Source organism: Raphanus sativus, chromosome 2 (genome assembly GCF_000801105.2).
Source record: "Raphanus sativus cultivar WK10039 chromosome 2, ASM80110v3, whole genome shotgun sequence".
Lineage (NCBI taxonomy): Eukaryota > Viridiplantae > Streptophyta > Magnoliopsida > Brassicales > Brassicaceae > Raphanus > Raphanus sativus.
In genome coordinates, this window is record NC_079512.1 from 15,384,175 (window position 1) to 15,456,263 (window position 72,089).

Consider the following 72,089-nt stretch of genomic DNA (forward strand, 5'->3'; position numbering starts at 1 on the left):
CTTCTCCCAATGCACCTGCAGCTTGTCCCAAACGATTTTGTTAATAAATTTTGGTTTATTGCCCCTAAGCCATAGCTGCTTCCACTCATAGATCTACTTCATATAAGAATCCATCGCCTTTGTGTGGAATGCCTAACGGACAGTTTCGGTGAGTCTAGACTCCCAGTTGAATTCTTGCTAAAAAAACATAACTAGTAGATATATATAACAGAGAATTAAAACCAAAAAAGTTTTTTAAAAAATAATTTTTGGGAGGATTACCGCAAACTGAGGAAACCACAAATCTCGCTCCTCGCTAAGGATGACACTATACGTCGGATGTTTGTTGTGGAGCATGGAATACATCATATTATTGATGCTGCCGCTGATGCCATTGCCTAACTTGTTTAACCTTAAAAAGAAAACAAATTAAGTTTATAAGTTGAATGAAAAAAATATTTTATAAATAAAACAAAAAAACTAATCACGTAGTGTGTCTCTATGGGTAGGGATGGAGGATCCGGAGATGGTCTCGACTGTGAGGGACTAAACTCACCTTCTGATTTTTAGGTCAGGTTAAGATTAAAAGGAAGATAACGTGGGCTGAATCCCGTAAGAACTTATAAGATGAATGATGATTTTATTGATGATTTTGGTAAAGAATGATTACAAAGGATGATCTTTTATGATTACAAGGATAATAAGAAAGTAATATAAATGAGAAGGTTTTGGGAGTGTCGAACAGAATATGGGTCGAATGATCCCCTCTTTCTTCACTTGCTTTCACCTTAAATAGCCTTAGGCTCCGCTTGAACGTCATCAACTACTTTCCGAGATCTTCTCCGCTTATTGAGGAATCCGCAACAGACTCCCTTTGACCGGGTCCTGCGCTCCTTTTGTTACGACGTGAGCTTCCTCTTCACCGTGACCTCTTTGGTAAAAGTTCTTAGCTTTCAGCCTCCGGCTTCAGCTTAGCTCCTTTTAGATATCGAGCTCGTGATGGGCCTGTCGCGGCCTGTTATCATCTTTTATTATTCAGTAGTCAGCTACCGGGCCATATTCGGGCCCAACAGTTGCCCCCAGCTCTCGAGATTAGGTTTCGTTATTCTCAGGAGCTAGACCTAGCCGCCCAAGCTAGATTCTCTTGTTGAGATCATGATTACTAGCTATCTCAACCATATTTATTTTTATCTGATCGAATGGCTGTAAATTCCCTTCGATTAAATCGATGGTTTGGATTAATAGGAGTTTGAAATGTAGTTTCCGATTTTCGAGACATTATGGGATATAAAGCTGCGAGTATTAACTACATGTCTCTCCACTTCCTCCACGCCTCCGACGGTTTCCAAGGTAACTTCTTCCTCTTCCTTTATTTTACGGCACGTTTTTTTTTTATATCTCTGTTTCGAATTCGATTTTCATCCCTAAGTTCTTTAGAAAGTTCATTCTTGCTCATCTCAACCCGATCCTTCCTTTTTCGCCTCTCTTTTTTTTTCCTTTTACTTACAATGAGTAAGAAAGAAAGCTCCGGCGCAATTCAAATCTCCACTTCCGGTGCTCGTCTTATGAAGGTCAAACAAGAAACCGGAGAGAAGATGAAGGACACCGGGAAGAAGAAAGTTAAAGACTCGATCGGGGCAAGAGTCAAAAGGATGAAGAAGAAAGGTGGCAAGAGCGCCTCCTCTGGACCTCACTTTCCGTCGCTCTTAAGGAGCCAAGACGTTGCCAACCTTATCGTTCAAGCCCATGGCAAGAGTGACCTAGCTAGGGCTTGTAATGAAGACGAAACCCCCGAAACCGTTCCGGAGGGTTGGTTCTGCGTTCATGAGAAGTACATTGCTAAGTGTCATCTTAGGTTCCCTCTCCCCACCCTCTTGCTAGACCTCCTAGATCACTATCAACTGGCTCTTCCCCAACTTTGTCCCTCGGTTATCCGAGTGATAAACGGATTCATCACTAGGGCCAAGGAGGAAGGAGTTTTTGTGGGTTTGACCGAGTTGATGAGTCTCTTTTTGATAAAGGAGAGTACTTCCAAGGATGGTGGAAGTGGTACCTACTACCTCCCCGGTCGCCCAGGACTAGGCGTCTTCAAGTTCACGGGCAGTGATGATGATTGGCGGAAGAAATATTTTTATGTCAAGATTGACCCTTTGACGGTTCCTGTAGGCCGAGACCTCAGGACCTCTTGGTCTGACATTTCTGGTTAGGATTTTAGGGACATTTGCGTATTTATTTTGCTTATTGTGATGTTCTAACTGCTTTTGATTCTTTTGCAGAGATTGAGGATCCTGTCAAGTTGTCCGGTAAACTTACCAGAGCTCTCCATAGAAAGCTGCAGCACAGTCCCAATAACTGGGCAGCTTACACTACCACAAGACTCGGATCGGCCAGGTTCCCTGATCGATACAACTCATCTTTTCCCGATTCAGTAACGGTTGCTGGTTTAGAAGGTAACCTTCTACTCTTGATTCATGGTTTTTACTGTTCAAATCTTTCTTATGTGATTAATGAATCCTTTTCATGATTTTAGTCTCTGAAGGTGATTCAGTTTTCGAAGTTTCGTCTGGAGCAAGTACTTCCGAGAAGACCCAGTCCCAGAAGATGCCTATTCAGCCCTCCTTTCGTTCCAGGGGTAGGTCGACCAAGGCTGCCAGCTCCTCTAGAGGAAGCGACAAGAACCAAGGAGGATCCTTCCTTGACTCTGTGAAGGAAGCTCTCGACGAGGGAGGCTTTGCTCCTGCTAAAGACGTTGGTCCTTTGGAGACCAGAGCTCAGGAAGTTGGTCTCCCCTCCGAAGTTCCGCTGACGGGAGCTAATCCTAAAATGGCGAGGGATCCTCCAGACTTTGAGCCTCCGAGGAGCAAGAGGTCCCGAACTGATCAGGTTGACAGACCTTTGAGGTCTTCCTTCTCCTCTTCTAGAGGGGGAACCGTTGGCTGGAACTTTGCTCATTCGAAGCCTGGATCGGTTTTGGACGATTCGTGGGGTTTGGCTACTCTGATGAGGCATATGAAGAGTACTGGATGTTCCCTCCCCTCTATCTCCAATCTCACGAACAAGGATGGGTACGTTGATATTGCCCATCACATGGGTCAGGTATGAAGTCTATTTCAACTTTTTAGCTTAATTTCTTTTTTGGAAGATATTCACTAAGTCGTTGTTTTTTTTTTGTAGCTGGCTGGCGCTATTAACAGGGCTCAGTTCAAGTTTGAGGACGCTGTACACAATGCCCCCAGTGCCGAGGAATTAGCTCAGGTCACTGATCTGGTCAAGGCCACCAAGACTGAGCTCAATCAGACTCGGGCTCTGATCTCGGATCTCCAAGCTGAGGTAAAGAGACTTGGCTCCAAATGTGATGCTCAGCAAGGGACAATCGAGAGCCAGTTGATTGACCTCCAGGTGAAGAATAAGAAGATTGGGGATTTGGATGCTGCTCGGAAGATAGCCGAGTATCAAGTCAAGGAGCTGATTGCTTCATCCCAGAGCAGCCAGAAGAACAAGGAAGCTGAGGTCAGGCTAGCTGTTCGGAGAGGAAAGAAGGAGGTAGCTGATGCCTACAACAAAGTTCTGGTTGTTGTCAAGGAGAAGTTCTCCAAGAAGAAGGATGAAGTCGATCTCCTGGTTCATGCTCAAGAGATTCAAGCCAACACCGAGCTCCTGAAAGACATGCTGGATGACGAGATTAAGAGTACTCAAGACGAGTATGATCGCTTGGTGGCAATGATGCCAGAGGCTGTTGCGGCGTACGGGAAGGCTCAGGTCTCAGATTTCTCGATCGGCAAGCTCCCTCTTCCCCAACTCTCTGAGAGCTCAGGTACTTTTGAGGTTAATATGTTTAATCTCTCCTTTTCTGGAGAGTTCGGTTCTAATTTGGGATTGGTGGGTTCTTACTCAGCCCCAGTCGAAGCCGCCCCTGGAGATGGCGACAAGGAGATGGAGGAAGAGGTTCCTGAGGAGGATGATCCGGTTGGCAAGGGAGCTGAGAAGAGCTCGGATGACAAGGAAGTTAAAGAGCTGAGGCTCTTTCATGTGTTTCTAGGATTTCCGCCCAATGGGCTTTGGTTTCTTTTATTTCTAAGACTTATAGCCTGAGGAGGCTTTTAAACCTTTGTTTCTGTTAAGGTCTTTTGAACCTTCGTCGGCCTGAGGAGGCCTTTAAACCTTTTATCTATCAAGACTTGGTTTTCAGTTTCATTTTAAATTTTTCGATTTGACTTAATCATTTTCTTGGATGAACTCGAACTTGGTTAAGAGTTTCGATAGAAAATGTGCTTTGGTTACTAATTAAGAGGTTTAGTGGATCCTCCGAATTAGATCCCTGATTTCGTGATAAGTCTTGGAGACTTGGATCGTACTTAGCCCCTTAAGAGGGGTTCCTGAAGTATCGAGATCAGCTTAGGGTTTTTAGGAGCCTGAGCTTAACTCGGGTACTTTAGGTAAGGGTTATTGGGAACCTGAATTCGTTTGTGGGATTTTAAGACCTTTGTATTTAAGGAGTTCAAGACCTTCGAGACTTGATAAGGATTTTAAGACCTTTGAGATTTGATAAGGATTTCAAGACCTTTGAGATTTGATAAGGATTTCGAGACCTTTGAGATTTGATAAGGATTTCAAGACCTTTAGTGGTTTCTAAGGATTTTTAAGACCTTAGGTTAGTTTATCAAATTTGATTTCGTTTGAAGGATTTCAAGACCTTCAAAGTTATCAAGGGTTTTAAGACCTTAGGTTCAGGTTCATGGAGACCTGAGCTGATCCTGAGGGTTTTTTAGGACCCTAGGTCCGTGTTTATAGGGACCTATGTTGTTAAAGAATTGAGGCATCGAGAATAATTGCTTTATTGATAATTGGATACATGGTATCATAGTAATCATACAATTGCTATATTATAATGATTATACACTTGCTGTTTGGGCTGTGTGATTTTAATTAGACATATGCCCCCTTTGGTTGTGGTGAACAAAGTGTTGAAATGAGGTTGGGGATGCACTCATGACGGAGTTGCCTACGTACCCAGTCAAGGGATCAAGCCTAATGTAGTTCAGGGATTTTTAGGTACCTAATGATAGTATCTCTTAAGATTCGTGGAGTTCCACGATCTGATTTCAGGTACCCCGGTTCGCCCCTTTCGGAGCTTGTAAACGCCAGGTCGTACCATGTTGATGATCTGATAGGGACCTTCCCAGTTGGTTCCTAACTTTCCAGCATCTGGTTCTTTGGTTCCTTCGAAAACTTTCCTAAGTACTAGGTCACCTACAGCGAACTGTCGGAGTCTGACTTTGGAGTTGTACTGTCGTTCCATTGCTTGCTGATAGTTTTGAATGCGAATCAGGGCTCGGTCCCGTCTTTCCTCGATTAGGTCGAGGCTGTCCGTTAGGAGCTGATTGTTAGCTGCGGGGTCGGATGTACAGAGCTCCCGGTGGAGGCTACCAGCAATGGTTTTGGCTTGGACGACAGCTTCCATCCCGTAGGCTAAGGAGAAAGGGGTTTCTTCTGTAGCCTTTCGTGGGGTGGTTCGACACGCCCAAAGTACTTCAGGTAACTTTTCTGACCAGAGTTCTTTCTGGGTTCCAAGGCGTTTCTTGAGGTTTGTTAATACTGATTTATTAGCAGCCTCCGCCTGGCCGTTTCCTTGAGGTCGTCGAGGTGTTGAGAAGGTCAAGCGAATATCCCATTTGTCACAAAATATTTTGAAGTCATGGGATATGAACTGTCCTCCATTGTCGGTTACGATTTCATATGGAACGCCGTGTCTACACACGATTTCTTTCCACACGAATCGTTCGACCTCGACTCTGGTTACCTGTTGGAAAGCTTCGGCCTCTATCCATTTCGTGAAGTAGTCTGTTAGGACTAAGAGGAAGCGTAACTTCTTCTTTCCACTTCCTGACGCTACTAGTGGTCCTACGATGTCCATGGACCATCTCATAAATGGGTAAGGGGCGGATATGTTGGACAGCTTTTCCGCAGGTTGGTGTATAATTGGTGCATGCCTCTGGCACTTGTCGCATGAAGAGGAGTAGGCCTCATAGTCTGCAATAATGGTAGGCCAGAAATAGCCCTGTCTTTTGATTCTGATGGCTAGAGCTCTTCCTCCAGAGTGGTTCCCGCAGGAGCCGTCGTGCATTTTCTTCATGAGTCTCATAGCAACGAGGCCATGGACGCATTTTAGGTAAGGTCCGGAAACGCTTCGTTTGTGGAGGACAGACTCGATTATGCAGTATCTCGCGCTTAATGCTTTGAGCTTCCGAGCCTCCCATTTATTGGGTGGAGTCTTTCCTTCCAGGATGTATTGCGTGATTGGAATTCTCCAATCCTCTCTCCCTACAACTTTGTGATGAAGAGACGAGGGAGGTTCCTGTTCGGGACCTGGTGTCGTGGTGCCCCCGGAGGTATTCGTAGGATTAGGCTCCAGGGAGTCTAAATTCCGAGGAGTACCTCCAATTTCTTCATTATTTTCCGGGGTCTGGATGGTGCCCCCAGATGAATTTTTGAGGGCTGAACGGCTTCTGGTTTTAACTCTGCAGACGAGTGGGTCTGAGTTGGTGCCCCCGGAGGTATTCGTGAGATTAGGCTCCAAGGAGTCTGAATTTCGAGGAATACCTTCCGTGTTTTGGATTGTGTTCCCGGAGGTATGCTTTTTAGAGTTACGTACTCTGGCTTTTGGGAACCAGAATGTTGTGATAACTTGGGTAGCTACCGTTTCAAGGCAGGTACCTTTGGGTTGCTCTTTTAGCTTGCTGTCTATCTCAGCTTTAGTAGCTATGTCGATGCTTGGTTTTTCGATTTCTTCTACGGGTATGATCCGTTTTACGAGGAGGTCTGATGTGGAGGCTAAAGCAGCCAACGCATCTGCTGAGGAGTTCTCTCCTCGTGGGATCCTTGTTAGCTCGAATTTGTCGAACTGCCTAGTGAGGTTCTGTACGACTTCGAGATATGCCCCCATTCTTTCGTCCCTCGTTTCGTATTCTCCGTGAAACTGGCTAGCTACTAGCTGTGAATCACTATAAGCGTTTAGCTCCCGAATTCCGAGGCTTAGGGCGAGTTTCAAACCTGCGATTAGTGCTTCATATTCAGCTTCGTTGTTTGAGGCACTGAATCCGAGCCTATATGACTGCTCGATGGTTTCTCCTGCTGAAGAAGTTAGCCTTAGACCGACACCAGAGCCCTGTTTTGATGAGGCTCCGTCGACATACAGGTTCCACTTCGGAGATTCCATTTCGGAGTATAATTGCTCGGATGCTAGCTCAATGATAAAGTCGGCAAGGACCTGAGCTTTCGCTGCTGCTCGAGGTCTATACTCAATATCATATTCGCTGAGCTCTATGGCCCATTTGGCCAATCGCCCTGACTGGCTAGGGCTGTGCAATATCATTCGTAATGGTTGTGAGGTCATTACAACGATCGAGTGCGATTGGAAGTAAGGTCGCAATTTTCTGGCAGCTGTTACGACTGCTAGAGCTTACTTTTCCATTGCAGGGTATCTTGTTTCGGCGTCTATTAAGCTCTTGCTGGTGTAATAGACAGGTCTTTGTTCGTTTTGTTCCTCCCGTACCAGCACGCCGCTAACTGCAGCAGTCGATACAGCGAGGTACAGGTACAGTGGCTCTCCTACTACAGGTTTGGATAGGATTGGAGGTTCGGAGAGGTAAGCTTTCAATTGTTTGAAGGCTTCCTCACATTTCTCGTCCCATAAGAACTTCTTATTATTTCTCAGAAGCTTGTAGAATGGGAGACACTTATCGGTGGACTTGGATATGAATCGATTTAATGCTGCGATTCGTCCAGTCAATCTCTGTACCTCTCTTGTTGTCTTAGGCGACGGCATTTCTAGGAAGGTTGCTATCTGCTGCGGGTTGGCTTCAATGCCTCTTTCGGTTACGAGGTAGCCTAGGAACTCGCCTGAGGGTACCCCGAAGGTATATTTAGTGGGATTGAGCTTCATATCATACTTATTCAGGATATCGAAGCATTCCCTTAAGTGGGAGATATGGTCTTCTCCAGCTGAGGATTTGACTAGCATGTCGTCAATATAAACCTCCATGGTTTTTCCAAGTTGCCGAGCAAACATCTTATTTACTAGCCTCTGATAGGTAGCTCCTGCGTTCTTTAATCCGAATGGCATAGCCTTGTAACAATAGGTTCCTCGTTCGGTTATGAATGCAGTTTTCTCCTGGTCCTCAGGATCCATCATGATTTGATTGTATCCTGAGAAGGCATCCATGAAGGATAGGAGTCGATGGCCAGCTGTTGCTTCAACCAGGCGGTCGATGTGAGGTAACGGGAAGCTGTCTTTAGGGCAGGCTTTGTTTAGGTCTGTGAAGTCTACACAGATTCTCCATTTCCTGTTTTTCTTCTTTACGACTACCGGGTTAGCTAACCAGTCAGGGTAGTGTACCTCTCGAATGGACCCAGCTTTCGTAAGTCGGTCAACTTCGTCGTTAACAGCTTGAGCCTTTTCGAGGCCCAGCTTGCGACGCTTTTGTTTGATCGGTTTGAAAGTGGGGTCTACTTTTAGTTTATGGTTGGTGACATTCGGATATATGCCTTTCATGTCATTGGTGGACCATGCAAAGGTTTTGACATTGCTTTTCAGGAAGTCAATGAGCTCTTTTTTTGTCTCAGGAGGTAGCTCGGATCCGATGCTCACCTGTCTTTCAGGATTTGAGTCATCAATGCAAACTTTCTCGGTGAGGTTCTTGGGGGGACCTCGAATATTTTGTTGCATTTCGCGACCCTCCTAGATCTATAATTGCTATTGGGGGACTTTTTGAGGATTTCGAATCCTCCCAAATAGCAGATCCTGGATATCTTCTGGCTACCGTGTACAGTAGCTATCCCTTCAGGTGTTGGGAATTTTACACACTGATGATACGTCGAGGCTACTGCCTTCATTTTGTGAATCCAAGGTCTTCCCAAGATCGCATGGAACGGGGAAGGTCTGTCGATGACTACTAAGTTGGTCATTTTCTTTATTCTGCCAGCTATGACTGGGAGCTTGATAGTCCCCAATGAGGTAGCTGTTTCTCCGGAGAAGCCTACGAGATTAGCTTTCTGGCCAATAATTTCGTAATCGTCTATTTCCATCCCTTTTAGGGTGTTGTAGAAAATAAGGTCGACAGAGCTTCCTGTGTCTATCATGAGTTTAGGGACCTCGTATCCTGCGATGTTCAGGGTGACAATCAACGCATCATCGTGAGGTCTGTCAAGGTTTGAGGTCTCGCTTTCCCAGAAAGAAATCTTAGTATTGGACTCGGGGTTGGGAGGCTTAGGTCCAGTGTTAGACACAGCCTTCCGTACGTGATTCTTAATGGAGTTGACGGAGTCTTGACATATATCTGATCCTCCAAGGATACAGTCCACCCTCGAGTCGGGGCTCGATTGAGGGGACGGTTTGCTCAAGAGAGCTTCGTCTTGTAAACTTTTTCCTTGGGGGAATTTTCCAAGAATCAACTCGACTCTTTTCTTGGGAGCTGGAGGTGGCGAATCGGTCTCCTTCTCAGGTGACCTCTCGCGCTTTGGAGAGGTGTCTCTGGGACCTCTTTTATGATAAGGTGGTGGCTTTTTAAGGTCCACTCCCTTTATTTCTCCGGCTGCGAATTTAGCTGCCAGTTGTCGTTGGAGGTCCCAACATTCCTCAGTTGAGTGCCCTTCTCGATCATGATAAGAGCAATGTTTGTTTTTATCAAAGCCTTTTGACCAGGGAGTTTTGTTCGCTGCGGCGACAGGGTTCTCTTCCTTGTCTTCCTCGATTGCGTAGGAATGTTCTCCCTGAGTTTGGTTGTTTCTGGGGTTCCCCCTTTTGTGAGGTCCCTTTGCCTTAGAGGATTCACCTTTCGAGTGATTCTGAGGCTTCTTGTGGAGTTTATCCAATGCAGCTGTCTCTTCCTCCAAAGTAATGTATTTGGTGGCTTTATGAAGAGCATCATCGATAGTTGGAGGAGTATTGAGTGTTAGTTCTGACCAGAACTTCGATTTATAGAGCAGACCTCTCCTAAGAGCCTCGATGGCGACTAGGTCGTTCGGATTCGAGAGCTTAGTTCTTATTGCCCTGAATTTCTCGATGTAGACTCGTAGTGAGTCCCCCATTCCTTGTCTGACCTTCCAAAGGTCGGCCTCAGAGGCTTGCTTCAGGATATGGGTCGAGTATTGCTTCATGAAGGCATTAGTTAACTGATCGAAACTATCTATCGAGGCTGGTTCGAGACCAGAGAACCACTCAAGGGCTGTTCAGACCAAGTTTTCGGCGAATGTCCTGCAGTAACCTGCTTCACATTCTTCCTGTGTAAAATGGGCTTTAACGATTGCCAATCGGAAAGCTCTCAAATAGGCCTTTGGGTCAGAGGTCCCATCATACTCGGGAATTCTGATTTTTTGGGTATCTCTTATGTAGGAGCTGGCAATTCTGTCAGTGAATGGAGTTCCACGGGTTTCTTCGATCAAGCTATCGATTTCGGGAGCTGAGCTCGTAGCTTTATGGACTTGAGCTCCCAATTTTTGGAGAGCTGCGTGAGTTCATTCCATATATCTACGGATAGCTTCAGGTCCTTCCATGGGAAGGACATTTGGGTCATTATTAGGTACCCGACGGTCAGGTTCCTGACGGAATCGTGTGGGCTCATCCTCCCATGCAGTTGGTGGGCTAAATCGCTCACCAGCTCTTGGGTTATCGGAATCTATCCGTTGATACCCGTCCCCATTCGGGGTTGAGCCTCCGGTTTGATAAACCGGAGCTGTTGTTCTGCCTCCAGATGGGAAGGATACTCCTGCCCCGGACCTAAAATCAGGCGGCGGAGGAGGTAGGCGAGTGCTCCGATCAGCGACCTGACTGGGTGTGGAACTGGTTGTTGCCACGTTGCTTCCCATAGCACTGGTGATAGGCGGGTTAAACACGGGAGCTGTCCCAGTATGAGGTGTCTGGAAAGCAGATCCCCGTCCTTCGGGAGCAGTGCTATCAGGAGAAAAGTCTAAACGTCCCCGGGGGAATGAGGGATCGGTCAATCGATCTCGGAAGGTGACCCCCGGAGCTTGACGTCGCGGTGGTTGGGTTGTTGTGTCTAGAGATCTTGTTAACTCTTCGAATCGTTGCTGTCGAATAGCTAGCTGATGCATCGTACGCTCATTTTCCTGAGCTTTGTCTACTAGTTGCATCATCATCTAACGAATCTCAGAAAGCTGAGCCTCCGTTTGATTCGGAACGGCTTGCTGCTGAGGATTCTTGGTGATTGGAAGCCCGGGGGCGGTTCCACTTGACGATCTCGGGTTAGTAGTTCCGGTTGTAGTCTGGCTTGTTTGAGCACTAATCGGAAGCTTCTGTCCGGATCGGTGGTCGCCACGTCGAGGCTCCGAGGTTACAAGGGTAGAGCCTCCGTCGTTCGGTGAGCCATCGCTCTGAATCGGGGGGTTAAGGTCAGACGGATTTGTTGTCTGATCGGTAGGATTTATCCTCAAGTTAGAGTAAGGGATTCGATTGTTTCTTCCCCACATACGGCGCCAATTGTGAGGGACTAAACTCACCTTCTGATTTTTAGGTCAGGTTAAGATTAAAAGGAAGATAACGTGGGCTGAATCCCGTAAGAACTTATAAGATGAATGAAGATTTTATTGATGATTTTGGTAAAGAATGATTACAAAGGATGATCTTTTATGATTACAAGGATAATAAGAAAGTAATATAAATGAGAAGGTTTTGAGAGTGTCGAATGATCCCCTCTTTCTTCACTTGCTTTCTCCTTAAATAGCTTTAGGCTCCGCTTGAACGTCATCAACTACTTTCCGAGATCTTCTCCGCTTATTGAGGAATCCGCAACAGACTCCCTTTGACCGGGTACTGCGCTCCTTTTGTTACGACGTGAGCTTCCTCTTCACCGTGACCTCTTTGGAAAAAGTCCTTAGCTTTCAGCCTCCGGCTTCAGCTTAGCTCCTTTTAGATATCGAGCTCGTGATGGGCCTGTCGCGGCCTGTTATCATTTTTTATTATTCAGTAGTCAGCTACCGGGCCATATTCGGGCCCAACATTGACTGGGTTGTTGAACCAATAGTTCAACCGGCATGACACCCGGGTCAGGTTGAGCAGCTGGAGATGGAGCCGTAGCTGGAACTCGAGAAGGACCACCGGAAATGAATTTTGCTCATGGGATGATCCCGATGAGCGGGAAGTAGGCCCACCGGAAACAGCGTAGAAGCCTAGGTGAATCCTTAAACCTACAAACGAAAATTGCAATTGTTAAAACTAGATTGACAAATTTATGTGTATAAATAATATAAAAAAAATAATTAGAAATTAACAAATTGTTTTATATATATTTTAAAATACAGAAAATGTTTTAAATTTTTAATTAACACTTTAAAAATACAGAAAAATCCTTTTCAAATGTATTTCAGTTTTTAAATAGTTAAAAAAAAATTAAAAACGTTTTTCAGTATCTAAAAATTCCAAAACAAAATTATATAGTTAATAAATATTTAAAAACGTTTTTCAGTATCTAAAAATTCCAAAAATATTTATATAGTTAATAAATATTTAAAAACGCTTTTCAGTATCTAAAAATTCCAAAAAAACATTTATATAGTTAATAAATATGGAAAAACGTTTTCAGTATCTAAAAATTCAAAAAGAAACATTTATATAGTTTATTACAAATTTTTAAAACGTTTTCTGTATAAAAATATTTGTTAAACGTTTTTATGTATAAAAAAATTATAAAGTTCTACAAACACCAAAAAAACCGTTTTTAAAATTTATAAACTTCTTAAAATTAACCATATAATCTATATACATAATCTAACAACCTAAAAACCTACCGATCCACTAATCTAACAACCTAAACCTAACAAATCCACTAATCTAACAACCTAAACCAAACAAATCCACAAATCCAACAACCAAAACCTAAAAATCTATAATTCAACCATTGAAACCCATAGAGAATAAAAATATAAAGAGGGATTTGAAGATTTACATGATAGGAATTGAATAGAGAGAGAGGAGGCCGGATAAAGGTGTGAGATCGGAGAGGAAGATGGCAAAATCGCCGGAGAAAGGTGAGAAATCGAGAGAGAGACGCGGAAATGGAGAAGAAAGAAAGGGTGATATTTTATATAAAAACAGACCGACGGAACTAAAGTCGTCGGAATGTCGTCGGTTTAAAATTAGAGTCGTCGGAATTTCCTCGGTCTAAAATTAAGCGGTTCCCGTAATAAATTTGGCGGTTCTGTTTCACGATAAACCAAAAAATACCGACGAAATACCGAAGAAATTATGCATTCCGTTGGTATCTCGTCAGTATTTATGGGAAATGTAGATCGATATTTACGAAGTGTAGAATATTCGATATTCGTCGGAATGTCCTCGGAATGTTGTCTATCGGTATTCCGTCGGAAATTCCGACGATATTTTGATGGATTAAGGTTTAGGGTTTCGAAATACTTATCTTATGATCAAATTCAACATTTTGATACTATTTTGACAATCTATAAGATGTAAACAATAAAATAGTTCATATAAATCGATATTAAACAAAATTAATTTTATGATATTAGATTCCCATAATTTGTTTGTTTAAATATATAAGTGTTATCGTGATATGTTAGTCATATGTTGATATATATACGTAAATATTTATTTTTAGACGAAACTACTATTAATGTGAACTAATTTCAATATCTAATATGTATTATTTGGAAATTTTTAGTACTAATTTTGACATTTATATTGATTATTCCAATTTTAAAAACAATTATACATCAGAATGTCGTCGGTATTGTCCGACGGAATTCCGAACACTGCTTAAGCCGGATTCTAAACTTTTTCTCGTCGGAATGTCGCCGGTATTTTCCGATGGAAATTCCGACGAGTCTAAAAGATCTTTATCTATATAAGTGTTATAGACTTAACTTTTCTTTATTTTTTCTCTTTTGTTAATGAGTTTAAAAGTTGTAAAAGTTTATAACTTATTTTTTAATTTTTTTCTTTTTTTAATGAATGAATTTTTTAAGAAATTTTTAAAAATACTCCAATAAGTTATAAAATATATGAAAAAGCTACTCCAATAAGTTACAAAGATATATTAAAAAACTACTCCATTAATAACTTATAACAAAGACATACAACAAATAATATATTCGTTCAACATACATATATGACAATGTGCTAGTTTACTCAGTATCTCTATAATCTGTAGAACCTTCAGAATCTTCAGAATTTTCGTCAAACTCGCCAACCTCAGCCTCTGGCTCCGAATGCACAATTGCATCATCTCCAAACTCGGTAAAATTGACAACGAGCTCAAAATCTGCTAAATCTTCAACTGAACTCATGTTGTCGTTGCTAGTGTTAGGTTGTAAGGGTCATCATCACAACTTCCTTCTACTCGTCCTCTCTGGTTGATTGCCGTTACAGTGACCAAGGATCATCTCTGTATGTAACCCTAGGGAAACTAATGTAGCAAACCTATCAATTTTGAATGTATTAATTTGTAATATGTAAAATAAAAATTATATATATTGTTGAGCTAGTATGAATAAAAATGTCATACTTGATCAGCTTGTGAAGCAAGAATAAAAGGATCATAATATTGTAGTTTCCTGCGCGAATGAACTGATGTAACACCAAACGCGTCGGTTTTCACCCCTCGTTCTGGAGTGATGTCATACCAATCACAAAAGAATACAATACACCGCAATCCAACCATAACGGGATATTGAATCTCCAGAATTTCTTATATGTTGCCGTAGTACACATCATCATCGGATGAAGACGAAACACCTGCATCATAAGTAATCCTAGAATGGCCTTTCTTTGCGAATGCATATCCTCGAGTACAATATTTTGGATATGATTTGACCACATAGTTTGGTCCCTGCACAAATTTGCGTATCCAATCATCGAACACTACACCTCTGGCCAAACCTTCATTCACTTATAAATTAAAACATGTTAATTCATTGTGGATGAATATATAATGTATTTCATTGTGGATGAAGATATAATTTATTTCATTAAATATATAACTTTTTAAAAAAATACATTCACGTAGTTAAGAAACCATCTTGCAAATCTTTTATGTCTGAGTTGTTGAAGGTCCTCTTATGTGGCGTGTATGTAAGTCAACCTCAACTCCGCCATATAAATACTATACAAAATGATGGAAATTAATTAGAAATAAAACTTATTGAATAATCTGACCATTTAAATGAATAAAAATATTTACCTTTCATATGGTAGAACATCTTCACAGTTGGTGAGCAAATATGTTTGCAAATGAGCGTCTTCCATCTCAGTAAGTCTTCGCTTCTTAAACTTTCCACTAAGTCAGCCAATTTCTCTGAAGATGTTTGGGACCGTAACATAACATCTTGTCCTTTAGTTGGTCTTCGGTTTTTTATCTGCACTTCTGATGGAAAATAGTTTTCAGCGAAGTTTGACATTTCTTCATTGATCACCTGTGCAACTATAGATCCTTCCACCCTGCTTAAATTTTTGAACATCTTCTTCAAATGATACATATAACGCCAAAAAGATACATCCATCGGTATTGCACAGGACCACCAAGTTCCAATTCTCTTGCGAGATGAATTACCAGATGTTCCATTACATCAAAAAATGATGGAGGAAATATCTTCTCGAGGTTGCAAATGATCACGGGTATCCTAGCCTTCAAATTACGAATACCCTCTGCAGTGAGTGATCTAGTACATAAATCGCGGAAGAACCCACTTATCCCTGCATACATATAAGTAAAAGAATTCCATAAGCACATATATAATCATCAGTATAAGCATAATAAATTAAAATGGTAGCCAATTTAAAATGTTTAAATTTAAGATACCTGCAATTGCTTCATGAACGTTGTGTGGCAATAGGGCTGAAAAACCAAACGGAAGGAGGCACTGCATCATTACATGACAATTGTGACTCTTCAAGCCAGTAAACTTTCATTCACTTTTATCCACGCAGTTACGCAAATTTGATGCATAACCATCTGGAAATGCTACTCTATATGTAGTCCAATCAAAGAATTCTTTTGCAGCTGCATCTAGCCGGTATATGGGAAAAGGAGACATACCGTTCTCATCAACATGAAGTTCAGATCGAGCACATATATCGACTAAATCCAATCTTTACTTCAAATTATCCTTCATTTTACCTTGGATGTTAAGAATTGTGTTCATCAGATTGTCGAAAAATTTCTTCTCAATATGCATGACATCTAAATTATGACACAAGAGATGATCACTCCAGTATGGCAGATCCCACAAAATACTCTTTTTGTGCCAGTTGTGAAGTAAACCAGCAGCATCGACAGGAACATGTTCATGTCCTCCTATGTCTGGCGTCCTTAGTGCACCAAAATCCCTTAACAGTTTAGACAAATTTTCCCCACTTATTTCTTGAGGTGGACTGCCAAACACCTTTTTGTTTTTCGTAAACAAAGTCCTGCTCTTAGGGTATAGATGATCCGGTGGAAGAAATCTTCTGTGACAATCAAACCAACACGTTTTCCTTCCGTGTTTTAGTTGAAAAGCATATGTGCTATCTTGAAAATATGGACATGATAGCCTCCCATGTGTTATCCATCCAGATAACATACCATATGCTGGGAAATCACTTATTGTCCACATAAGTACTGTCCACATCTGAAAATTTTCTTTCCACGAAATTGTCTCGGCACCATGCGCCCATAGTTTTTGCAACTCATATACCAGTGACTTAAGAAACACATCCAATGATCTCTTAGGATGCTTTGGTCCAGGGAGGAGAATCGAGAGAAACAAAAACTGTCGTCGCATGCACGAGTTGGGGGGCAAATTGTACAGTGTCACAATCACTCGCCATAGAGAATATTGTCTTTCATGCTTTCCAAAAGGTCTAAAACCATATGTACATAATCCAAGATAGACATTTCTTCTCTCTTCCGCAAATCCAGGATATGTTGATTGGAAATGTTTCCAAGCTTCTGCATCTGAAGGATGTCTAATCTAACCATCTCTGGAGTGCTCTGTATGCCATCTCATTGGTTTGGCTGTGCGTTCAGACTGATACAACCTCTTCAATCTTTCGGTCAAAGGCAAATACCACATCCTTTTGCATGGCACTGGAACTCTTCCCCTCGTATCCTGATAACGAGGTTTCCCGCCAAATTTGCAACTAACCCGATTCTCATCCGCTCTCCAGTAGATCATACAATTGTCGATGCATACATCTATCACCTCATATGGTAAACTAAGACCCGATACAAGCTTCTGAACATCGTAGTATGAACCCGGTGCACGATTATCTTCCGGTAGAACACCTTTAACAAAATCAGCAATCGCATCCACGCATTCTTCAGCCAAATTATAATCTGTCTTAATACCCATCAATCTAGTTGCAGCTGATAAGGGTGAATGACCATCTCTACAACCATTGTATAAAGGTTGTTTTCCTGCATCCAACATGTCAAAAAATCTCCTAGATTCTTCATTGGGGTATTCCCCTCTATAATGATCATTTACCATCTGCTCAGTGCCTACACCATAATCTACATCCGTTCCTGGTTCTTCTAGTCTATCAACAGACTGAGGTTCGCTAGTACTATCATATTCATAACCAGTTTTCCCATGAAAATACCAAACTTTATAATTCCGTGTAAATCCTTTCATATATAAATGAGTCCAAACATCTCATTCCTTTAAAATCCAATTATTATTGCAGGAAGAACATGGACATCTTAACATACCATTATTTGCTTCCGGTCGTTGCCCACAAACCGTAATGAATTCGCGAATACCTTGCGCATATTCTTCCGTAAACAAATTAGTGTTTGGATCCAAATGAGGTTGATCCATCCACGAACGATAATAATTTCCAGAAGATATTTTTATTTCAGATTTGTAGTGAGGTGAAGAGAGTGAAGAGAGAATGAAGAGTGAATGAAATGAATAAGAGGAGCTGGTATTTATAAATGAATGCTGCCGACAACTCCGACGGAAATCTTCATTTTCGTCGGAATTTCTTTGGAATATGAAAGCTTTAAACGGCTATAAAACGGCTATAAAACGGCTATAAAAACGGTAAAATATACGTCGGAATATCGTCAGTTTTTACCGACGACTTTCCGATGACTATGAAAACATCAAACAGTTATAAAACGGCTATAAGAACGGTCAAAAAAGGCTCGCCAGAATTTTTTCAGAATTTACCGACGAATTTCCGATGACTTGAAATATCAAACCGTTTTTAAATCGTCCCACAACGATCGTATATTTTCGTCGGTGTTTGCTCAATATAGCGTCAGAATATTTCTACGAAACCATTTTCGTCGGAATTTCGTCGAATTATTCCGACAAAATTCCGACGAAAGGCATTATTCCTTTGTTGTCGGTATATCTTTGGAATTGCATCAAAATCGTCCGACGAATTACGTCTCCATCGGAACCTTCGTCAGAATTCGCCTAGTTTTTTGTAGTGAAAGAATCCCAGAAAGAGATAATAGTAGGAGACGCCGCAGCGAGACTTTAAATAAAAACTAAATACATGTCTTGAATGGCAAAGAGCAAGTCATTATACTAAAATTTTAAGGGAAAATGATTGCTGGCTACATGAAGTATTGACCTTCACATGACTAACCATGCAAACTAAAGTAATGTATACCTAACTACACCAAGTATTTATTATGCATGACAACAACATTCCTCAGCTTAATGATAATTATGTAGTTAACATCACAAGTTTAATTTTATTCATCCAAAAATAATGTATATGTGAGAGACCGTTTCAGTATATTGTTTCATCAATTAAAATATAACGTAACCAACTGTAATTTAATTAAAATTAGAACCCGTTGCTGTCTCGGCTGTGCTACCGGAGGCTCTGGGGAAGTCGGAATAGGAGAGCACTCATCTTGGGGTGGGCTTACTACTTAGATGCTTTCAGCAGTTATCCGCTCCGCACTTGGCTACATGGGTTTTAAAAGCGTAAAAGTATGATTATCAAAAATCTAATTTACAAAATCAAAATCAGTATACATTAGTTTAGTTTGCATGGTTAACCATATGATGGCAAATACTTTGTGTAGTCTGCACTTTTCCAGAATTTAACTATCAAACTCATATAAACTTTCACATCCACAAATAGAAGTACTCTTAGAACTAGAGCCATGAATGAGTAATTCATAATGAAAAACATCATCTATGACATGTACAGACAAAAGCAACATAACTAAATTCATTCTTAGCAACCACCATAACCACAAAGAAACCATTATAAACAAAAGCAACATAATAAATTATTTGTATCAACCGCAATAACTTCATGTGACTAGAGAGACACAATAAAAAGTGAGACGACCTTCTAACAACCACCAGTGACTTGTCGCAAGATGCCTTGACCTTCTAATTCTAACATTACCTCGGTGAATCGATCCAGCATAGGAGAAACGTCATGAGAGATAGACATTCCAAGACCTTCAAAACACTTTTGGACAGTCTTCTTTAACAAACTATCTTCGATAAAGTAAGTAAAACATAACATATCAACCTGAGACTTGAAACTCAGCCAGTGATGAGCCTTCCTTTAGGATCTTCTCTCCAGTTTTACAAATGTAGGAGCTTATGATAGATTTCAAAATCCACTTCAGAAATTAGGTTTTGATTACGTGTATAAAAATGGGTAAAAAACTGTATCTTGATGATTTCGTATGAAAAAAGTGTATTTTAATGAAAATACGAGTAGGAAAAGGAGTAAAAATGCAGGAGGTATCTAAGACCAAAGAAGTGTATTGATATTGAATGTAAAGTATTGCTCTAATAAAATCTCGGTCCCCCTTCTTCTTATCGTTGGTCTTGCTTTTATAGGCATTCAAGATCCAACCATAACAGCGACAAGATCTCCAGCAAGGATCATGTGCTTTATGGCCTTTAATGTTTTGACCTTCATTACATTGTGGTTTGAACATGCCAGCTCGGCATCTCTCGAGCTCGAGATGGACTTTGGACCTTTTGTGGGCTTATTGTCTTCATGTAGGTCTGAAGGACACCAGGTCATATATAAAGCGGGTGAAATCCACCTCCAACAATAATTGTATATTGATGATTTCGTATGAAAAAATGTATTTCATTGAAATATGAGTAGGAAAACGAGTAAAAATGCAGGAGGTATCTAAGACCAAAGAAGTGTATTAATATGGGTTGCCTGCATATTCCCCCCTATAGACCTACTGGCCCTATCTATTCCCCCCAAACTTTTCAGCTCTTGACAAATCCACCCAAACTTAAATTTCTCTTCATATTTCCCCCTAATCTTTTCTAACCCCCCTCTTTAATCAATTTCAAAATCAAAATTACTGAAACCAAAAACGCGTTTTGTAAACAGCGATTGCCCAATTTAAAAAAACCAACCCAACGTAGAAAACCCAGATCCGACCTTACTTAAAGTTTTTAAAAAATTGAATTGGGGATAAAATTAAAATTAAGGTTTCTTCATCTTCTTCACGACAAAAAGAGAGTCCCAACACAGAAACAATAACGACGAGAATAACAGAGAAAAGGAAAGAGAGTGAAACAAGAGAAAGGAGAGAACAGAGTGCATATGAGAGAGAGACAGTGAGGGATGGTACCACAGACGAAACTGAGACGAGAAGAGATGATCCGAGAAGAGTTGCAGAGATGTTTGACAATATGAAGAATGTTAAAGGAGCTGTTGTTGTTAGGTATGGAGAATTTGTAAGCTTGTTTGACTTAAATTTCGTATTTGCTTATGTAAGGATTTGAACTTCAATTTTTTTTTAAAGATGAAAGAGGTGAAATGCGAAAGTGCTGACATGGTTGAAACAGAGAAGAAAGATTTAGAAGGAGATTATGAGACAGAGTATGATGAAGACATGAAATCTAGGAACAACTTACTCAATCTTCTCAAGCTCAAAGACTAGTTAAAAATTGATGTTGCTTTTGTTGTCGTTTAAAACACTAAGTGGTTGTACTTCTGTGGCTTTTGTTGTTCTTTAAAACTCTAAGTGAGGTCTGTATTTGGTGTCTTTTATTTTGGTAAAAACCTGTTTCTAAAATTCTGTGTTTTTGTCTTCTAATACTCGTGTCTAATGATGCAGCTAACTTATAAGTTGAATATAAAACATTTTCCAAAACAAGCCAGCAACGTCATTTAGTGTTCTTAGCTTCCTTGCAAGAAGGTAATCGTTGTGATGATGCCCATGACACCGAGGATGGATTTTTCTCGTAAACAAACACTGTATTCTCGTAAACAAACATTATATTATTTCAGTCATCTCTTCATTCATCTTAGGTCTCATAGCTTCTTCTTCCATCTTCTCAAACCTTGTTTCTCGAAACTCAAAGCTCTTCATCACACTCTGTCGCAGATCATGAACATGATTCACAAGTTTATCATGTTTTGCATCCACTTTTCCTATCTCACACTCTGTCGCAGATCTGTTTTTAGTCGTTGTTGTATCTCTCTGTTTTAGTCGTCGTTGTATCTCTCTGTTTTTATTTTGTATGTATGTGTCGTGAGTGAAGAACACAGAAACCCTAATTTTAATTTTATCCCTAATTCATTTAAAAAATTTAAATCCGTTCGGATCTGGGCTTTCTATGTCAGATCTCTTTTTTAGTTGGGCAATCACTGATTACAAACGCGTTTTTGGTTCCTTTAATTTTGATTTGGAAATTGATTAGAGAGGGGATTAAAAAAGATTAGGGGGAGATATGAAGGGAAATTCAAGTTTCGGTGGATTTGTCAAGAGCTGGGAAGTTTGGGGGGGGGGGGGGAAATAAATAGGGTCAGTAGATTTACAGGGGGGAATAGGCAGGCAACCCTATTAATATTGAAAGTAAAGTATTGCTCCAATAAATATCGGTCCGTTCTTCTTGTCCTTGGTCTTGCTTTTATAGGCATTCAAGAACCAATCATAACGGCGACAAGATCTCCAGCAAGGATCATGTGCTTTATGGCCATATTTAGTGTTTTGACCTTCATTACATTGTGGTTTGAACATGCCAGCTCGGCATCTCTCAAGCTCGAGATGGACTTTGGACCTTTATAGGCTTAGTGTCTTCATGTAGGTCTGAAGAACACCGGATCGGATACAGAGCGAGGTGAAATCCGCCTCCAACAATAACCACCCACCTTTTAATTGTGTTTTTGATTTAAAACCTTAGATATCCACGTGGAAAGTTAAAGTGAAAATTATTCAACTATGAAAACAATATTTTGGTGATATGGAAAGACTATAAGATGGTCTTGGTTGATTCCAAAGTAAGCATGCCCATTTGTATATATGAATATTATCTTATAACTATCTGAATGAATTTTTATTCATTTACACATTCTTATTTTTATTGGGATATAAGATCTATGCTACGGCGAAGAAAGGTTTCCTAAGTTTCAACTCTTATATTATTCTGAACTTACTGGATCTATTACATATAACTAAGGTAATTTATACTAACGCACTATTCTGATAATTTAGTTTTTATTTCTGATATATCATTTCATTTTATATTATAGAATAATATTATGTAAAATATTATTGATTTCATAAATTATTATATATTTTAGTAAATTAATAATATTTTTATTCCACGTAAGACGCATATCTTTACCAGAGAAACTAGTACTGCAATCAATATCGCTTACTATATTAATAACATAACGTGAAGATATATATATATATATATATATATATTTATTACTTCACATTTTTAGTTATTAATATTTTAATTCATTACAACTATACTAAAAGAAGGCTTTTTGACAAGATAATCTATTATATTAAAACAAAAGTATAAAATATTACTTGGCTATTTTAAGTGAGTTCTTATATATTTTCTTTCATTTTTAATTAATTCGAACTACTTCATTTATTATATTTTAATTAGTTTGACAGCATTTATTACAAAATATTAAATATAATTTATCTATCTTAAAATTTTTTATTATATCTTCCTTTTCACTTTCTAATTACTTCATTAATTGTATTTACTATAATAATTCACATCATTTATTTTACGTGTTAGCAATAATTATTTCATAGATTTGAATGAAATTTATTTATCTGTGACAAAAATTCAAACCAGTTAAAAAAAAATTTACCGGTTCACCAAAATCAATTAGATATGAACATCCAAATATACATTAGAGTGCAAATCGTTTTTTATATTTATTTTTTTGTTTTAAAAGTAAATTTCATTTGGATATTATAAATTTATGGACAGTGTTCGAGTCGGATCTTTCCGAATCCGAATAGGTTCGCAATAATAAAAAATATCCAAATAATCTATATATCTAAAAATGTCATTAAAATTATAAGAAAATTAAAAAATAGTTAAAACCCGTGTGAATACAATTAGTAAGACAATCATAAATACAATTACAAACCTATGATTCACCATAGTAAAGTTCATGTGTTTAATAGTGAATTTAAATTAAGGCTCCGACTGGTAACAATTTCTAGGAACAAAAGAAACGAATATAAAAATAGAAGGAATGAAAATGAATATTTATTCCTTCTCAAATTTTTCGAGGAGTGATTTTGTTTTTTATTTCTCTACAAAAAAGATGAGAAAGAGAGAAAACCCATTTCTTGTCAATAAAAAAAAGATTGAGAGGGAAAATATATTCCTCGTGAATGATGATTTTTTTTTAGAATTGATAAGGAATTAAATGTTCTTTGTTTATTGGTCACACCATTCAAAACCTTAATGTTTTCAAAATAATGGTAGTTCTTGGTTTTTTTTTTTTTGATCAAAAGTAGTTCTTGGTTTTTTTTCTTCTTTTCGCTAGTTGCCTGGTAAAGTTCTCAGTTTCGGTGTTTTCTTGTTTCTTGTTTCTAACTGCTGCTTTGATGGATTGTCAACAAGAAACTAAGATAATGACATTTTTGAAGAATTTTCTCGTAAATCACTTTGGTTTTGTGTCTAACTGCTACTTTGATGGATTGTCAACAAGAAACTGAGATAATGACATAACAAAAAAACGTGCTTAGATTCTCAAAATATACATGGGAACATACATATTAATACACACATGCTCATATCACTTGATTTTGATATTACAAACACACTCAAACTCCATCATTTATTGTTCAATAATTGATCAATGTTTAGCCAGGCCAGTGAATTTAAACATGGGTTGAATTCCCGTTGGAAAGACCGAAACCAAGAGGGAACAACGGGTCATACAAATCAGAATCAGCGTTTAGGGGCAACTGTTCAACGCGTTTGAACCAGCTTACTGGTAACTTTCCCTCAAAGTCATAATCTCCAAATATGACATCAGCCATTCCTTGCCCTTCGCTTCCAGGAAGCCAAGCAGAGACTACAGCCTGTGTCTTTTCAAGAACCGTCGGCTCAAGAACCACAGGCCGTCCTGAGAACAAGACCATTAGAGTTGGGACTCTCTCTGCAACTGTGGTTACAATATCACTCCCGTTAAAAGGTATTGTGAGTTCTGAGTTATCCCCCGAAGTCTCTGCATACGGCGATTCCCCAACAGCAACAATTGCATAAGAGAAGCCTTCACACGAGGCTAAGGATTCCTCCGAAGGATTTTTCTCATATATTACTTCTGTTTGGTCTCCAACTATTGCTTTGATGGCATCCAAAAGCGTTGTGCCTACATTTTCAGACCAAAACAGATCCATTCATATTAAATTTCTAACAACAAAACATTTACTAGCTGTAGCTTTAGTTACCAATTGTTATCCTTCCGCTTAGACCAAACCATGCCTTTGTCCATCCCCCGCACTGGTAACCAAGATCGTCTGCATGTGTTCCTGTGACTAAAATTCGTTTGGCATTGCGATCTAGTGGTAGAAACGGTTTATCAACATGTTTGCCGTTCTTCAGCAGAACTAAAGACTTTCTAACGGCTTCACGGCCCAATTCTCTATGTTCCTAAAATCATGATATACAGAGTCAATCATGCTCTCCAATCAAATGACACTATTTACAAGAAATTTCACCTTGCAGCCAATAGTACCCAGTAAAGATCGGTCTGTGAGAGGATGTTCGAAAAGACCAGCTACAAACTTCACTCTGAGTATTCTTTCAACAGCATCATCAATCCGAGCCATCAACACTTCCCCTGACTCCACCAGGTCTGTTAGGTCTTGTATGAAACGTTCGTACTTGAAAGGCACCATCACCTTCAGTAACATAGATTATTAACCTTTTTTCATTTCTTCCTCTGAAACAATGAAAATCAATAACCAGAGGTTTCAGAAGCTACCATGTCTATTCCTGCATTAATTGAGATTTTGACGCAGTGGCGGTAGTTTGAACCAAATGGCTCGCTAAGCCGGTCCAAAGCTTCCCAGTCTGAAATGATAAATCCCTGGCAATCAAAGCAAAGGTGACCAGCTCAGTTCATACAACTCTGGTTTGTCAAGATATTCCATAATCAATCAAACTTTTGGCTGACCTTGAAACCTAGTTTCTGTTTGAGAAGCTCTGTCAAGAGGAAATAGTCAGAGTGGAGTTTACTTCCATTCCAGCTGGAGTAAGATGCCATAACAGTTGAGACACCCTGAGCAAGACAGTTTAGATATGGAGGTAGATGTACTCTCTCCAATTCTTCGAATGACACAATAGTGTTCCCTTCGTTTGTGCCATGTTGGGTACCACCATCTCCAACGAAGTGTTTTGCACAAGCAACCACATTGTTTCTATCACATATGAATAAATACATGAGTAATGACGTCAAAGTTATTAAAGACCCATATCAAGCCATGTACATACTTTCCCGCAAGAAAAGGGTAACCATTAGGGTGTTCTTTAGGTGGCTCGCCTTGAAGGCCCGAGACAAGCGTTGTCAGCTCACATATAGTGTCAGCATCTTCACTGTAACACTCATAGGATCTCCCCCATCTTGGATCTCTCAAAGCCTATCAGACAACTAAAGCTATTACAAGAAAAGAGGCGAAGAGGTCTTGGTTTAACCAAAGGTAAATCAAACACCCAAAATGATTATCATAAGGGCTTTACTTGGCCGACAAACCATAGAGTAAACTCTACTGATTATTTCATTCAATATCTTAACATGTATACAAGTAACTTACAGCTACGCAAGGAGCAAACGCCCAGTGAGCACCCATGGCTCTTACTTCTAGTGCTGTTGCATCCCCAATTCTTCTGATCAAATCTGCATCTCTATAACACAAACGACTAACCAGTGTTACACATTCAGAAACCATTTTCTTCAAATACTAGTACTAAGGTTTAGTTCCAATCTAATTGGACCAGCACTATTACTGTAACCAAGTCCCTCACTGTTCTTGCCAAATGAAAGAGAATGAGAATCGGGATCAGACCTGGTGGCTCCTAGGCCAATGTTGTGGGGGAAGATGGTGGCTCCGTAAACGTTGTTGTTGCCGTGGACGGCATCAATGCCGTATATTATCGGTATTCCCAAACGTGATGCCAACGCTGCGTTTTGGTAACCGTCGATCATATCAGCCCAGTCCGATGGCCTAGCGTCCTCGAACGGCCAACTTCCTCCGCCGTTCAGTACACTACCTGTAACTCCAAATCCATTGTAAGAACTTTAGCATTTTCAAAATTTTTGAAATGATACAAAGTTTGTTCGTTGACCAAAGTTAAACAAAATGGTGTGTATACCGATGAAGGAATTTGTGATGACGGTATGAGTAGTTACGACTCGTTCGATCTGAGTCATCTGACCGATCTTCTCCGCCAATGTCATTCGAGAGAGAAGGTCTTGAACACGCGCCTCCACTGGCGCGTCTGGGTTTCTGTAAACGCATTCTTTTCTTTCCATACTCTTTCTTTCTTTTCTCCTTCTGTCACAAGTTAACTACTTCTAAGTATTTGTCTTCCTTTTATATCCAAGAATAATTTACATAATGGGTAGCTATTATATTGTTTTGGCTTCAGTTGATATTATCATTTCGTTTATCACTACAGATTGAACTATTCTGATACAACTATGAACCAATCGTATAATGGCACGTTAAAAATTAAATTAACTTAAACACACTAGTCAACTTAATTTAAACATCCCCTATATATTAAATGAGAAGCATTTTTAAGGCTTTCCTTAAACGATTTTGGTGAGAATGCATGAAAAAACTCCATTCCACGTGTCACTCTGTGAGCGATTTTAAGAAAAACGGATCATTTAATTTTTTGTTTTCTTTCCTTATTTGCTTCAATGACAAGAAACGTAACCATTTTTTTTTCATTCTCGAACTGTTCATGTTTACATTTTTTTTGCATAGCTTTGATTTTAAAGGACAAGAAATAACCACAATTACAACATATATTTTGAATCTCCATCTCACCAAGTGGATTAAGATCGTACCAAACTCACCACCACGAACCAGAAACACTTAAAAGCATTTCCTGTCGACGATGGATGGACCCGAGTCATCGTTCTCTCCCTTCGAGTCTTGCCGTGTTCTGTCGCGGGTTCTTGACCCAAAATCGATGAGGCAGCACTTAGCGTAGACGAGGAAAGCTCTTAATGAGGTTTATACTTGAACTCACATTTTGCAATGTTCTTCATGAACATATACGGGATTGAATAGAAGTCTTTGTGTTTTTCCACACAGGATGCAGATAGATCACTGAAGCCACAACTTAAACGCTTTTCCATGTCTCCAAGAGAAAACAGGTTTGTACATTTGGTTTCTAAACCATATTTATAAATTTGTTTCTTAGTTCTTACTTCTTGATATATGATACGACTGGGAAATGCAAAGGAACGTTGAGGATCTCACACATAGAATTGCGCAAGGAAAGGTTAGATTCATCAAAAGACCTTTGATTCGTATTATCAGGACAACCTTTCTGTGTTTAATTTACTTTAACACTTTGTCACACAATTGATTTTCGAGTTCTCAAGCCAAGAGAGTAGAATAGATAATAAGACAACCAAGGAGCTTGTCGAAAAAAGTCCACGGAGTACGTCAAATCACCACATCATAAACATGGCAAATCTGGAAATTCCGGTCACGGAGAATTCTGATAACATTGAGAAAGCTGAAGCATATACAAAAGAACTCGAGAGTGTAAGTTTCTTCTTCTCGCTCATAGTACCCACATTTATAAACTGTTTTGATCATTGCCCTTTGTTCTATTGTGCGGATTTGCAACATTCTGAAGAAGAAACATGAGGAAGCAAAAGACTTGCTTGTCCGTTCTGTAGTAAACAGCAATAAGCTCCTGATACTCAACCATCCTTTACATGAAGAAAAGATATTCTTTTTAATTTCTGTATCGTTGTTACATTTTGTCTATCTATAGCTGTATATATATGTGGACTCTTGTGTGTTTTGTTTACCTTAATAATCAGAAACATTCGCGTGATCCAGAAGTTCGCAGCCAAGTTGAGTTTAAGGGACACTCAAACCACCACTGTTGCTTAAGAGGTAAAAGATTATCTCGGAAACAATATATCTCGAGAGAGATTTTATCTAAAAACTCTTAAACTACTTGGACTATTCATTTCTTGACCTGGTGGCATCTTCCTATAGGTTCAACACTATAAAGGCAACAGTACGAAGTGTTGAAGTCTCATTAGTCCAAGGTATTCGATCATCTTTCTCATTTTGATGGTTAATAAAGGAAAAAAACGTCACACTTATAATTTGGAACGTCATGTTTCGTTATGTCGGGTGACTCCAGCTATGATCTGGAAACAGCGATATACAGTACTCAATATGCAAAGAAAAGTTGAAAAAACACTATAATTGAAGAAGTCATTATCCAGATAAATCAGAAACGAGTTAAATATAGACGTACAGTGCAAGAAAACACATTTGTTTAACTACTTCGTTGGCTTAGATTACATTGCATGATAATATTATCGAGCAGATTCTTTAAAACACATTTGTTTGTTTCCCGTTTAAGAGGACGTTGTACATGTAAAGTTTTTTTAATTTAATTTAATCAGTAAAAAAATGATAAATATTTTTCTTTCTTACCATATTTACCCACTAAATATTTTTCTTGCTTACCAAGTCTCAAATCTGTTTAAAAAAAGTTAAATATCTAAGCTTCGAACTTATAAGATATCTATTTAACATAATCTAATTTTGCATTTACTTTCGTATTTCCTTTCTTATTAGCAATAATATTGCAACTATATAAATCAAAACACTATAATTACTTTATGAAAAAAACAAAACAAAATAAATGATAAATTAACCAGAGTATAACAAATCTAACCTCAAAAATATAAATAATACAACATCTAAAATATTTTTGTTGTTAATAAGATTACTTGGAGAAGCTTCTAACATTTGTTTCCATGTATCATTGTATACCTTATATGGGTCAATGAAATCCCTTTTAGCTGTTTAGAAATTAAAGTTCATATATTTTTTCATGCTTATAGAAAACATATCTAATCATTCATCTAAATATTTATAAGAGAATATAACTATAAATTGATCATCGAAGTTATAGCATATATTATAGCGGGTAGTATCTTTTATTTCCTTTTTCCTCAAAAATCAAATAATATATTGTCTAGGTTATATTATTTGCTTGCTCTTAACGATTTCAATAATAACTCACATGTCTTCCTCATAAATTGTATATGTCCTAATTATATGGTATATAAGGTGGTATACGGCATATAGTTTTTTTTTTCACTACTCTCTACTGTTCATAAACTTCTAACCTTGAAAAAAAAAATTGAAAAAATTTCCTCCTTTGAAACTTAGGTTTAGAGTCTTGATGAGACTTCATTTTGTTTTAAGTTGCTACATGAATTTGTGTTCTGCATTCTACGAAACATTTTATTATATTTAGATGTCTTTTGTTGTGTCGTATATTTAGACTTCATCAGCCTTGCAATGAATTGACTGGACCCAATGCTGATGAGGTATTGTAGTCTATAGGAGTTTTCTTTCATAAGAATTTTTTTTTGTTATAGGCCATTTGATTATAGATCGTTGTGTAGATTGAGGAACCGGATGGCCGATGCTATACCTCTTCCTCTTATGAATTTGGTTGGAAATACTTATTAGTTCAAGGTTGGTATTGAAAGAGAAAACTTTCTCTATAAGCATGACACTTACAAAGTCACTAAGATTATCACCAGCCTTGATATAATTAGTGAGTTCGATACAAAGCTCAGCCCAAAGGTATGTTGATTAACTTTTGTTTAGTAAGTTCGTGTTTATTTTGGTTATAACCATTTACTATGTTTTGCTTAATGTGTCTACTTTTAATTGTTCCAGATACCATGTCTAACTCATACAGAAGACAACTCTATTCTCTCCGATGCACCCGAGGTTTGTTTTTCATTTTGTTTAAATTACTATCCCCCGCATGTGTACAGGTTATCTTTATAATAATTATCAAACTTATTTGGTTATCTACATAGGGTTCCCTTATGGTATTTTAGAGTCATCTCAGTAAGAAGAACGAACTGGTCTCACTCCATCAATACGCAAAGGAACACCTACTGTAAATGTGGAGGAAGCATTTGATCAGAGTTCTGTTACAAGGAGTATGTGTACTACTCGAGTGAAGAAGGAAAAGACTGATAAAAGTGGTTAAATGAGAGATCTTTGGAAGATATGTTTTTAGAGGCGTTTTTTTAGAGGCGTTTTTTTCTTTCCAGGTGTTCTTCTTATATGTTTGAGTTTTGGTTTTAGTGTTTTATCATTTTCATTTTCTCTTTTGTTTTTTTATCTATTGTGTTTTGAAAATTTTTATTATAATGAAACCCTCTATTTTGTCACCATTGTATATATACATTTGATTCCTTTGAAGTTCTTTACTAACAAATACCCCCACTATATAGATATTTAAAGCGTTCGAAACTCTATACAATATTCTAAATTACGTCACAAGTAGCTAGACGTACCATTCTTTGCTTCTCTACCTCTTCCTCTTAACAGTTTTCTATTATTCATATTCCATGTATATTTCAATAATTGAATTTTTGAAAGTCAAAATAAGAATTATACAATCTTTGAGGGTCTTCTCTTGCATCTCCCGTCTATAGAGCATCATTACACTATTAGTTCTCTATCTGAAATCTATCTCAATTTTTTAATTCACGGTCTTACAAGACCTTTTTCCATACATATATGTTGACAGTTCTGCAAAGTTAGAGTCTTTTTCTATGGTAGACACCGCTTTACTATTTTGTTAAACAATCAGGAAATATTTATATTTGGTATACATAGTTTAAAAATGCTGAAAAATATATTAATTGCATAGTAAATCAATTAATACTGTAGATTGGTAATTGATTTAAGATCTGTCATATAATTAATATAAATCGATGAAATATAGATTGTTTGCATACAAAATCTTATAAACTTGGAGAAGTGTCAAACATTAATATAAATACTGTCACAAGATATAAACAATATGGACAGTGAATATCCGTTGAACAAGACCCTTTTTTGTTATAAACAAGACCCATTTTGTTAAATTATTTTGTGTATTATATTAATATCAATTTATTAAAAGAATAACAATGCTATAACATATAGATAAAAGATTCAAATATCATGATCCATTTAAATATAATTATTTTATTATTTTAACTCTATTAGATCAAGGAAAAAAATAAAGGTAATAAAAATAACTACTAAATATTAATTATATAGAACTACAAATTATAAAATATAAATTATTAAACTCAACAAAAAGTTCTTTTGAAATAAAAATAATATTCATTTTCAACAATAAAAATATCAATGATTATAAATATACAAATTTTATATCATGTATAACATATACGAAAGTTTAAACAGCACAAATAATATTGGATAATCTCAAATTGTCATTTAAAGTAGTTTGTACAAACCAAAAAATCGTAGTTGGTTATATAGATTGATCTATTTTCAGATATATCTAGACTAAACAGATCTACTTATGTATTAAACACCAAAAACAGTACAACCGAGATTAAACAACAAAAAAATAACATCAACCTATAATCAAATATCCAGACTATACATATTTGAGTTATTCTTAGGTTCATCTAAAGGTTCACTAACCAATCATATTTTTTATTTTGTATGCAGATTTTTCTTAAAAAGAAAACAAGATATTTAGCATTTACTTTTAAAAATATAAAAAACAAACAAAAAACAGTATTAGTTTGAAAAGAAAAAAATTAATATTATTAACACCGTCTACACTAAATCCTAAATCGTAAACTAAATCCTAAATCCTAAACACTAAACCCTAAACTCTTAGGTAACCCTTAAACCCTTGAGTAAACCCTAAACTCTTAGATAAAACCTAAACTCTAGAATAAATCTTAAACTCATGTCCTAAAAACTAAACACTAAATAATAAACCTTTGGATAAATCATAAACCCTTAGGTAAATCTAAAAATTTAGGATTTTATGTTTATGGTTTAGTGGTTAGGACTTGGGGTTAAGATTTATCTAAGAGTTTAGGGTTTATCCAAGGGTTTATGGTTTACCTAAGAGTTTAGGGTTTAGTGTTTAGTGTTTAGAGTTTAGAATTTAGTTTGTGATTTAAGGTTTAGTGAAGACGGGATTAATAATATTAATTTTCTTTTTTTCGAACTATTTTTTGTTTACTTTTTATATTTTTAAAAGTAAATGCTAAATATACATACAAAATGAAACAATATGATTGGTTGATGAACCTTTAAGTTCACCATAGGGGTTTATACTTTCTTATATCTTAGAAGATAACGTAATTAATCATCTTATCCCGCGCAAGGCGCGGGTTAGCACCTAGTTATGTTAATAACACACGCAAGAACCTTATCACTATGTCGCCATACCTATGCGATGATCGTGGTTTCGACTGTTTTTTTAGAGAAATTTTTGGGTTCACCCCTAGAGTGAACCTTCACTCAACCAATAGAATTTCGTTATTTCATATTTAGTATCTTTTAAAAAAGGAAATAAGATATTGTCAAATTATATTAATATTTTTAAACTAAAAAATAAAAATTAATATTAATTGCAAACAAAAATACGTTTTAAAAAAATATATTTTTAATCCCGTCAGCCAAACACTAAACCCTAAACCCTAAATCCTAAACCCTAAATCTCTAGGTAAACCCTAAACCCTTGGATAAACTCTAAACCCTTGGTAAATCCAAAATGTTTGGATAAATTCTAAATTCTACGGTTTAGGATTTATCCAAGGGTTTATGTTTTACCCATGGGTTTAGGGTTTAGTATTTAGGGTTTAGGGTTTAGTTTTTTGCTGATTGTCTTAAAAATATATATATATTTTTTTATAAAATCCAAAGATTTAGGATTTATCCAAAGGTTTACCATGGATTTAAGGTTTATGATTTAGAGTTTAGGGTTTAGTGTTTTGCTAACGATATTTTAAAATAAATTTTTTTTTGCGACTACTATTATTTTCTATTTATTTTTTATTTTAAAAATATAATAAAACTTGACAATATTTTATTTTCTTTTTTAAAAGATACTGAATATGAAATAACGAAATCCTATTGGTTGGGTAAACCTAAAGGTTCACTTTAGGGGTGAACCCAAGTATTTCTCGTTTTTTTATATCTTTCGTCAGCCTTGAACTATTCTCGAATTAAATAAAAACATTGACCTACCTAGTCACTAGTCAGCTTAATTAAAACATTAGGTTCATAAACACGCTAGCTAAAACCTTATCGTTACAGCACGACACATGCCTACTCAGATATCGATTGGTTGAACTACCATTTGTTTTTCTTAAGTTGAGCTTGTCACTTAATGACTTAAAGCACTTTTAACTTGCAAACACAAGAAAAAAATCTGGGGTTCTAAACAACTTGTTTTCGTTGGAATGGATTTTTAAATTTACCTGTAATAGTATACCAAATAAAATTTAAAACCCCAAGAAATAGTTTTGACAAGCCTCCCTTTGAGTTTATCCTCACCACAATTTTTTCTAGACTTGTTCTTGCAACTATGTTATGTTTTCTAGGATTGATTTGATTTCCAGTTTTGCTGCTATTATATTGCTGTTCTAGTTTTTACACAAAAGGTTAAAAAAGAACAGATTTATACCAAAAAAAGTGAGATTGTTTTATCTTAAGTGAGTGAGGTATCATAATCATCAGTTGTACGACAGATTTGGTAGAATGGTAGTATGTACAGTCTAAGACATTTTGTTTTGAAAAAAAAAAAACGTCTACATTGCACTAGTAGAGAAGAACAAGTATTCAAGAAGGGCTACAAATCAATTATATGCATAACACAATCGTCCAAATAACTATGTATTGACTAGCATGTTATTTCTTCTCGATATATTTCTAGCCGTTGCCCTCTCTTTCCTAAGTCATGTACACACCTGTTCGTGTTGTTTTCTCATAGATCACTTCGGTTTTGTCTCCAACCACTGAATTTATGGCATCTAGAAGTGTTGCCTATATTTGCAAACAATAATATACATCAGATTTTTCATTTTTGACAAGACCATGTAACATATTGGACAAGACCATATAGAAGTCACTTTCCAAACCATATTGTACTAAGTTTTAGTTACCGATTGTGATCCTTCCGCTTTGGCCATACATTGTCTTTGTCCATCCTCCGCACTGGAATCCAAGATCATCAGCGTGCTTTCCAACCACGAGTATTCTCTCAGCATTGCAGTCTAATGGTAGAAATCGTCCATGATTCCCATTCTTCAGCAGAACTAATGACTTTCTAACAGCTTCACGCACCAATTCTCTATGTTCCTATTCTCATGAAAACACAGTAAAAATCACTTTGTGATGAGTTCTCAATCATCGTAGCACTTCGGTGTAATGGCATCTGGTACAAGAAAGGTCACCTTGCAACCAACAGTAGGCAACAAATAGCAATCTGTGAGAGGAAATTCGAAGAGACCAGCTACAAATTTCACCCTGAGTATTCTTTCAACTGCATCATCAATGCGAGCTATGGCCTATGGGTACTTCCCCTGACTCCACCAAATTTATAAGGTCATGTATGAACACCTCGTACTTGAAAGGTACCACCACCTGCAATAACATTGATTCAATAAACTTTTTGTTTTCAATCATCCAAGATAAAGAAAAAGAATTCACTACCATATCGATTCCAACATTAATAGCGACTGTGATGCAGTTGCGGTAGCCTAAAACTGGTGGGCTAAGCCGGTCCAAACCTTCCCAATCTAAAACTACGTATCGCTGACAAGCCAAAGGAGAAAAAATGATATCAAACGAACTCAATGAATACACCTCTAGCTTATTTTAGATTGTCTTCAGACTCAAGTAACCTTGAACCCTAGTTTTTGTTGAGAACTTCTGTTAAGAAGAAATAGTGGGAATGAAGTTTGTCTCCGTTCCAACTTGAGTAAAAGGCCATAACGGTAGAGACTCCTTGAGCAATAAATTTCTCTCCAAGCTTTCATATGAAAGAATGGTGTTCCCTTCGTTTATGCCTTTGTCCGTACCACCGTCTCCAAACAAAGTGCTTGGCACACGCTACCACATTTATTCTATCACCAGATGACAAATTTCAGTGAGAGATGAGCACTGAACATAATAAAGACACAAGTCAAGCCATAGTCATAGTTTCCTGCAACGAAAGGGTAACCATTGGGGTGTTGTTCAGGTGGCTCCCCAGTGGGGGCGGATCGTCGACTCGCTCCTCCTTCATCTCGAGGTGTGCTGAGGGATTCCATGGGCCAGACTCTGGTTCGGAACCTTTTTCGCTTATGGCTGGTTTCGCCAAGGGCGTGGTTCTCTTGTTGGAGAACGAGGTTTTCGGCCTCGACAGCTCCTACTTTTTCGGAACTCTGCTGTATTTGTTTGGAGTGCTCGTTAAGCTGGTCTTTTAGGATTTGAACTTCTTGGAGAAGTTCCGGACCATATATTGCTGTTTCCCGAGCCTTGTAGAGGTCGGTGACTTGACTTTGGAGGGTGTCGAGTCCGCTGAGTAGCTCGAGCTCCCTAGGGGTGACTCCGGATTGATCGCTACCATCTTCTAACGCCGTCGTCACGTAGTTTGGATTACTCCCCTCTTTCTAGCGCTAAACTGTTATGGTATTTTTTTGTGTAAGGTCGTTTTAGTACTACACAACACTAGAAGATTTGTATCAAGAGTCAAGAATCGAGGCTAGAAGAGATGTTTTATTGATGATTTGAGCAGGGACTACAATGTCTGGTGTATAAACCCTAGTTCTAGTCGCCTAAACTCTAATTTCTTAGCCTATGAATGTCGATCCCTTATTCTAAGGTTTGGGCTCTCCTTTTATAGATGTAGATGTCGGCTGAAGTAGGACAAACTCTTCCATAATCAGAAAAATAGAAGTTTCCCCTTCGATAGAAGGCTTCCATTTTACTCAAGGGTCGGTTTGGAAGCAGGGGTCGGTCCGATAGCAGGGGCCGGAACCTGGATTCCTTTATGCAGGGTCTGGAAATTAGGACCCTGCCCGACAGGTGGAGGAAACTGGTTCTTGCATATTTTTCCCCAACAACTCCCACTCGAGGAATTCATGAACTTACCAAAATTTATGGCCAATATACCCATGGCATCTTCAAGATTTACAGATCCATCACCATCTTTGTCAACTACAAGGGTTATACTCCCTGGCGTACCTCCTGATGTAGAGACCGGGATACTGCCTATCTCCATCTCTTCCGCCTTCAGCATACCCACTACCTTGCAAACTTCAGCTCATCCGTGTTTGCAGTCATATTCAGGATCGCCTTGTGAGCTCCAAACCTCTTTGGAAGACAGCGTAGCAACTTCTTCACTAGCTTCTTCTCCTTGTACTTCTTTCCAAGTACACATGCTTCATGTGCCATAGCACTGAGTTTGGCACTAAAGCTCGCCATAGAATCATTATCAGACCACCTGAGATTCTCAAACTGCAACCTAAGATGATCCAGACGTGTCCTCTTGACACTGTCATCTCCTTCAAACGAATTCAGCAGGATCTCTCACGCCTCTTTAGCTGAAGTACTCCCCTGAATCAGCTGGAACTGCTCTACTTCAACAGCTCTGAAAATCGCCGACAACGCCTTTGCAATAAACTTTGATGCATTGCGCTCTGCCTCTGACCAATCCTCCTTTGGCTTAGGCTTCTTCTCATCTGTTGTGACTATGGTATGCTCCTCCCAACCAGTCTCCACCGCTGTCTAAGCATCTTCATTGATTCCTCTAATCAACTGCTTCATGTGAGCCTTTTGATGACCATATTGGTCCGCATTCAACATGATTGCCTTCTGCACAGAAAAAACCGTGTCCATCTTCACCTCCAAGATCACACCAGTAACTTAGGTGACCCGCTCTGATACCAATTGTTATTGCAAAGATGACACCACAATAAGGTAATGAAGAAGGTAAACCAGAGAGACAAATACACAAGCAAACACCAAAGCTTTTATTAGAATCTCCGTTAAACAATCTTTACAAGACTTGCTTATTCAGATTTTACACGTCTAGTGTTAACACCCTAGCACACACTACTGAAAGATTCCTAAGCTACCCGGTTATGTCTCTCCTCTGTCAAGTACTTCAGCCACTGCTTCAGCACGACCCAAGAACATTCCAAGAGCTTCTCTCTCTCTATAAGATCAGCCTCTGTGTCTCTGTTTTTCTACAGACGACCCGAAACCCTAGTCTCCAAGGCAACATAGATATGGACATCTTCCATAACAATAAGTGCAACTTTTTTTTTTGTTTTGGAAAGCACTTATTCCTCTTCCTTTAAGTCATAAACTTGCTCGCCAAGTTTATTCCTCTTTCCTTATCTCCAAGATACTCCGTTGCTCTCCAAGTCTACATGACTCCAGCTCAGCATCTCGACTCCACATGGTCTTCACCACTCAACACGATGTCTGATTCAGCAACTACGTCAAAGACTATTTCAGAGCAGACATCTTGCATCTTCAAAAGCCACCATTGTTGGTGGTACGCCAGATCCAAGAGCTTAAGAGATGAGTCACTGCATCCATTACCATGTCATCTCATGCGTTGAGGACGTGAGCAAAGACAAAGAGAGATCGCGAGCAAGCCGAGCCACCATCACCACCACCGATCCATTCCCCCGCGAACTATCCATCACCAAAGAGCCACCGCCGCGATGTCACCACCTTTGCTAGTCCAAGATCAATTGCAGATGTGGTGTGCCGGGGGGGGGGGGGGGGGGGGGTTAATAGATGTCTGAGCTATCAGCGCAGATGTGGTGTGCGGGGATTCAGGGATGCCTGGGCTAGCATTGCAGATTTGGTGTGCAGGAATACAGGGATGCCTGAGCTAGCGACGCATATTTTGTGCGCGGGGCCTAGAGACGTCTGGGCTACCGATCAGATTGTGAGTGTGGGTGAGGTGAAGAGATGTTTGCATATCTACGTAGATTATGGTGTGCGGGGACATAGTGACAAACTGTACCAGCGAAGCAGAGTTTTTTATATCTTTATGAGGAAATGCGGGGTGTATGGACTAGATGTGTGCTATCGTTGGATTGTTTATGTTTTGTGTGATGAATTAGCCGCTGTGTGTGTATTCAAGTTAGAGCTGAACTTTCATAGTGGGAGTTCTATTTACTCAAGTCAGTGGTTTGCAGATCTAGTATCCATACCACACTGAGTGACTCCCATGTTACTCACCTCTGTTTTCTTCCCTTTTAAGGCAAGCCTGGCGAGCATGAGTGATTACTATTGGATGGTATTTTGGTCGTTTTAGTTATTTCTTTTGCAAACTTTTGGTTTTATGGGTATATCGATATTTCATGATTTATTTCTTTACTTGGATTTATGGTGTTGAGTTTGACTTTTGATATTATAGCGAGGTTTATAGCGAGGTTTCGTCTCGACTCCAACCCGGGAAATGAGACTCGGTTTTAATCAGTTTTAAATGATTTTGAAAGTATTTTTTGGGGGGGATTTAAAGATGTATATCGACGCAGATGTGGTGTGCAGGGGGTTCGGGGATTCCTGAGCTAGCGCGCATATTTGGTGTGCAGGGGTCTAGAGACGTCTGATCTAGCGACGCGAATTGTGTGTGTGGGTGGATTGCAGAGATGTTTGCATATCTACGCAGATTATGGTTTGTAGGGGTACAAAGATATATTGTACTAGCGATTCAGAGTATTTATATCCTTATGAGGAAATGCATGATGTATGGGCTAGGTGTGTTCTATCATCGCATTTTTTATGTTTGTGTGATGCATTAGGTATTGCGTGTGTTCATGTTAGACCTAAATTTCCATAGTGTGAGTTCTATTGCTTAAGTTAGTGGCTTGCGAATCTAACATCCTATACCTCAATGAGTGATTTTTATTTTATTTAGATCTCTTTTTTTCTTTCTTTCAGATGAGACCAAAGAGCATAAATAATTACTCTCGGATTGATGGCTTTGGACGGTTTAGTTATTTCATTTGCAGATTTACAGTTTTATGGTTTTATCGGTGTTCCAGAATTTATTTCTTTACCTGGATTTATGGTGTTGAGATTGATTTTTGATAAATAATAAATGTTGATTTTATAAGATTAATATTTTTTATTTTTTAATTATAGATTATTTTAAGTAACACTATGATATCAAGTCGATATGACTCGATCTGGATTTGTTGACAAAGACAATTATAATGCAGTACGCTGATGGTGGCAAGTAAGGTCTCAACAAAGCTCCAAAGCATGATATAGTGAGATGCGATACAGTCTCCTTCAAATCCGATTTTACCAATAAATTAGCAAACGCATTCCTGACAAAGTGTTTTCATTTGTATGTTTATAATCAAATATGAACAAGTTTATCGCGTCTCCTTCAAAAAGTTTTTCTCTAAAAGACGAAGCAGCTACTGTGTCCTGTGTCTGTGATGCCGCTAATGGTGTTTTCTGGTTCTTCTTTGTATTTTTTTTCACCATTTTGCTGCAAAGAAACTTTACCCAATAATTTCTCAAAGATAAAACCAAGTTACTTGGAATAGACACTGATTTGTTTCTAATGCACTTCAACATAAATCATCAAAGAAACATAATTTTAAACAACTAACCCTACAATTTTTTACTTTTTTAAGAACTAACCTTAAATTTTAAAATTAAACTTAAAACTATGAATTAAGGCATGGGCTGTGTGCGAAATTGTTCCTCATCATTACCATTATACACGATCTAACCCTAAACAACTAAACAAACTCAAAAATTTAACCTTTTAAAGTTATATTTTTGGATTGAAAAAGTGGGAATAGAGTTTCTTGCCTTCGTAGATCGATTGGAATATTGATATATTCGGAAAGAGCTCTCGATCTTGTGTGGTTTAGGCTTTAGAATCGTCGAAATCGGGGTAAAATTGGGAGAATTAGGGTTTATGATTTTGGGAGTTGGAGTTTCTCTCTTTTGTTCTTGAAGGAGAAGAGGAATGGGCAATTGATCTTGCAATTATCGATTTTGAAGACTTAAGTCGTGTTTGTTCGGTTCAAATCAAGTGTGATTTAAACCGCATTTAACCGAGAAAAACCAGGTTATCGATTTTGAAGACTTACTTGGTCACGGGATCGATCGATCTGCGTAAACGACTAATCAATCCATGTCGGATCGATCTTCCTCGATCGACCTAAAATGTGGTTGGTCGATCATTATTTATTCCGCACAATTTTGTTAATCTGTATATATTTATCAGGATCGACCGACAAGATCGACCGGTTACTTAAGAGATCGATCAATCCTCTTAAGGAGAAAAAAATCAAATTTCTTGTATCACAAATGTTTTGTTAATTAATTTAGTTAAAAATTATAACATGAAACAAATTAATTTAAAATTATATATTCAGAATTCGAAATTTTGAATTTATAATTTGAATTAAGGACAGTATTATCATTATGAAACTTAAGCAAATTTTCTTTAAACATGAAACAAATTAACTCCAAATTATTCGTCTAGTCTGAAAATACTGAACTAAAACTAAGAAATTAAAAAAAAAATTGCACCAAACTAAAACAAAGTTACTAAAAATAATTTTCCAACTTCACATCTGAAGTTATAGAAGATCAATTTCAGTACTCTCAGTAGGCTTACACTTAGGAGGCTCTTATTTTGACATCCTTTCAATCAACTCTGGATCATGAGCTGCTTCCCATAGATCACACACAGTCTTTATCCTACAGCCTCATATGTTATAATCATCCACCAATGCTATGTCTAATCCAAGCGCGTGGCATTCGATGTTTTTTATAGTGTACACACCACAATGATTTTTTTGTCGGTTAAGTCCACTCATAGGTACATAGAAAACAGTGTACGGAGAGACGGTGAGATGCTTCTGTACTGTCAATGATTGAACAGCCTTAACAATCCGAGGAATAAGATGCGTGAGCTTCCACTTCTTTGATTCTTTTTTTACCCGCACAATCAAACACCTGGATATTCCTAGTCACAAAACTGATGCATAAAGCGATCCAATGGTTGCAATTGACCCAAACAGGTACGTACATCCTATCTACGTCGACATTCCATAACTTTCGTGTTCTTCCATGAGAAGGCAGTTGACCTTTACCGTATTCGAGTAATAAATGATTCATATTGTACTGCTTAATACCATTAGAGAAATTCTTGTAATCATTAACTATGAGGTCGCTGAAAACGCATGTCATGAAAGCAACACGATCCACTTTCCATCGTTGCAGTGTTGTTCGTTCCCGAAATATGTACATTAAAGCATCAATTTTCTACAAAAACAAAGACAAATCTGTAAAATCAACAATTTATGTAAAAGGTAACTTGTAATAAAAATCAGCAGTTGAATGCTTACATAGTTTTGAAGTCATGTGCTTGTAGACATAACACGTCCGGCTAATTCTTCGTCTAATATTGAAGGACCAATATGTATAGCTCTGTAATCAAAATATAATACTATAGTTGTCAAATACTAACAACAATATCGGAATGATATATACAAAGGAATAACTTACGTTCGTGTATTTTGCCATTCTGTCATCTTCTCAAATTTATCTGGATTCACAAACACCAAGCAATTATCTGGGTCATTTTTCCTGCTAGCCCTATCTTTCGGTCATCTAATCGTGGTGATGATACCTTCAATGATGGTGGAAGTTCCAACCAATCCAATGAATCTTCGACTGTAGGCTTAGATGTATCCAAGCCTTTAACAAATGTGTCTTGTGAAAGGTTCTTCATGCAATTTTTCAATAACTCTTTTGTACCCATACGAAGATCACTAGCTGATGACTGAGTCAAACTACCACTAGGTAACTTAACATTTAAATCATCAGTCTTTAACTCTTTTTTATTCATAGCCTGTTGACAAACATAAAAGTATATCAGGGAGTTGAATATTATAAACGTCAAGTTCCAAAAAAAAATTACACATACAAACATCAAATTCAAAATAGAACCATTACATAAACATTTGAGTAGAATATTATAAATGATTACCTTTTTCTTGGATGGAGCTGTGTCTTTTTTGCTCGTGGTAGATATAGTGTCGATTTTTATCTTGTTAGGACCGCTTGGTTGATCACTCTTCCCCGCCAATTCAGTAATCAGTAAAGATGTCCTCATCTGTGTAACTTCACTCTCAATCTTCACCAACCTGCCAGTTACATCTGTCTCAAACTGCTCTGTTCTACCCGAAGTTGTCTTGAGCTGTGTAACCTCAGTCTCAATTTCCGTCAATCTGTCGGTTACCACTTTCTCAAACTTGTCAACTATATCCGAGAACTGCTTACTGATTTTCTTCTCAAAAGTAGTAAAAGAAGCTTGTAGTAGACCCTCCAAAAACTTTTTCATATCTGTATCAATGTTCACTTTCGATGAAGCAGCTAGTTCACACAAGACCTTCTTCTTCCTTGACTCTGCTCCTCGATCTGCATGCTTTCTTTGGTTTCTTACCGAAACATCACTACTCTTAACAATCTCAGTATGACCTACTTGTTCTTCTCCTTCCTCTCCTTCTTCTCCTTCCTCTTCTTCGTTTCCTTCCTCTTCCTCTTCGTCAGCTTCCTCAAACTTAGAGCTTGTAGCTTCTTGTACTCTCCAAGCATGATAACTCCAATCATGTTTTCTTTCAATCATATCGAGGATGCGATCCACTCTTTCATGTTTCTTCTCATCTTTTCTTACAAAATCTGTTGCCAAAAAGACCATTCCATCTCCTTGGAATTCTATGAGTGAATGCATAATCCCCTACAAAATAATCGAATCTTTAACAAAGTGAACAACACAATGAAAACATTATTATTAAAAAAATATATTAGCATACATTCTCTGTAAATAAAGTCTCAACACCAATGATATCTTCATAAGAACATTTTGCACATCCTTTCCAATTACCACCCAAAGGACCTGTGTAATTGTCGCTGACTTTTGTACCACAAATCTCTCCTAAAGCAGGAATAGCTTCCATTATCCAAATCTGGAAACCAACCAAGAATCATTCCATCAGGTATCCCTCCATATTCTCCAATTTAGCCTTTGTTTTATCAATCTGCTTCAACAGAAAATCGAACGAATACAAATCCCATGGGTAGTTCCGAAACTTGTCCAAATCCATTGCCAACTTCATGTAAAGATGTGGGAAATTCACCTTCTCATCCCTCCCCATCACCACACCCATAACAATGCAAAGATAGACCAGCCTCACCCTATCAACCCAAGTTGAGGTACTGCTTTCTTCCAAATACTGGGTTTTTATGATCTGCAAGTTGATTTTTCCTCGTCTTTATTTGGTTGCTCCAAAAACCATCATCATCTTTCCATTTAACCAACCTACTTTTCTTTTCTTCCTTCACTTTGAGACCAGTTACAGCATGATACTCTTGCAATCCAAAACGCATAGGCCTCCTAGCAAAGGTGAAACACTTCTCATGTCTCTTGCTTGTCATCAACTCCTTACACAAGAAAGAGGGTACTAGCCTCGCCGAAAACTTCAGATTATTTTTCTCGATATTCATAATATGCAAGAAAAGGGGATCTTTCATCACTTCATCATATTCTGGTTTCATTTTATTTCTCAGCAACTCGAGAAGTTTCAAACGGCAGCTGTTATTAATCTTCTTAACCTGAGGTTCCAAGCTTTCACCGTATTGACGACTCAGCAACTCCAATTCCATACCTGAAAATTAAACATAATTAAAATATAGTAGTTATCAATAACTAATATGAATCACTAAAATAATAGATTGTGTGTGAAATCTTCGTTAATCATCACCCTAACAGACAATTTAAGCCAAGACAATTTAACAAATTCAAAAATTGCCTCTTTTATAGATATATTTTCGAACTCTAATACTGGTGATAGAATTTCATACCTTTGTAAATCGATTGAAATAGTGATAAATTCAGAAAGAGATCACAAAATCTTCTCGGCTAGGTTAAAGAATCGTCGAAATCAGAGTGAAATTGAATGAGTTAGGGTTTATAAACTTGGGAATATGATATTCTCCCCCTTGTTCTCCAAGGAGCAGAGAAAAATAGGTTTGATAGATTAGAAATCGAGTTTTAAGAGTTTAATTTGTGCTTATTCGGTTCAAATCAAGTGGGAATCAAACCGGATTTAACCGACTAAAACGAGAAAATCATTTTTCGAGACTTACATGGGCACGGGATCGATCGATCGATCTATCATAGATCGAGCTATAGCAGATCGGCTGACCTGGGCTTCGGTCGATCAGAAAATGATCCGCAAATTTTCGTTGTTCTGGACATTTATCGGGATCAACCGTTTCAGATCGATCGGATGATTACGGGACCGATCGATCCCGTTTCAAAAATGTCTTTGACATTTTATTTTTTTTTGGATTTTAATATATTCTTTTAATCATTTTAGTTTAAAAATATATTTTAATACTTAATTTTTTTTTGTAATTATAATTTCGGATTTTTAATTGAAATTAGGAGCAGTATTGCCATTTAGAAAAAAATTAGTCTAATAGGACATAAACTATATGAGATTAGACTAATGGGAAATAGTTATTGTTTTTTTGGCCAAAAAAAACAATTTTCCCATTTTTCTATAAATATTTTTTTATTTGAATATAATGGAACCATAGAAAATTGAGATTTGGAGACTTGGTCAAATTTCAGAATTTCAACTTAAGCTCTAATACCAATTCAAATCTCAAAACTACAACTTAAGCTTTGATAACTTCTCTTAGATCTTTAGAAACAAAGAAATTTATAAGAACAATTTTTCTTATTAGCTTTAGAAACTACTCAAAACTAAAGCTTCCAATGTTTCTCTTAGATCTCTTGATCTCTCTCTTAGATCTCTTATGGAACACCTCTCCATGAGACCTATATTTATAGTAAAAGACAATTCCCTTAAACATTGGGATATGGAAAACGCAAACTAATCTAAATAGAAATTTCTTTTTTTCTATTCCTAGATTTCTTTTTTGTGTTTCTTAACATATTTGAACACTTATCAATATGTTAAAGTTTCCACAATTTTGGAATTATCCAACATTCACCCCCTTAGTTCCAACTTGAACTAGGAAAATCAATTTCTTGATCTCCAATTAAGCTACTGGCAAGGATGTCGGCTTCCTACTTAATACCCGACACATGCTCCACTTCGATTTGCCCATTCTCCACACACTCACGAAATGAAGGGGGGGGGGGGGGTGTTATTGGAACATGAATTTTTGTGGACTTTGATGATTCTAATAGTTAAGAGGATTTTACAAGTTAACTAGATTTAATAAATTTTACACATAAATTTTCATAACTTGTGTATAGAATTATATTGATTGTTAAACTTTTAAGGTAAGAAATTAATGGTGGTAGGAAAAAGGGAAAAAGAATCATTTCAATCATGGAAAATGCTATTATATCCCATCAATATATAAATAATACAAAATAAATAAATAAATAAATGTTTTTTATAATTTTGAAATATATTTTTAAATTTTAATTTTTTTATATAAAAGGTTTCAATTTTTTTACAATTCTTTTTGAAATTTAAAATACGTTTTAATAAAACTATTTTTTTGGTTAAATTCTAGTAGTTATTTTCTGTTTTTTTAAGTTGTGATTTGTATTATGTTAAAGTTGTGATTTGTATTATTTCATTCTTCAATTTTGTATGTTTTTGTATGTGAGTGTATTTTATTACATTGATTTCAAAAATCTTATGGGTATAGATGATATTCTCAAAGTTGAGTCTTATGAGTTAAAACAAAGAAAATTTACATCCCAATAACAATAGATTTTAATAGAATCTCAAAATCAATGAAAACTAAACTTTTCCAATAACAAAGGATTTTGAGTGGAATTTAAAAGTCATTACCTTAATAACAATGGATTCTACTCAGGTTTTAAAAATTCATAAACCAATAACAATGGAATCTTAAAATTTAATAACTTCTCTAGAATTCTTTTACCAATAACCCCCCCCCCCGACTCCAACTACCGTCCATGTACGATCCATACTAGATCTGACCAACTGACCATCCTACCTCTCTTTTAAAAGAGGGAACTCGAGCATTTATTGCGAGAGGTACTGACGTAACTCGACTAAAGGCCGTTCTCAGCCTTCTCCTTCTATAGTATCCGTTTGAATACGAGACAAAGGAATCTATAGGCCCCCCCAAGTGATACTTCTTGAATACATGCTTACTCCAACCATGGAAAACTGGATTCTTCATTATAGCAATGGCTGATTTGTTGTCGATCCTAAGAGTGACCGTCTTGTCTTCTTCACCTAGTATCTCACTCAACAAATCCTTGATCCATATAGCTTGCTTCACTGCTTCTGTTGCCGCCATGAACTCTGCTTCGCATGATGACAATGCGACCGTCTGCTGTTTCTGCGACGTCCAAGTGATCAATGATGAACAGTAGTAAAATGCATGTCCTGACGTGCTCCTCCCGTCATCGAGATCAATGTTGTGACTTCTATCACTATAACCAATGACACTCCTTGACCCATCTCTCTTGAAGAACAAACCAAAGTTTGTTGTTCCTTTTACATACCACAGTATGTGCTTGATGGCTTGTCCATGAGAGTCTCTCGGATTGTGCAGGTATCTGCTTAGAACACCCACTGCGTAACACTGCTTATAGTCTCTCGGGTCGTGTGTAAAGCAGATACCTCAAATGTCCTATGATTCTTCTGAACTCCGTAGCATCTATCTCTGGTTCATCTTCAGCTTTTGAGATTCTCAAGTTTGACTCCATTGGAACTTGAGTTGCGTTACACGTCTCCATCTTTGCGTTACACATGATTCCTTGAGCACACCTTTCCTATTTTATTCTGATTCCGTCTGCTCCTTGAATCACCTCAATGCGAAGGTAATACGTTAGTTTACCTAGATCTGACATCTCAAACTTCTTAGACATCTCTTCCTTGAATTGCTTAATCACTTTAAGCGAAGTTCCCGTCACAAATTGATCATCAACATAGATGGCTATAATCTAGACGTCTCCTCCTGTTGTCTTGCGGTACACTGATGGTTCCTTCGTGCACTTCTCAAATCCCATCTCCTTTAGAACCTGATCGAGTTTCACATTCCATGCTCTGGGTGCCTGGCGAAACCCATACAAAGCCTTGTGTAACACATAAACTCGATCCTCTTCTCCTTTCTTCTTGAAACCTTTGGGTTAAGTTACATACACTAACTCCTTTGGATCTCCATTCAAGAAAGCGGTCTTCACATCCATTTGATGTATCTCCCAACCATTTGTTTCTGCGAGGGCTATTAAGAGCTTAATAGTTTCGAGACGTGCCACAGGTGCAAACACTTCATCGAAATATATTCCTTATCTTTGTACATAGCCTTTTGCCACAAGCTTTGCCTTATACTTACTCACTGTACCATCCGTCTTTCTTTTTATCTTGTAGATCCACTGCAACCCTATGGGTTTCACTCCAGTCGGTCTATCTACAAGCTCCCATGTCTTGTTTCTTGTGATAGATTCTATCTCGGCAACTATTGCTTCAACCCATTCTCTGATGTGTTCAGCCTTAAAATAGTTCTCTGGCTCGCCATCCACTGTGAGCAACAGCATTGCACTTTCTTGATCTGCAATCAACACATAATTATCGAGATATCTTGGTTTTGATATGGTGCGACCGTGTCTAGTCCCCAACGGTTGAACACCACCATCTTTGGTGTCATTGTGATCAGTATCTTCTTCTTCCTCTTCCTCATCTTGGTCTATAGCTTCTTGTTCATGATCATCACCTTGACAACCTTCTTCTAGATCACCCTCATGTGGAAGCTTAAGCATACTTGGTTCACACTCCGCTTGAGTTGTTGTAGACGACCAGTCCCAAGCTTTCTTCCCATCAAAAATGACTTCTCTACTCACCATCACCGCTCATGTGACTGGATCATAGAGTCTATATGCTTTGGAACCCGGCTCAGTTCCAAGATTGACCGCACACTTCGATCTCTCATCTAACTTCTTCAGATGAGTCACACATATCTTCGTGTGTGCTACACAACCGAATATCCTCAAGTGCTCGATATTTGGTTTCCGCAATGTGAGACACTCGTATGGCGTTTGATCATTGAAGGCTTTTTAGGAACTCTATTGATGAGGTAAGTTGAATGATGCACAGCTTCTTCCCACAAGTAGTTCGGCATCTTCATTGCCTTCAGCATACTCCTTGTCATACCCATTAAGTTTCGGTTTCTCCTCTCCACAACACCGTTTTTCTGAGGTGTATAAGGCGCGGTTAGGTGTCTTTTGATTTCATTCTCTTCGCAAAATAGATTGAACTCAGCTGATGTAAACTCTCCTCCTCTATCGGTGCGAAAGGTTTTAATGGTTGACCATGTTTGCTTATCTACACTCTCCTTAAACCTTTTGAATCGATCGAATGCCTCACTCTTATCCTTCATAAGTATAATCCGCATATACCTAGAGAAGTCATTAATCAAGACAAAGACAGACTTGTTATCTGCAAGCATTGGTGGTGTGATTGTCCCACACAAATCTCCTTGCAATAACTCTAATGGCTTTGTCGCACGAAACATGGCTTTGGTCGGGAATGAACGTCTAATCTGCTTCCCTGCTAGACATACGTCACACACGCTCTCCTCGTGTGTTACACTCGACATTCCTACGAACATCTCCTTTTTTACCATGTTGTTCATCACTCCATAATTTATATGTCCTAGTCGAGCATGCCACCTCCACATAGCATCTTGATCTCTGACATGTAAGCATTCCGGGTAGCTAATATCCATCGGAGTTTTGTAGAGACGGTTAGGAGATCTTGTGACACGTACAAGTAACCTTCCACATGAATCCGTGAGCGTTAAGTAGATATCCTTCATGTTAACTCACATCCGTTTTCTGTTGCTTGTCCAAGACTCAATATGTTGTGCTTCAGGTCGGGTATGTAGTAGATGTCTTTGAGTGCCTTCTTCTCTCCGGTCTTGCACACAAAAGTAATCACACCCTTTCCAACGATATCAACACATGATCCATCACCAAACTTCACCTTCCCTTTGGTGTTTTGATCCAAACTCAAAAAGAACTCTTTGTTTCCCGTCATGTGATTGCTCGCTCTATTATCCAAATAACAAACACTTGCGCTCCCTTTGTTGATATCGAGATTCTTCGGAATCACCTTGTCTTCATTCAAGAACACCACCTCGTGTACATAGAGTGCGTCGGCCTCTTGTGTCTTGTTTAGGCTTGGTTTCTTGATTCTTCACTAACTTCTCTTGACAGACAGTTGCATAGTGACCCGGCTTGTCACATCTCCAACATATCACCTTTGAACGATCCTTCTTCGAGTTTTTATCTTCCGTGTGTGACACATGGCTTTGGTTGTGTGATCTTCCACGACCTCTGCCTCTACCATTCCGTCCTCTTCCTCTACCACGAGAATTCTCATAGCCCCTCTGACTATGATGTTCGTTGTTGGAGAACATAAGCTTTCCTTGGTCTTCTTTCTGAGTTTCTCCCCTAACACGATCCTCGTACGCCTTAAGCCTTCCAACGATGTCCTCAAAACCCGTAGATTTTAGGTCTAGGGCTTGCTCAAGCGATGCCACGATCCGGATATACTTCTGACTCAGAAGACACTTCAAAAATTTCTTGACCATCTTGGATTCTTCTATGGTTTCTCCCAACGAGGCTGCTTTGGATGATAGGCCCGATATCTTCCCCGAGAAGTCATCGACCGTATCGTTATCATCCATCTTTAACCTATCAAACTCTGCCATCAACGTCTGGAGTCTCGCCTCTCTTACACGATCAGCTCCAAGGTGTCGTGACTTGATGGCGTTCTAGATGGCCTTTGCTGCGGTTTGTTCTCCCACCTGGAGAATCAAAATTTCAGGAACGGATTGAAACAAAAGAGCTGTCGCTACGTCGTTCTTCTTTTGATCATCCGAACCGGGTTCGACCGTGTCCCACACTTCATGAACACGAAGTAGAACCTTCATCCTCATCGACCAAACTATGTAGTTTGTCGGTGATAACATCGGACATCGGATGGATGCGGATCCAAAATCCTTCGTGCGTGGAGTCCTAATCACGTCTGCCATCTTTCTCGTGTGATCTCTTGTTCACAAGCACCAGGATCGAAGCTTCAACTTACGTTTAGATCGAGTCTTCAACCAGAGGAAGCTCTGATACCAATTCAAATTTCAGAATTTCAACTTAAGCTTTGATACCAATTTTAAATCTCAAAGCTAAAACTTAAGCTTTGATAACTTCTCTTAAATCTCTAGAAACAAAGAAATTTATAAGAACAATTTTTCTTATTACCTTTAGAAACTACTAAAACTAACGCTCTCAATGTTTTTCTTAGATCTTTTGATCTCTCTTAAATCTCTTATGGAACACCTCTCCATGAGACCTATATTTATATTAAAAGATAATTTTCTTAAACGTGTTGAATATGGAAAACACAAACTAATCTAAATAGAATTTTTTTTTCTATTCCTAGATTTCCTTTTTGTGTTTCTTAACATAATTGAACATTTATCAATATTAAGTTTCCACGAGTTTGGAATTATCCAACACTTGGGTCTGTTCATGACTTCATTGACTTTAGACCGTGTCTTTGGATAATATATTCACTTGGTTATAAATATATAAGAACGTGTAACATAAACTCTATGGTAAGGTTTCATGACAACTAACAATCAATCATGTGGGCAGTACATGATTATTTACGTTTCAAGAAATTAAATAACAAAAAAAATTCAAATTTTGCGCATTGCACTCCAACTCACATGCATGAAACTTTTATATAATTTATCTCATCATTTTGACAATTTTTGAAAGGGGTATTGATGAAATCCCTTCTACGTTCCATAGATAATTTGTATACAGTTCACTCACGTAAACGGTGACTTTTGAGGTCTATACGCTTCTCTTTCTTTGGAAGTCAAGGTTCACGAATTTATAATTTATCCATGTACAGGATGGTGTTTCATATAATAAGGTTCAAAAATAATCTGGATATAATAACTTCCTTCAATGTTTTTTTGCAATATTCTCAGTAGATATCTATACTATTAAAAGTTCGCTTTTGAGACTCGAGAGAGCGTCCACATCAACGACATAAACTTCTCCAGAAAGATGTCACATGTCACTATTTTCTTTTTTAAAAAGAATATAATATAAGAAATATTACATTAAAATCTATACTATAAAAGTTCGCTTTTGAAGCTCCAGAGAGCGTCCACATCAGCGACATAAACTTCTCCAGAAAGATGCCACATGTCATTATTTTCTTTTTTAAAAAGAATATAATATATAAGAAATACTACATTAAAATGTCCATAATGTATTATTACCATTTTATATTTAAAATTTGAATAAATAAATTCGAAAATTAGAATAAAAATATATACAATATAAGAAATGGTAGTTTACATGGAAGTCAGACAGTTCTATTTGTAATGCCAACCGATACACAACTTCCTCGATCCTTTCCTTGATCATATACGGGCCCATGTACCTTGGTCTTAGCTTCTTTAACTTATGATTCAGGCCATTCCCTCGGAAGGTCCTTATTTTTAAATACACCTCGTCTCTTACAGCGAACTCCAAGTCCTTTCGGAGATTGTCATCGTAACTCTTCTGGTGGTCATGCACTTCCTTCAACCTCTCTTTGACGAGTTTTACTTGCACAACCGTTCGTCGAACCACTTCTGGCGTCATTTTGCGTTCGTCCCCCACTTCGGTCCAACATAAAGGGGTCCGACACGGCAGGCCGTACAATGCTTCAAAGAGTAAAATTGAAATGCTGGAATGGTAACTGTTATTGTAGGAGAACTCCACTATGGGTAGATACTCACCCCTTTTCCCTCCTCACTCCAACACGCTCGACCGCAGCATGTCTTCTAAAGTCTGAGTGGTTGGTTCTCTCTGATTGCCCGTCCGTCTGGAGGTGATATGCGGTGCTGATATGAACATTTGTACCCAACTCTCTCTAGAACGCTTGCAAGAAATAGAGGTAAACTTTGAGTCTTTGTCAGACATGATGCTCACGGGCACCCCGTGCAACCTTACTATTGTACTCAGATAATCCCGTGCAAGTTTCTCGGCCCTTTCGGTTTTCTTGATAGGCAGGAAATGGGGCTTCTTAGTCAGATGATCGAGTATAATCCAAATCGCATCTCGGCTTCCCATGGTTCTCGGCAGCCTCGTCACGAATTCCATTGTCACCATATTCCACTTCCACTGGGGTAGGGGTAGTCCTTGTAGGAGGCCTCCGTGAACCCCACGTTTGGCCTTTGCCAATTGGCATGTCTGGCATCTGGAGAGATCCAGGTAATCACATCCCTCTTCATTCCCTCTAAATGATAATATCGTTTCAGATCTTTGTACATCTTCGTCTTTCCCGGATGAATCGAGAATCGAGACAAATGGGCGTGAGCAAAAACCTAGGTTCTCAAGCCCCCTCCATTGGGTATGCACACCTGCCCCCTAAACAATAATGTACCATTCTCGGCTGTCTGGTATCAATCCACTCCTTTGCCGACCATACCCTGAAAAGCAGGGTCCATCTGCTGGGCTCTACTAATGCAACTTAGCAAATCAGCCTGTTCCAAAGCTTCTAATCCAACACCGTCCTCAACCACTGTCGTATCACATAGAGGCAGATTGGTTAGGGCCACCGTCAGTTCCTGAGTCTCCTTGGCTCCTGAGACATCCGCTCTTCTCCGACTCAGCGCATCTGTCACCAGACTGGCTTTTCCGGGGTGATACTCAATAGCCATGTCGTAATCTGCGAGCACCTCCATCCATCTTTGCTGCCGTAGATTCAAGTCGTATTGGGTGAAAACATTTTTCAAACTCTTGTGGTTAGTAAAGATCTGCACCTTTTCTCTGCACAGATATGACCGCCAGATCTTAAGGGCGAAAACCACCGCTGCCAGTTTCAGATCATGGGTCGGGTAGTTGGCCTCGTGTTTTCATAGTTGTCTCGATGCATACACAATGACTATTCTTTCTTTCATGAGTATGCACCCCAGTCCCACTCTTGATGCATCAGTATAAATGGTATATGCACTCCTGGATTGGGTAGGACCAGTACTGGGGTCTTGGTCAATGCCTCCTTCAGCTGTCCACACCCCTTTTCGAACGCCTCCTCCATTCGAATTTAACCTCCTTACTAGTCAGTCGAGTGAGTGGCTTTGCCGTAGTCGCGAATCCCTGAAAAAACTTACAGTAGTATCCTGCTAACCTCGGTCCCGTTGTTTGGTGCTGGACACTTCATGATGGATTCTATATTCTCCGGATCTACTGCGACACCCGCCTCTGAGATCATGTGCTCTAGAAATTCAATCTTCCTCGGCCAAAAAATGCACTTGCTGAGCTTGACGTATAACCCTTGCTGCGTTAACTTGCTTAGCACTACGCATAGGTGTTGGCTGTGATCCTCTCGGCACTTGGAATAGATAAGAATGTCGTCAATAAACACGATCACTCACCTATCAAGTATTCCCTAAACATATCGTTAACCAGGCCCATCAAAGCTGCAAGGCCATTCGTCAAGCCAAAGGGCATTACTAAAAACTCACAGTGGCCGTAATGGGTACGTAATGTCGTCTTCCTGATATCTCCTTCGGATATATGATGGTAACCTGAGCCGAGATCAATTTTTGAAAACCACATGGCTCCTTCCAGCTGGTTGAGTAGCTCGTCTATGTGCGGCAAGGGGTACTTGTTCTTGACGGTTACCTTCTTCAAGCCTCGGTAATCGATGCACAACCGCAAACTCCCGTCCTTCTTCTTGATGAATAATACCGGCGCACCCCATGGGGAGCTGCTCGAGCGGATGAATCCCTTCTCCAGTAGCTCCTCCAACTGATTTTTCAGCTCGACCATCTCCGCAGGGGCAATTCAGTAGGGGGCATCCGAGACATGGGCGGTTAGGCGGTCCTTAGGTCTTTCTTATAAACATAGACATTCCACATTTCGTCCAAAAAACTTTATTGAAACTAGAATAGTCTTACACAAAACCGAACTCAAGCATTTAAAGCTAAAATAACAAAAGAGAGTCTTAAAGAATTTCGATATGTTTTCTGGAAGATAAATAAAACCCCAAAAGAATCCTTGCATCATACGGACTCCTACTCCTGCTTCCTCTCGGCCATACCTGAAAAAGAGGGGTGAGTATAGGTAACTCAGTAAGGGTGGGTTCCAGGAACCCACGAACTCAGCTCAAGCACAACAACCAGTCAACAAAGTCATAAGTTAATAAGGTCTATTATGAAACAAACAGCCTAGACTTAAGGACATATAGCCTTTTACGAATGTCTCTACACATGCCGTCCTGATCTAGAAGGGTGGCCCTCTTTGGACTCCGTCCCCCCCAGCCTCATAAATGACTAGCCGAGTTGCAGCACATTGGCCCACACAACACTGTCCGCCCCCATCGATTCATAGCAATACTATGTCACGAATAGGCATGACTCGATCCTAAGATGCCTCTAACACGTTTTATATCCCGCCTTTCGCGGTCACCGTCCGTTCACGATCTTTCACTTAAACTCACCGCCGGTACCTTTTGTTAGGCTACTGTCCCGCGGGACACATCACACCCTAAACTCTAGACGCCCACCTGTTTGCGGTGGTCCAAACAAGACATCAATCAAATTCATTGACTCTTACTAAACATCATTTCTCAACCTCATTCTCATTTTATTCTCATTCATTTTCATGTTTCACATACTCAATCTCATTTCTCATCACTTTCTCATTTCTCATTCACTTCATTATCTCATTTTATTATCACCCTAGCACGACTAGGTGTTTCATCACATCAACACATATCACAAATCAACAACCTAGATCTATCACATATCACATCAAACATCCACACAAATCTAGATCCGATTAACAAAGGACTATGTCCAGACGGATTACTCAACATGACACAAGTTCACGATCGGGTCCTCACCTTAGCTTGTTTGAAGACATAGATATGGATTCGGGAAGGAGAGAAAATTGAGTCACACTACATATCTGTGTTTTCGACACAGAAGAGACAGGAAAAAAGGTTTTGGTTTCAGATCTGTCATTTCTGATAAGAAAGGAGATTAGGGTTCCAACCCATACATTAAAAATCAGATCGGAAATGGTTATATGCAAACGAATCGAGAATTCGGTGGCTGGGGACTCGAGTTCGACGGCTCAGATTTCGCGCGCAGTGGTTGGCGGCCAGCGGAGGTGGGGGCGAACGGTCGGCGACGGTGGCAGCTGGTGGGCGGTGGAGGCTGTGCTCGGACAGGGTTTCATTTGCTGTGCTAGAGTTTCTCTTTATTGAGTCTGCAGCACTTGGATTTCATTTTAGGTGGAGCCCGGGATGTTACACAAAATCTCCACTGGATTAGGCCCTAGATTTGATTAATCTTAGTAGAATTTTAATGGAAAAACGTTTTTAGTTACGTACTTAGATAACGTACTCTCGCACCATTTCTAGATCTATATCCCAGTGGAAACAAAGATACATGCGCGTTAATAGCTGGATGCCCGGAGTTGGGCCGAAACACTTAGTTAGAAACCTTGTGGCTATGATGTTTCGGCCATATTGCGCACCTTGAAATTAGTTGGATTCGGCCGATCTGATTAACAAAATAAAGTAAAAAACTATTCACGATCTTGAGTTCAGGCGCATTTTTAGGTAAATGCATGAGGTGCAAAAACTTCCACTCGTGAAAGCATTCATCTAGATTACCATCAAAACACTCAATAATATTTTAATAAATCTAAATGAAGGTTACTAGAGTGTTACGCCATCTTCACCTCCTACAATTGCCTAAGGAGTTAATGGAAATTCCTTGCCTTCTGGCTTCTAGCAAATTGAGTTTGAATGTTTTTTTTTTTTTTGACTAAAAATTGAGTTTGAATGTTTTAACAGAGAAGACCAGCTGAGAGGCTATCTAGTAGGTTCTGTAAACGAACAACATGAATATACTTCACACCAGTCTAGATATCCTTCTACCTCTTGTTGCCATCCTCTTTTTCTTCCTCTTTTACCCATTTTATCTTTTAATCAAACTTGTGATATTTCTCTATAAGCAATTTCTCTCCGAAAACGTAGCAGGAAAAGTAGTTTTAATCACGGGAGCTTCCTCAGGCATCGGAGAGGTTAGCTATTTTTCTTTACTAGATGTAAATTCTTTGATTAATACTAAATGCTACTACAGTTTAAGCTACTCAAGAAGTTAGCAACTTTTGGATGCAATGCTTTTTTACCCATGTTTAATTTTGTTTTGTTTATGTCTTACATACGTAGAACTTTTATTATTTTTAATCTATGTAATATTTACCTAGAAACCTTTTTACGAACAATTCCAAGTAATTAGCGACTAGCAAATCTTAATTTTAAGGTTTTGTTCAATATATACCGTGTGAATATATGCTAATTGGTGATTTTATTTTTATTATACAAGTTGCAAGGTGTGGTGTAATTTTTTCTTATGTTCTATAATTTTGAGGATAACCAGATTCATATGTCATTGATATGTCTTTGTACTATTAGTGTTTTATAGGTGGTCTATATTTATATTTTGATTTAGTTGATATTTTTGACGTTTTGACATGTTGTGGATTTTGTATTTTTTTTTCATATATATACTCGACAAGGTAAATATAAATAATCTATTTTGAGAAAGTATATAATGTAGCTATATGATGATAGCTAGAGTATCCTTTGTGAACTTTCAGTCGATATTTGTAGAAGTGGAAAAATATTAGACCATGATTATCGGTAGGACATTTTAGGGTCCTTTGTTTTTTCTAATTTTTTTTATTTTCTAATTAAAAAAAAATTAAAAGTGAATTAATGGTGGGCCGCCACATATCGTGGGACCTACAAACAGTTAAAAAACCTTTGTGAGACGTTGTTTATACAACGACATATGCTCTTGGTTCTGATGAAGTTTGTGGTCCCCCCCACCTTAGGAACTCCAAAATCCCTCCCGATAATGTTGGTCTTTATTTAAAATCCGAGTAACAAGAGATAGATGTATTGATACACATAAACTGCTGTGATGTTTGGTTGAGATTATTTATGTGATCATGCTTTATTTGGTTGGTTAAAAAGCATGTAGCATACGAGTATGCAAAGAAAGGAGCATATCTGGCTCTCGTCGCTCGAAGAGAAGATCGTCTTGAGATAGTAGCAGAAACATCACGTCAATTAGGATCTGATGATGTCATCATCATACCTGGTGACGTTGCTAAGGTTGAGGACTGCAAGAAGTTCATTGATGAGACGATTCGTCATTTCGGAAAACGTAAGCACTCATATAATTGGGAAATTACCTAATAATATATAGCAATATTATGATTATGAATGTTGATGACTGGTGGTAAGGTCCATGAATGACCTACACAGACAGTTTGGGGGTATTTATAAAATGATTTATATTATAATGACAAGTTATATGTTATTCAAACATAGATTTTACAAAAACAAAATTTGAATTTAGGGTTCTAAAATTTACACTAAAATTTAGTTTTTATCATCCATGTTTTATAAATGAATCTGAAGAGATTATGATTATATGTCTTTCGACAACATTCATTAGATCATAGTAAATATTATGAATCTATAAGTGTCAGACACATTTGATTTGTTTGCATGTTGTAAATTACTTCTATAGTAGTCATAAAACTTCTCCCACATAGTAGAAAAGAATTTTAATCCATCTAAATATCCATAACATGAAAGTCGGTGAAACTAGGGCATTGTTGACTTGCAACTAAAGGTTTATGATGATTCCTCGTGAATAAACAGTAGAGAAATCCACAAAAGTGAATAAATCCTCAAAAGGCTTTTCTAACTTAGCTGAACTGCCATCATCTTAGTAGACATGATATTGACTGAAGAACCTATATCATAGAGTGAATAAGAGTAGCTACTACCTCCAATCATGCAGGTAGCTACAAACTTCCCAGGATCACTCTTCTTCTTCTTCAGTATAACCCTCTGCTTCATCTTCTGTCTGGTCTTATGGAACATGCGCTTAATGTCTTTTTCAGTCACCTAGCTTTCTCTGAAAATCATCTTGAGTCTGTGGGTGTAGTAAGCGTCATCGAATGGCTTATCCTCAGGTATTCTTAGTACCCTCTTTTTAAAGCTATCCATCTCCTTTTCAATAGCCTCTCTGCTTAGATACTTGGGTACCTTGTTCTTCTTTCTCCTTAGTAGCATGCTCGATGGTCACATGCTCTGCTGCATCTTCATATGGCTGAATGTTGTTCTGTGTATATTTTCTGAAGGTTAAGATTAGTATCGAGTTTCATTCAGTTGAGCTGCATTGATGCTTGGTAACAGCACTCGATATGTCATAGGCGGATATCGATCATTGGTCGTTTTCTGGTGTCGATCATCGCTCACCTATTGGTGTCGATCGTCGCTTGCTTGTTGGTGTTGATCGATTAGCTCTGTTTTAACACGGTATGACATAAGGGGAAATGGGTTTCGAGCGGCAAAGTCTGAGTGTCTCTCGATTCTCACCGTCTTGCATGATCCTAGTGATTTTTCAAGTGGTGTTGATCGGTGCTAAGAAGATGGTGTTGACTGATACCAATATGAACTATCAAAGGACATGGCGTTTTCGACTTGAAAGTCTCTTTCTTAATTTTTTTTCCTGTTTCACCACTTGCGAAAAATCATCATCTTCTCACGTGGTGCTTCTGTGCATCCTCTCCTTTTCCTTTAATCAGGGTTTCTTATTTCTTCATAGCTTCACCTTTCTGAACCACATGAGTCTCCAACTTCTTCACATGTGTGCTTAGAGCTTCAAACTTCACATATATTTTCCTAGTGAAATCCATTGTCAACCTTCTGCTGACCTCAAGAACATTATCAAGCATTCCTTCTATCCTATTCTTTTGAGTTAATGGTGCTGAATTATGGTAAGAAGAACACCTATAAGTTATGTTGTTGCTGTTGTTTCTGTAGGGTTTTTGATCATACTGAAAACTTTGTTAATTACTCCTCTGACCATTTCAATATACACTACAAGAAAACAGATGTTTAACGAGGGCCATTTTCCTCGTTAATTCCTCGTAAAAGGATGTTTACGAGGAATTAACGAGGAAAATTGTTTCGTCGTTTATCGTCCGTCGTAACAGAACTTTCGTCGCCATTTCCTCGTAGACTAGCGAGTCTTTCATTTCCTCGTAAAGACGAAGTTAATATTTCGTCGTAAGTTCCTTGCCGCTATTCCTCGTAAATCACTCGCAGACTTTCGTCGTACAAACCACGCGAATCACGCGTCGTTACTTACACGTAAGATCCTTGAAAAGAAATCCTCGTACATTCCATGTAATATCCTTGAAAAGGTTTCCTCGTAAAATCCATGTAGAATCGTTGAAACATTTTCCTCGTAAAAACCTCGTAAGGCTTTCCTCGTAAATTCCTTGGAAATCATTTCGACGTAAATAACTCGTATAATGCCAATTTTCGAATTAATAAAAATATTATTTGATATAATAATTATCCATGTTCAAAATTGCGCTAGGCGTAACGCGTGCGGTTGACCTACGCCTAGCGCCGAAATAACTAATCGGAAATTAAGCGGGGATTAAGCGGGGATTAGTTTTAGGTTATTTTAATCTATAATAGCTATATATATTAAATATGTGAGATATTGGCAATGAGATTTCGTAGTCCAGTGGTTTGCTCCTTTTCTTAATGCAACACAGGTCCTAGTTTCAAACCCACGGCAGCGCATTTCCCTCTTTTTTTAGGATTTTTGTTTAATGAGTACAAAATAACGATTATAACTTTATCTTCTACCTTTTTTTTCTGCGATTCTCAGACCTACAATGTCGGGATTTCAATTATTTTCATGATTCTGGAGATTTACAACTGATTCTAATGGGTTTTATAGAAATATGATAGATCTATAACATGATCTAAGTTTTAGCACTCAAAATTTCGATTTTTGCAAAAAAAAAAATGTCACCGCCTAAATTCACCGCACAGCACCTCCTCGCCACGGTGACCTTCCGATCACCCTTTAACCGGGCGAGTTCTCGGCCACGCGGCCGCGTTTTTGAACATGGATAATTATTAATTTAATAAAATAAAAGTATTTAAATATTTGGGTTTATAAATAAATTTTAAATAAAATTCAAAAGCAACAAAATATTTTATATATAATTAAGTTTTGGATTTTATAATACATAAACTGAAAAAACTAAAAAAACTAAGGCTCGTTCATGGCCTCGTAGAATTCCTCGCTTCTCCTCGTAACATCCTCCTCGTTATGTGTGCCCGATGACTCGCCTGGAATGGGATTTTGTTGTTTCATGTTCCTCAACAAAGCTTCCCATTCCGGGTTTGTGGACGCTATAACGTCGATGAAGGCCTCGAGTCCACTCACACGGCTTTTGGTCGCGCCCAGCTCGGAACGCAACTGAGTGACTTCTTCGGTCCGTCTCTGAGCATAAGACGATGTCGCTCTCAGGACATCATTGACGGAACCGATCCCCAACGTACGTCCCTTTTTCTTAGGGACAACCTTAAAAACAAAAAAAAAAATATATTTGTTAGTTAAATTTAAAAGGTAAATTTAATGAATTAATAATTAAAAAGATATAATGTTAAAAAAAATTACCTCCTCGTAAATCTTATTCACTTCAGTTGTGGATAAGGTAACGGGTAATCCGACGGCGGACTGCTGGGTCAGCTGAGTCTGGCGCTCCTCAACCCGAGCAATAACGTCGTTGTAGATTAGCTCGGACTTGCCATCTAAAAACTGGCCCGCCTTATTCTTGTGGGTCCGCTCGTAAAGTTCCGGAAGAGTCGGGAGACGTCCCAACTCTTTGGCCTAAAAATATTTAAGAAAATTGTTAGAAATATATTTATATTAAAATTAATAATTAAAAAATTATTATCTAATTACATACCATTTGCAAACGGACACCGGCATGGGGTTTTTTGCCCGTAGAGTGTAGCATCGGACCGTTACCGTGCTCGTCTACCGTGTTACGGGCGGCAGCACAAATGTTTGCGATCCTAATGGAGTTGGGATCCTTCCAGTAACGGATGAGGCCGTCCCAAACACTCGTGGTAAGCTCAGCGGGTTTGCCACGGGTGTACCCCTTGACGATCCAGTCGCCCTTCCAGTTGCAAACCGTGTCCGCCAAGCGAACTTGCGCCTTCGCGTAAAACGCCTTCCTCACTCTCTCACTGACCTCGATAGACCAATGATACTTTTGCTGCAAAAAAAATAAATAAATAATCTGTTATTTTAAGAAAAAAATATAGAATAATTAATTAATAGAATTACTTACAGCGTAAATCTTGAACCACGTCTTTCTGATGTAGATCGGCGTCAACTTCCAGTTTGGATGCGCCATGGAGAAGTAACATTTAATCGTCTCGGTTACATCTGTCACAAGGCAATTGTCAACCCCAAACCTGGAAAAAAATGAAATTTAAATTATTTAATGAAGTTATAAATTAAAATAATTAATTAAAAATGCACTTACCACAAAGTCCCGTCGGGTCTTTCGGGGTCTATGATTGGTAAACCAGCTCTGCCTGGCATATCGAGAATATCCTCGACAGTGTACTGCGAGAAGGGAACAGTAGGTGGCACCATGAGATCGGAATGAACAGCAGCGGGAATCTCAGGAGGAGCCATCGGAGGAGCTACCGGAGGAGCCACCGGAGGATCCATCGGCTGAGCCATCGGAGGAGGCATCGGAGGGAAGAAATGCTGAGTCTCGGGAACAGACTCCTGATCGGAAGAACCGGAACCGCCGGCACCTGAAGAAGAACCTGGCGGGTCTAACTGACTACCAGACTCACCGAACATCTCTCTGTAGTGAGCAGTAAGCCTGTTCGCACGAACCTGCAAAAATATATATGGACAAGCTAATCTCCCATGTGTAGTCCATCCCGACAACATCCCATAGGCAGGAAAGTCACTTATGGTCCACAAAAGCATCGCTCGCATCGTGAAATTCGTCTTCGTTGAGCAGTCATACGTCCTCACCCCAGTTGACCACAAATCCTTCAACTCTTTTATCAGGGGTTGCACGAAAACATCCAGTGACCTTTTAGGATGTTTTGGACCAGGTATTAATATGGTTAAGAATAGCAACTCCCGTTGCATGCTCATCTCTGGTGGCAGGTTGTATGGCGTAAGAAAGACTGGCCACAATGAATATTGTCTCCCTGACATTCCGAATGGACTAAATCTATTTGTGCATAATCCGAGATACACATTCCGGATATTGCTAGCGAATTCCGGATATACTTTGTTAAAATGTTTCCAGGCTCTTGCATCTGATGGATGTGTCATCTCACCATCCGTCTGAGTATGCTCGGCATGCCATCTCATCTTTCCGGCAGTCTGCTCTGATTGGTACAATCTTTTCAATCTGTCTGTAATTGGTAGGTACCACATCCTTTGGTACGGTACCCTATTACGTCCCCATCCTTGCGGCTTGAATCGTGGCTTCTTGCAGAATCGACATTCTTCTAACTTCTCATCATTTCCCCAGTAGATCATGCAGTTGTCGATGCAAACATCTATCATCTCCGAAGGCAACCCAAGACTATAAACCAGTTTCTGAATCTCATAATAAGAATCAGCAGACACATTGTCTTCCGGCAAATACTCTTTAAACAAGTCTGCACATTCATTCATGTAACTTTCAGGTAGATTGTGATCAGTTTTAATATTCATCAATCTAGCAGCCAACGACAATTTAGAGAGACCTTCTTTACAACCACTGTAAAGTGGTTGATTCGCCGCATTTAACATTTCATAAAACTTTTTTGCATCTATGTTAGGTTCTTCATCTTCATCATGAGCTACGAATGCATCAGTTACCATATCATGAACCCTATCAAAATCTACCATCTGCTCCTCCTGATGGTAACTATGTTCATTATGCAAATGATGAGCAACCGGTTCTTCCTGAAAATTGCTATTACTACTACTAGCTTCATTCTGATCATAATTATTATAACCTTCTCCATGTTGAAACCAAATATAGTAATTTGGCGTGAAACCTCTATTTATTAAATGCTTCCAAACATTTTCACGATTTGTCAATTTCGAATTGTTGCATTTCCGACATGGACAGAACATCTTACCGCTTTCTAGGGCGAGCGGTGTGGAATCTGCTTGATGCATAAATGTCTCCAGTCCCGCAATGTATTCTTTCGTCACTCTCCCGTTAGCATCTCTATGCATATACATCCAGCTCCGCAACTCGTAGACATTCCCGGAGCCTGACATTTTTTTCTTTTCACTTTTTTTTTGTTCTTGTTGGTGTGTTTAAAATAATGTTGAAACTTCCATATTTATAGAAAATTTTCGAATCTGGTAGTTGAAGTTTTGCAATGAATTTGCGAGGAATAGGTAGGTAGCAAAAAAAAAAACGTGTTTTAAAATTCCTCGTTAAGTTCACGTAATGTATTTCCTCGTAAAGAAGACGCGAATTTACGTGGGTTTTACGAGGAAAATATATTTTCTCATTTCCTCGTAAAGATGATGCAAGGTTTACGTGGTGTTTACGAGGAAATGGTATTTCCTCGTTAAAACCACGTAATGTTACGAGGTCTTTACGACGAAATGTTTTCTTCGTTACATTACGAGGAAATAACGACGTTTTGTTCTTTCTTTGTAAATTCCTCGTAAACTCGTCGTAAAATTACGAGGATCATATTTCCTCGTTAATTTTCCTCGCCAAAGTGTTGTTTTCTTGTAGTGATAAGTTCTGATTTCCATCTTGATTCTCAGACCTTTAATTCTAAGAAGCAGTTTCATTGATGAAGTTCACATCCTCCTTGTCGCTCTTGTCACTATCGATGTCTACAGATTCTTCATCCTCGTTTCTCTTGTCACTATGAACAGTGTCCAAATTGGCTTTAACTTTATCCATATACTCCTTTCCTAAGAAGCCAGCCGATTTCTTCCTCTCAAAATCAGTGTCTTGGTGATATTGCTCGATGTCAAGTTCTCAATAAGTCTCTCATCATCTTCTGGATTTCTAGTGTTTAAATTTTCGTCACTAGTAGTGTCTAGAGCCATCTGGTAATCCAAAGTGATGCCTCTGAAGAATTACATCTGATGCATTATGCAGATGACCTTCGTGGTCAAGCAGGTGTCCATTCTCATCATGTATCAGCACAAGAGTCGCAACCAAGTCTGCTCGCGGGTTAGTGTCAATAGATTCTGGGTGAGAATACCGATCGGTGCTCGCTCAGAAGTGTCGATCGACGAAGTGGAGTTGGTGTCGATCGATGCTGCGCGTCTCTCTTTGCGGATTGAACGTTCCAAATGTGCAGGGTCTGAGAATTAAAGATCTTTATACTTGTTGCTTTTCGTACTGCTGGACATGAACCCTAAAACAGAAAATAACCTAGACTTAACCTATTAATAAAGTCTAATTGCGATCAAATGCTCCTCGACAATGCTGCCGAATTTGAATTCACTCAAATTATCCTATGAGAAACTCTCTCTCTCAAATAAGAGGTTCAATTGTAGTACTTAGGGATCGAATCCACATGAAGCGTGTGCACACAATAGACTTAACAATATCAAAAGTATCCTAGAAAATAGTTGTGAAGCGGTAAATAAGAGCAAATAGTTGATTGATTGGTTGTGAGAATATAAGAGAAAATAGCTAGACTTAGGATTTCAGGCAATCATGATTATAATATTATGGATACTAAGGGTGTGTGAATAACCGTCTTAGAACCCAAATTCTAATGCAAAGATATCCAGCTCTTGCTGCAAGTCTAATCAGATGACTAATTCCTATGCTACAGCTCTTGCATGTGAACAAGGATCGAGTGTCGATCAATACTATTGACTAGGTATTAATCGATACTTCCATAGACAAGCATTATTGTGCCAATTGATATGTTCACTATATTCCTAGACCGGCTCTTGCATGTATCTAACAACCTAGCTCATCAAAATTAATTCAGGTAATGATCCTCTTATCGTAATTGTCAAAAGTCTTAAAATCAGGGTTCTAGTTAGATAATTTAGAACACAAGCAGTAAGCAAAATTCTAATGAAGCAAATCTGACAATTCAGCCTAGCCGTTCTATAGTTCACTAATTCATCAAAACCCTAAATCTTACAAGATGAACTATTCATGCATAATTAACCAGAACATAACAATAGTCTGAATAAAATGCATAATATAGATAAGGCCAGAACAAATACAATTCCAATAGAATTCTTTGAAAGAGTCTTGGATTTTTCTCAAAATCTACTAAAAACCCTAGAATAATAAGTTGTGGTAAAAATATATGTGTATTCCCTATAACAATGGGCAAAAGACATAAGTAGTATGTATTAGAACTTCCAGGGGTAATCATGAATTATGTAGATATTCTGGGCTTCAAGTCGGTCACTATTATGTCGGCCCGTCTACTCGGGTTGGTGACGAGTGACACTAAGGGGTCAGTGTCGATCGACACTCCTTCTGAGTCTCGCTCTGTCTGGTTTCTTGAACAACTACGAGTTTCTTCATTCTTTTGCTCCAATATGCTTCATACTCTCCACATTGATCCAAAACATATATGGACGAGAAAAGACTCTAAAATAGACTACATTCATATATAATAGATTCTAAAAAGGTCATATATCATGGTTGAAAACTGGTAAAATTCATGGTATATCACATATATATATATATATATATATATATATATATATATATATATGTCAATTGAAATGTATGATTTTTCAAACCTATTATAATTAGAAAATTAGCCATGGTACAACTTCTAATTGAATTTTTTTTGTATTGTTTGGTTAAAGTAATTTACATGGTTATAGTTCTAATCAAGTAATCATATCTAGATAGTGGACCACCCGATCAACAATGCTGGAGTAGTTCAAACTGTTGTTTTTGAAGATTACAATCATATTCAAGATGCTAATCTCATAATGGTAAGTTTTCTAACTCATAAATTAAGTATAATGATTAGATGTTAGTTCCAAGTGTTAGGGAGTATTAATCCTGAAGGTAATTCATCCTGCTTAAAACAAGATGCTTGCCTTCTTCATCTGGCTAGAAGAATTCCAGCTTTCAGACCGGTTTTTTTTACTGTTTCTGAGTAAAATGGAAAACTTTTACTACATGGAGATCTTTCCGTATTTCAAGATATATAAGGATATAAACTAATTCTTGACTACAAGGCAATATAGAAGAGGTTACTAACCCTAAAACACTGAATCGACTATTCAAGTCTTCGACCATAGAGTTAGATGGCTAGAATAGGGTTACTTGACCTATACACTGTAGTTCCGACACTAAAGATCAATAAGACTTTATTTTTGATCCTTATTGTCGTGTTCAATCGCCTTACTTCCATTTATGTAGTGTCACAAAGAGCTCTGCTCAAATTTACTATAACAATTTGGCGCTAAAAGGAGGGGATAACCAGAACTACGTGACGATGATAGGCAGTGAGCACGTCGAGCAACCTTGGTTACCTTGGTCGAAATAAAATTTTGAGACCAGCTCAAAGCCATGTAGAGGAAAGTTGTGAAGATGCATTCATCACAGGAATGTAGCAACACCCCCACATAAAATCCAGTAATCATCACAGAGATCCAAACCTTGAAATAAAATATGTAAGAATAATCCAACCAGTTGAAATAAATGATGTAAGAATACTCCAAGAAATTGAAATAAACTGTACAGTTTTATCACAGCTTGAAGCCGAGAACCTAGTTCTCCGAGAGAAAACTCCACCCTTAATACCGTAGGCAAGAGATAACACAGATTCCAAAACTGCATGTCCAACCTATGCATTCGTTAAATACTCTGGCTGAGGGAGGCAACACAAACCAACGGGCTACACCACTGAATGGAGAACCGGCGGACAGGACAAACACCACGTTCATAAAATCCGACATAATATGATTGTTATTCTGACACGGATACAAACACAGAGATGAAGGAAGTAGCCGCAAAGAAACCATAAGATACAGCATACCAGAGCAAATATTCTCCAAAAAGGCTTTCGGGTTTCAGGCTTTCACATAAAGATCTCCCTGATCGAGACGCCAAGAAAATTCTCTTTCCCAAATATGAGAATGTATGCCTGAAGCCAATGACCCGAATAATCATGTGGCTCAGTAAAAAAATATATGTTTACTATAGCTATCCAAGAAGAGCTCAAGAACGCCACCATGTGCAAGGGTTTCCTCTTAACTCTCTCAGACCCACCTGAAAAGGTATATCAAATTTCCTATTGGATTGATACACTCCTTTGCAGCCTCAACCGACCAGTTCGTATAACAATATGTAAGCAACATGAACCTATAAAAAATAACCAATGATCTTTACAAGATTCTACAATACAGAGCTGAACCACTACGTAGCTATATAACACGATTTATCCTGGAAAAGGTATCAATATCCAGATGAAAAACATTGACAATCATCTCTGCCGTCGTAAGAGGCTTACTGCCCCACCGAGATCTGTACAAGAACCAGGTAAAGTACTAGTGCATGACCATGTAAGACATATTTCCTCACGTCTGGGAACATGTAAAATGTGAGGAAGATTCAGAATACTAATTAAAAAATTTCTAAAAGAAGGAATCCATGGTAACAAGGAATGAGAAAACGAAACTCAATCAGAAGCTAAGTAAAAGGGCAGGGTGCATGAATCGTAGTAGATATCAGAACCAACCAATGGAAAAATTCAAAGGAAAAAAGTGTCAATGTGGCCTGACATGTCTAATCTCTCCATCCTGAAATCAGAATTGTTTAATGTTTTGAGGTAGATGAGCCTTCATGTCAAGTGGCCTCTGAAGATGAAAGCACTCAAAGCATTCTAGAAACAAAACTTGTGATGCGAAATCCATACTGACAACATTCACAAAACGGAAGATTTCATCTGACTCAAGATCGAAGTCAACGAGCTACTAAAGAAAGGATACCTCCAGAAAAATTCTTTCCAACATTCAGAAGAGCTAGAGGCTAAAGAACTCGGCGAGGTGGCTCCTATAGAGGGAGATTCCAGAAAGAATCCCAAAATAAGGTCTCCGTTACCGATAAGTCTTAGGCAAAACCTAATCGAGTTCCTCCTGTTAAATTACGACTATTTCTCCTAGTCCAATTTGGACATGCCAAAAGTAAACCTGGAAGTAATTATGCTCAAGCTGCAGGTCAACCCGACACACTCACCAATAAGGCAGAAAACAAGAAAGTTTTCTCTAGAGCAGGACACCATCTTCAACAGCGATGTCATGAATTTACAATACCTAAAATGGATAGCCAACGTCGTAGTGGTACGTAAAAGAGGCAAAAGGCGAGTCTATATAGACTTCACCAACCTCAGTAGTCTTTCCCAAAGGATCCCTTTCCTTTTTCCCATATCGACAAGCTAGTTGATTGCAATGACATGACAACAACCTATTAGCATCATGGATGCCTTCTCCGGGTACAAAAAAATACTCATGCATCCAGACGATCAGTAGAAAAATTCATTCATGACGTTAGGGCATCTACTGTTACAAGTTTATGCCTTTAAACTTGAAGAAAGACGACTCCACCTATCCACCACTGGTAAACATGAAATTTGCAGAATAGGAAAACCAAAACATTGAAGATTACATAGAAGATATGCTTTTAAAACCACTAGATGATGAGGCTCACATAGAGCATTTACAACAATTATTTTCAATATTGGAGAAATAAAACATGAAGTTCAAGCCATCCATGTGCTCTTTCGTGGTAAGTTTTGGGAAGTTCATGGGGTACATACACACATCATGGTATCAAGGCTAACATGTAACAAATAAGGGCAATCCAAGTGATCTCTTCACCAAAGATCCCAAAAGAGTTGCATAAATTGAGAGGAAGAATGGCAGCCCTAAGAAGGTTCATCTCGCGACTATCAGAAAAACCTCACACCTTCTTTGAAACCCACAAGAATCCGAAAAGCTTGATATGGATGGGAAGTGTTAAAACTCCCTCATCAAGCTAAAAGAGTACTTTATTGTGCCTCCCATGCTATCAAAGCCCCATAATGAAGAAATATTCTTATTCTATTTGGCAGTATCAGACCAAGCATTGAGTGTCTCCGGGTGCAAGAAGAAGAAAACAGGGAATACCCGGTAGGGCTGGGAAAAAAATCCGAACCCGAAAAACCGAACCGAACCCGATCCGAAAAAGTAGCACCGAACCCGAACCAAAATTGATTAAATATCCGAACGGGTTCAAAATTTCGGTATTTAAGGAACCGAAACCGAACCCGATCCGAACCGAAGTATTTTGGGTACCCGAATGTATCCGAAATAAATTTATATACTTAAATATATACATTATTTTTATATATAATGTATATTAAAAATATTAAAAATATATAAGATACCTTTAAGTTTTCCAAAATACTCGAAAAATATATGCAAATAGTCAAAAGTAAATGTTTAAAATAGCTAAAGTATACTGAAAACACCAAAAATAGTTAAATATCTATTGATTCTTTGTCCAAATATTTAAAGAAAACCAATTTATATGTTAAATTAAGGTATTTTGACATATATGTTATGAAAATTTATATGTAATATATTATCTTTCTTATAGATTTTGAAAATTTAAAGTATATAATGAATTTTGAAAATTTAAAAACATTTTAAATGGGTTATCCGAACCCGAACCGAACCCGCAAAGATCCGAACCTAACCTGAACCGAAATTTAAAAATATCCGAATGGGGCTGAAATCTTTGACCCCGAAAACCCGAAACCCGAATGGACTGAACCGAAACCCGAATGGGTACCCGAACGCCCAGCCCTAATACCCGGTGTTGTCATCGAGTCACTCTTTGATGCAGAAACATGATACATTCGCCTTGAAAAGCTGGCTCTGGTTCTCGTCGTAGGAACCAGAAAGCTACGTCCTTATTTCTAGGCTCATCAAATTATTGTGGTAACATCTCAACCCACAAATCAATACTCCACAAGTCAGAGGTATCAGACCGATTGGCCAGAAGTAGAATTCGAGGAATATGATGTAATATTTAGCCCGACACACCCATTAAGTCGCACATAATAGCCAATTTCGTGGCTGAATTTTCCTGACTATGCTCCCTACAATGGAGCAAGAGGTTAACATCCGCAAAGATAACATTCACGTAGGGGAATGGAAAATCCACGCCGATCCAATAGTATTAGAGGGGCAGGAGTATACATTTTATTCACCTCCCAGCAGGAGACACGACATCAAGATCAGCAAGATTCAATTTCAAGGTGACCAATAATGAAAGCGAGTATGAGGCTTTAATAGCCAGATTAGCCGTAACCCACCAAATGAGATCAGAAAACCTTCAGATATTCAATGACTCTCAACTAATCGTTAACTAAAAACAATGATAATATCAGATAAAAGATGCCATTATGGCTAAATATTTTGTGATAGCCAAACGTCTGATCGGAAAGTTCAAGAGATGCATGCTCACACAAATCCTAAAGGAATAAACTCCTAAGCCGAGGCCTTAGAAAATCTTGGATCTTCCTTGGATAATAAAACCAAGCTAAGCCCTTGCTCGTGCTCTAGTGGCCTGCAACGGAGGAGGAAACTGCCACAAGAAATCTTGACCATCGACAATGAACAGATCTGGATGACTTCCATCATCAACTATCTGGAAATAGATCATGCCTAATACTTATAGTGAATGCAATAAAATCAAAGAGCAGACTGCTATATACTATCTCTATTAGGGAAGACTGTTCGACTGATCATTCTCCGGCCTTATCTACGATGCATAATAATCTAGGAACTGCAATAAGGGCAATACAGTTCACACTCCAGCGGTCATATTTTAGTGCTGCAGGCCTGAAGAACCGATATTATTGACCTACTTGGCAGAAGACACACTCAAGTCTGAAGGCTTTCCCCAAAAAACCTCAAATCCATAAGTTCTCCAAGACCATTTATGATATGATCCTAGGTGTGAGGATCACGTCCCTGACTACTCTCCAACGGATTGTGATGATGAAACGAGATGTGGATTGAGTGATACTTCAAAGAGTTGCGGAATGACTCTTGGACTATCAAAGGTTTGCTTGCAAGGTAAGGATCAAGGATCCGAGTAACACTTAGACAAGCTTTGATCAAACAAGATTCAGAGAGAATTTTTAATAGAAAGTGTTTGATGATTTTATTCATGATTTTCGTCCATAATATATAGGCAAGAAGTCTGTACATGCACAGCTTCTTGGAAACACACAAAATACTTAAAACAAAGGCTTCCTTGAAAACATAAATAAAGACCAAGTTTTAAATCCGAAATTAGACTAGAAAATAAGAGAATGGCATGGTTTCATCAAGAGGCTATCGTATAAGTGTTGTGTCCAAGCCTCATTAAAAACCTTGTTTGGAAAACCCAATGGGACAAAACCAAACCAAGGAAAAGAGTGCAAGTCGCAACACCTCTCTTGATGAATGTCTTAGACGGCTTGAATCACAACCAGAGTAGTTGGATAAGCACACTCTAGACTGCCCTGGATAGTGTATAAGAGTTTATGGAAAGCTTGATTGAATCTGGCTTGCTTGGATCTAGTCGTTGGACCAACTGGTACTTCTAAGTCCTTGCCATTTGTTTCCTCAGGTTCAAGCTGCTCCATGGTTCTTTCTTCAACTTCCTTAAGCTCTAGTTCAAGCTGTTCCATATCTTTAGTTCCATTGCTTGTCAAGGTCACATCATCCTCTCCCACTTGAGAAGGATTTGACCTCAAATCCGTTTCATCTGCATGATAAGGAACTAAATCAGTAACA

At 38.4% G+C, this 72,089-nt stretch overlaps 2 protein-coding genes, 1 long non-coding RNA gene and 1 pseudogene across 4 annotated transcripts in view; 2 read left to right on the forward strand and 2 right to left on the reverse strand.

Annotated features, from left to right (window-relative positions):
* Positions 1 to 23,947: 23,947 nt before the first annotated feature.
* LOC108840302 (uncharacterized) lies at positions 23,948 to 26,775 on the reverse strand. The gene is made up of 9 exons (XM_018613135.2): positions 26,590 to 26,775; positions 26,283 to 26,487; positions 26,031 to 26,121; positions 25,711 to 25,856; positions 25,394 to 25,637; positions 25,202 to 25,306; positions 24,936 to 25,118; positions 24,666 to 24,867; positions 23,948 to 24,586 (listed from the first exon to the last, which is right to left on the reverse strand). Exons 1-9 carry the CDS (start codon positions 26,747 to 26,749, stop codon positions 24,093 to 24,095), a joined length of 1,830 nt encoding a protein of 609 aa, XP_018468637.2. The 5' UTR covers positions 26,750 to 26,775; the 3' UTR covers positions 23,948 to 24,092.
* Positions 26,776 to 27,489: 714 nt separating this feature from the next.
* LOC108835229 (uncharacterized) lies at positions 27,490 to 27,995 on the forward strand. The gene is made up of 3 exons (XR_008942638.1): positions 27,490 to 27,604; positions 27,693 to 27,732; positions 27,828 to 27,995. It is a non-coding gene; the product is annotated as an uncharacterized LOC108835229 (long non-coding RNA).
* Positions 27,996 to 34,433: 6,438 nt separating this feature from the next.
* Positions 34,434 to 36,543, reverse strand: LOC108835210 (uncharacterized; annotated as a pseudogene).
* A 19,668-nt stretch (positions 36,544 to 56,211) lies between these two features.
* The window catches only part of LOC108841174 (11-beta-hydroxysteroid dehydrogenase-like 3), a 23,063-nt gene continuing 7,185 nt past the window's right edge, over positions 56,212 to 72,089 (forward strand). For both annotated transcript variants that reach the window (XM_018613955.2, XM_018613956.2), the window contains exons 1-3: positions 56,212 to 56,445; positions 57,404 to 57,596; positions 66,160 to 66,245. In XM_018613955.2, coding sequence (XP_018469457.2) covers positions 56,263 to 56,445; positions 57,404 to 57,596; positions 66,160 to 66,245 — 462 coding nt within the window. In that variant the 5' untranslated portion in view covers positions 56,212 to 56,262. The remainder of the gene's footprint in view (positions 56,446 to 57,403; positions 57,597 to 66,159; positions 66,246 to 72,089) is intronic.

Bases quoted from the DNA above. Each gene is read 5' to 3' on its own strand.
- LOC108840302 (XM_018613135.2), bottom strand. From the start codon at position 26,749: ATGGAAAGAAAAGAATGCGTTTACAGAAACCCAGACGCGCCAGTGGAG. The intron at 25,857-26,030 runs GTAAGTTACTTG...GTTGTCTGATAG, and splicing joins CGTTTGCTCCTTGCGTAGCT to GCTTTGAGAGATCCAAGATG. The intron at 24,587-24,665 runs GTAACTAAAGCT...CTGAAAATGTAG, and splicing joins AAGCGGAAGGATAACAATTG to GCACAACGCTTTTGGATGCC.